At 35.3% G+C, this 72,089-nt stretch overlaps 1 protein-coding gene and 1 non-coding gene across 2 annotated transcripts; one reads left to right on the top strand and one right to left on the bottom strand.

The window, feature by feature from the left end:
* Nucleotides 1-16,170: 16,170 nt before the first annotated feature.
* On the top strand, nt 16,171-16,277 carry LOC122312110. The gene has a single exon (XR_006243023.1). It is a non-coding gene; the product is annotated as a small nucleolar RNA R71 (small nucleolar RNA).
* A 13,967-nt stretch (nt 16,278-30,244) lies between these two features.
* LOC122310301 (MLP-like protein 43) lies at nt 30,245-52,661 on the bottom strand. Its single transcript, XM_043124183.1, has 3 exons — nt 52,469-52,661; nt 30,756-30,816; nt 30,245-30,332 (listed from the first exon to the last, which is right to left on the bottom strand). Exons 1-3 carry the CDS (start codon nt 52,659-52,661, stop codon nt 30,245-30,247), a joined length of 342 nt encoding a protein of 113 aa, XP_042980117.1.
* Between the last annotated feature and the right edge of the window lie 19,428 nt (nt 52,662-72,089).

The raw sequence follows: 72,089 nt of genomic DNA, 5'->3' as shown, positions 1-72,089 counted from the left end.
TATTAGTTATATGATTTTGCTGAAAACTCATCTCTCAAAAGTTTGACAAAGGAATAAATTATACTTAGATTAATCCTCTTAAGTTGGATATATGTTTGGCTACAGACATACCATGCCAACAAAAATGGACTCTTTTTATGCCGATTGAATTGTATTTTAACTCGTGTATTCTTCTTTTGTAGTAACAAAAATGGGTGAATTAATGGTTTCTAAATTTACGGAAGAGTGATATCTTTGTAGAAATTAAAAAGAGAGGTAGAAGTCTTGAATCTAATCGTTTGATGCCTTCGTTCTGCAAAAATATATTAAGTGCTGGAGATAAGCGAAATTTATATCTTAATTATTATATTAAACGCCCAAAAAGGATAATATTACATAACATGCTTTTATACACACATAGTGTTTTTTTTTAATAATTTTTTTATTAATTGATTTACTTTTTCCTCTATGTTAACAGGTTACAAGAGTGCAATTGAGATGGTTTCGTTACCTTGACATAACCATAGTCCATAACTCTAAGGCATTGTTTGATAATGATTTCATTTATTGTTTAAGTGATTTTGAGAATAAATGAAATCATTATCCTTTCTCAAAATCACTTAAACAATAAATGAAATCATTATCAAATCATTATCTATACACAAAATCTAATATAACTTTTCTAAAATTTCAAACAAACATAAAGAATATATATTTTTCAAATTTCAATACAAAAATAATATTATATAAGAATCATTGATTTCCAAAACCTAATAAAATATATTAACTCAAACCATTTCACTATTATTCATAAACCATTTTATTACTATCTACAGAATTATGAGATATTCTAAGCACTCGTTTGCACACTTAGGACTTGTTTAGTTACACAGATGAGATGAATGAAAAATATGTGAATAGTATTAAGATATTTTGTGAATAGTTTTGAATTAAGCATGGTAACCTTCTCTAAAATCAACCAAAATTCACTTAAACACTTAAAAGCAAGACTTTACATGTAAACTAAGATCTAGGGCAAGAAAACTTACAATTTTTGTGGCCCTCTAAAGCTCCCAACACAAGAACTCTTAAAAACTCCAAACAACACTCAAGAACACACCTCTCGGATTCACTCATGACTTTTTGAAGGAAGAAGACTCTCAATGCTCAAGAGGAAGTTTGGAGATGAGGTGTAGAGGAAATATGGGGCTAAGGGAGGTATTTATAAGAAGCTATGGGGGAGGGGATGCTGGCCTTAGTCCATGGTGCTTGGGTGAAGTAGGTGGTGGTGAAGGTCTTGAATTTCCAGCTTTGTTGCATCACCTTGTGCAGGTGAATAGTGATCCAAATCAAATTATTTTCTTCATTTTCAGGTACTGCCATGCAAGGAAAGGGTATAGGTGCTGCCATGGTGCATCATTGGAAGGGAAAAAAAGAAAAATGGTTTATGACATCAAGCATAGTAGCCATCAAGTTCATGCTTGAAATCCTTGTACATTTTGCATTATTTTCTTGACTCAACCTTTTGTCCTCTCTTCATGCCTATTTTATGTAGGTCATGAATCACTATTGGAAGGCTTTTCTAGTTCATGTAAGGTGGGAGATTGACTGCCAAGTGATGTTGAAGAGGCAGCTCAAAGGGAAGAGGTGAAGGGATGGTGTTGCCAAGTGGGGGTGGTTTGATGCCATTGGTTTTGTGTAATTTTTGTGGGAAACATATTGGTCAATTACCTATAATGAATTTGAGGGTCTCTTCGGGGTTGGGTGGTGATGGAGGTGGCAGGAGGGTGTGGGTCATTTGAGAGCAGAAAATCAAACAAAAATGCAAGGCATTCAGTTTCCATCGAACTAGTGTTTAGGTGCATTTGGTTTTTAGGTTTTTGGTTTGGTTATTGAAACCAATTTTGTCCACCACTAAGTCTTCATTGAGAAGGGTATTTTGAGGTGCTAAAATACAATAATAACCTTGAGAATAAGTCACAAATTTTTTTGGTTCGGGGCTACTCAGTCCATTGCACACAAGGCACACATGTGTGATGATTGGTGTGGTTTTTAGGGTTTTGACATGTCATTACCCTTAATGACATGTGTGGAGATTTATTTACGGTTCAAGTATGATTTAAGATTGATGCAACTAATAATAAAAAAAATAAAATTTTAGATCAAAATGGCTAAATAGATTATGATGAAAAATTAAGCTCAAAACATGGTTTAAAAATCACTAATCATAAGCAAGTTGATTAATGTCCTTAACTCAAGTTAGAAGCTTGATTATGAACAATTGGGAGTCCTAAGGGGTGTAGTATTTGGGCTTGAGGGAAACCAATCGTATGATGTATGTGAGTTTCAAATAAAAGTGTGAAAAATGCAAGACAAGGCTTTGGGCCTTGTTGGGCTTAAAAGGTCATGAGTGGGAGTTGCATGGTTCATGGACTTTTTGGTGTGAGTTGATAAGAGGCCTTGGTTCTAGATGATGAGAGGCCTCAAGATCCACAAAGATGGGGCTTGAAAGGCTTGTCTTATCATAAATGGGCCCTGGGTAAAACCTAATACTAAGTTAGGCCCAAAAGGCCTTATGTCTTCCTGACCATTGATTTAGGATGTCTCCAATAAGGCATTAGGATTGCTGTAAATCGCCTAGGATAATCTTGTTGTGGCGATCAAAACAGTCGGGAGTTCCAACTTATGATAGTTATTGATCGCGACTAGTACTTTGTTGCGGCAAAGTCTTCGCGCTGCAAAACTAGTACTAGTGATCTAAACAGACAGAAAATACAATTTGCAACGGTTATTTTTCTCCACTTGACACTTTTTCGTGACAAATTCTTCTCATCGCTAAACTAGTGCCAGCACTAACGTTGGTGGCAATTATACCTAAAAGATGTCGTAAATAAGGCTTTAGGTAAGCCATAAATTGCCTAGGATAATTATTTTGTGCTGATATAAACAGCTAGAAAAAATAATTGGCAACAGTTATTGATCGCCGCAAATTGAAAACAGAGGTGACAATTATTTGTGCTTTAGACATAAATATCTTCCGGCAGTTTGAAACGCCGAAAATAAAGTTGGTCTGAATTTTTTTTTTTTTGCTCGTAATTATGCGATTATTGACGTAGATTTGCTTTAAATACATGTAATATCATTTAGATTTTGACCTTTTCTAAAACAATTCCAATTGAATTTCTAAAAGTTCCATTCATCTACCTAAACCAATAAATAATATTTTTGCGAATCCTTGTCTTCCTGTGCATACATTAATCATGACATTGACAAATAATAATGAAAGCATGGTAACATGATTCATTCATTAAAATGTCATCAAGACACAACCCATTATTCTAAGTATAGAAAAGTATTTTCCAAGTAGCCACAATACATATATATGTATATACCATGCTTATAATTCTTTCTAACCACATGCTACTCATAATCCATATGAAGTCCATATCTACCATCTTCTCATTGTTGTACATGTCCACTAGCCCACCCAGCTTCTTTATGTAAAATCCCCAGTATCTTTATAATTCCACATTTTCCTTTGCATTCTTAAATGCATGTTGATATAGGCACAATAACATAACTAATATAAGTTTCTTAATGAAGATCCACCAATCTTTATTTAATTCATCTATGATATGAACTTATATTATTATGAAACCATACGTATATATACCACTAATCCCAAACATTACTTTTACCAATAAAAGTAAAACCATGTACATTTTATGACATAAACCAATCTACACCCTAGAGCAGAAAATATTGTTAAATGCATCATACCTTAATCTAATCCCCCCATGTGCACATATCTTTCTTTGCCAGCCTCAAGGTTGATGCTACATAGTAACATTCGCAAGATATTTAGTTTTGGTTCATTTAATTGATATACCTTGACAATTTATGGAAGCCTTTGGGTCTGGTGCTACTCATGTAAACTTGGTGCAAAACACAAATGACAACATGACTAGCTATTATTGGCACTTTTCTCCACAAATCACAACATCACAAATGTAATTAAGTTAATCAAACCAACCAATTTGTCAATCTAAACATGAATATCCCAACCAAAGTTGTTATTTGTTTCCATACTTTCAAATGTCGCACAGTAGCCAAAATCATTACTTTGTCCATCAACTTTTGACTTGGGAATGATATAAAGTTTCAGATCAACATAGGTATATATCAGAAAGTTTAGCAATCATATTGAACAATTAATCATCATTAACGCTTCTTCTACATCAAAATTTCCAAGTAATATCATTAAACTCAAGATGCAAAATTCCTATTGACTTCCATTAATAAACTTACAGCAACTAAAGGAATAGCACATAAAACAACTAAGTTAATAACTTCCACTACTACAGCACATGAAAGCACAACCAAGTAATTTAAGTTAATAAAATCATGTACAGACCTGAAAAACAAAAAAATTATTGCGAGAATATAGATTTGATAACTAATCTTCTTTGGACCAATTTAATAGATTTCCAATAATGGTATGTGTGTGAAAGCAGTTCAATATTCATGCTAGCTCAGCTATATGTATGCTCAATATCATCAATGAAGATTTGATTATATGAAATTAGTTTCACATCACTTACTCAATCATATAACAATATCTACTTAGCTTGGCTGAAAGATTTTATTGGAAACAAATAAGAAAAAAACTTCCACAGTATTATCCAATTCTTTGGAGTTTAGTCTATGCAATAACAATAAGTTTATCTAACATGTGTTAATATTTATTCCCTAACAATTACAAATATAATGCTTTGTATCTAACATGGTGAAAGTAGTGGCAAGATGTTTAGCTATATCGAGCTAACTCAAATCCGATCTTCATTTTTTTTTTTACTTCCAATTGCAACACCATGCACACATGCCATCACAAATGTATATATAGTAGCTCCAAAAGACCATTCAAAAAAAAACTCTTGACTGCCCCAGAACACTTGGTAGACAAAACAAATGTTATTTCTTATATGGAATAAGCATATGTGCAACTTAGGTCAGAACCAAACCTAAAATAGCAAAATTTATTATTATTTCGCCAAAACAGCAGCTTTGCAGCTCCATGATCAACCTACCTATGAGACTCACCTTGGGACTACCTTTTGAAGAAGTATGTACTCATAAACTTATCATACTCCGCCTGTTTCTCCAAGAGTACCCTTACATTTCCCCTTAATTCTTTCGGTTCGTTCTTGTGATACTGGGCATCTTACTCATGCCTTTCTGTAGCTGTTGCTAATTCAGTAATCATTTCTTCAATATTATCTCTACATGACTCAGGCATAACCATCTCTCCTAACCCCTTACATATCTTGGCATGTGGCCCAAGACCTCTCTAAAAATTTCTGCTACAGCTTCCTTAGTGAAATTCTTAGGTTCTAGCTGGTTTAATTTTGCAACCATCAAGTTCTATGCAACCAATCCCCAACATGATTAGAAATATAAATAAAATAGAATGAAATTGCTTCATTTCTTACTAGAAAATTTTCCAACTATCATAATGCTCTTCAGTCATGGGAGTAACAAATTTTTCTTTTTTCTTTGACCACGTCACATCTTTAAAGAAATCAACTAAACTTGGCTCAAAATTATACCACAACTACAAAACAGAAAAAGCAACCCAAATGTCAGATGTATGGTGTTAAGAACAACAGGGTCATCTGCTAGCATACTCTTTAATGGATTACCCTCATTTCCATTAACGGCACAAATGAAGTTTTTCCAGCAGTGTGGCTATTTCGTTGCTTTTGCCTATTACATTTATTTTGACTAGATATCATCTGCAATTCATAATACAGAACCCAGTACATGAGCTTATCATATAAATTCAATCATTCTATTCAACACAACATTACGTAGCAATGCCAAAATAATGTACTTCTTTGAAACCCCAATATTAGATAACTCCGACAATCTCTCCTTACCTTGAAGCCATTGCTAAACCATCTCACACATAACTTCTCCTAACTAGCTGGTTTTACCATTTCCGGACAATTCATGAGTGCTTCTTAATGAGTCTCATACTATATGTAGGTTTTATGAAGATCATACCGAATTAAGTTGAATCTCTTCCAAAGTGTCTTCATCAACATTGAGCAATGATTCTTTTTTGACTACTCTAGTGCGAAGTAAGCCTATTGAAATACCATATCAAATTTTAGTACACAAACTTCTGTACTAATTAACATTTAAATGAGGCATGATATATGCAAGTCCTAATTTGAAATTATGGAGTTTTTGTACTCTTACCCGAACACAAGTAACCAATTTGTCCTTCTCATGAATTGGTACTTCACATCAATTCGTGTGGATCAAGTAGTCACGGTGCCTCAATATCTATGTAACCCTTGTTGTAAACACCGTACTATTTTCACAACAAGGCCATGTCTCCCCATCCTTGATTTTCAAAGATATCATTCCATTCTTTCTTACGATGTCAATTTACATTCAAAGGCTTTGCTATACCCATTCGGATGAGCGTTCGAAGATTGATTTGACTTGTTTGAATATTGAACCCTATGTTGTTCAAAAAATTTTTGTTTTGGTTCGAACTTTATTTTGGTCAAATATTTACATTCAAATAGAAGTGGGTTCATTTGAATAAAAAAGAGTTTGAATGTGATTATGCCTTGTAGTTTGAACAAATATCGTAAATGTTCAAACATCCTATGTTAACGCTATCTGTTCGAATAGTGATTAGGTCATTCTGAACATAAAATGTCATAGAAGTTTGAAGGAAGGAGGTTCTGTTTCAACAATAGTAAATAAAGTGAAATTCAAACATGATACATAATCCAACAATTGTTTATCAAATTATTATGAGACTATAATCAAATTCTAAGTTTGGGTCATGGTACGAAATATTAAAAAAATTACAAAAATTTGAAATGGAACTAGGGGCATAAAATGTTGGAACATCATCATTTACATTGCTTGAAGCATTTCGTCGTGCTGAATTTGTAATAGAATCTCCATGGTGGATCTTCAAACTATACCTACTTATTTTGTTAATAAAACTCCTATATAAGAAGTAAAATTAGATTGATGGTATAACTAATAAAAAAATGAATGGAATTAATAAAATGAAATAATGCACTACCTTGTATACCGGCTCCTCAGTATTGGTGCAAAGAAGTTGTGTTCCGTTCGATAGGATTTTACTTATTCTTAAACGATGTTTCTATTTCCACCCAAGTGATTTAACAATCGGTCCAAACATTCATCACTTCTCAAACTTTAGATACCATCCACTCATTATTAATGCATTTTTTGAGTACCAGAAACTGTGTAGTGAAGTAACAAAGAAAGCCACACATTCCTTCTAGATAATTCTCCGTTTGAACTTCTGCAAGATAGGAAGTCGATATAAACTTTTTATTAGCCATCTTGTAAAGTTGTAAGACAGAAAATAATAAATTTATACAAGATTCCAATTTTGCAGAGAATGAATGGAGAATTATCTCGATGAAAAGTGTAACTTTCTTTATTACCTCACTTGTCAAGGTCTGAGAGACTATGTAGTGAAATAACAATGAAAGCGAGATATTCTTCAAGATCATCATCTAGGACAACATGTGCAAGAGAGGAACTCCAGAGATCACGTTTGAATTACATGAAATGAGGTATTGTTCGAAGAATCCATTACCCATTAGAACGAAAACCAGTTTGAATAAATACACAAAACCTTCCACCCGCACACACATCAATCAAACTTCTCTCACCTATTTCTCATCCTCATATGGGAATGAGTTGACTTAGCCATTGATGTCTTTTTGAGTTTTGCATTCGAACGTCTCCTCTAAACGTTCAAGTTGGCAAACACTATTTGCTCTTGTTGGAACAACAAGTTGCTTCATTCGACCACTGTAAAATTAATGTTTGATCGTAAGCTATGTCCATTTCAACAATATGTTGGTTCAGACCACGTCATTCCCCACTATGGCTAATAATTATGTTCCAAATACAAGTTCAAAAGTAACTTTTGTTCAAATGCTACTTGCTATTTGAACGAATATACATTAGTTCAAACAAAAACCCATATAAGTGTTCAATTTAATGGTAAGTTTATATACGGGTTGGTGTTCAAACATTGTTTATGTTAATTCAAACACCAATCTGAATATTATCTCGTAATCTGCTTGTTGTTTGAACAAAGAACATATTCGTTCGAACATCTACTAGGTTAAGTGTTCAACTTAATAGTATGTTTACATATAGGTCGATGTTCAAACATTATTTGTGTTAGTTCAAACACCAATTTGAATATGCAGACATTTCTATTTTCTTGTATTTTGTTTGTTCAAATTTACAAATGGTTTGATGTTTGAACATTGTTTATGTTAGTTCAAACACCAATCTGAATACGCTAACATTTCCATTTTCTCACAATTTCCTTGTTGTTCGAATGAAAAATATGTTTGTTCTAGCATCAATCTGATTGAGCGTTTGACTAAGTAGTAAGTTTACATATGGGTAGGTGTTAGAACATTACTTATGTTAGTTCAAACATCAACCCAAATCCTTGTTCAACATTTCCAATATGCTTGTTGTTCGAATGAAGCCTACATTCGTTTGAACATCAACCCGAAAAAGTATTGACCATATACCTTCATTGTTTACATACTGTTTTGGTGTTCAAACAAGGTCTCAAATAGTTCAAACGCAACTCACAATACAAAATCTAGTTAGAATACCAATGTATCAGAACACTTTGACTATATATTATTGATCTTAATGTTCAGTGTTTTAATCCATAGATTTTATACATCATGTCTACTTCTGGATCAAAATGTGCTAGGTCATTAGAGGGAGCATCGTTGATTACACTAAAATGGTCTCCCAACCCGATACTTATCGAGATTGCCATTAAGGTTAGTGACTTCAATGTAGGACCTTGGAGTCTATATTCACCAATAGGGGATGGGGTCCCATCTGTGACCAATCAGGGGTTGCCTATCCTGACCTGGTCTACAAGTTCTGTAAGAGAGTCAGCGAGATGAGTGCCATATTAGGCATTCACCTTCACTATATGGGGGGTGAGTATTACATTCTTACCTGACAATATAGCTAAGGTTTTTCACATCCCTTGTGAACTTGGTGCATATCCTGCATTGCAAGTGGTTCAACAAGAGGATGGAATCAAGGAGTTCATAGAGCAAATTGTCCTAAAGGATGAGCTTTTCGACGAGGGGGTACGTTGGTTGATGGTTGAGGATACAACTCCTCCTCATCATGGCAGCAAGGCCATCAGGCAGGTTGACAACACGATATTCTTTAGGATGTTGGTGTTGATTTTCTCATTCTACTATTCAAACTGATGGTTCCCTATTTGAACTAACATAAATTTATATTCCAACGTATAATTTTATTTCGAATGGACATTTTGGCAGGGAAAATGTATATAGTTTTAGAGTGCAGTATTGAACGTTGCTGGAAGCAAAAAACTTTTGTTTGAATGTAGACAGTGTTGTTCGAACAAAAACACATTGTTCTAACTCTCAGTGTCCATTCGAACTTATAGCGTTTTAGTTTCATTAATATAAAAACATATCATGTGTAAATGTTTTTACATGATGCCTGCTGTCTAAAACCATTAAGTAGATAAAAAAAAAACTATATTAAAATATATAACATGTCAGAAAATAAAAGTTAATGTCTAGTAATTAATTTAGTCCATGGCTAGAGTCCTAACAATTAGCTCTATTTCCTTCAAAACATCTTCCACCTATTTATGAGAGGCATCATGCTCCTCTCAATATCACCAACAAGGATCATCCGCAATTCAGGAATTGCAGCACAGATATCTATGGGCAGAATATCAGCAATAGCAGCACATACCTTTATGCGCACAATATCAGTAAATGCTATCTGGATCTTGGTGCACATAATATCAGGGATCTCATCTATAGGTGTAGCTACTTTGGTGATAGTAGTATGTCTCCTTGAGTGTGGAACACTCGTGGCATCAATAGGCTTTGACTATTGTCGAGTATGGAGGTGCCGAAGCTTTTGGCCTAGGTGATGATATTTATCTAGTCGATTTGTGATTGCTGATGCTCTTGTAGACAGAAGTAGTCTAGAGGTCTTCAACGCAAATGGCAGACTACTCCCAAACAAGTTACTCATCTCTAATTTGGAACAAGTAATATAGGGCAGATTGGTCAGATGGCCTCTAGCTAGTCGCAATATGAATCTAGCCTGATCAATGTTGAAATTCACTGTATGCTTCCTCAGGTCTATGTTGTATGAGAATGTTTTGAGACGATATATTTTCATCCCAAATTCTTCTATAACATCAAGTGTCTTGTTTGAATAATAATCACACTACTGGGAGTTTCTAGAAATATTTTGTCCCTAAAAGTGACCTTTTGGGACGAAAAATTCATCCCAATTTTTTTTTCATTCCCAAAAGATCAAATTTGTTGTAGTGACAAGCATCGGTTTAGTTGAATACATGACCTACCTTTATGGCTCGATTAGATACTTAGAATATCTTAAGATATCTTAAAATAGTTTAAAATATCTATGAATAATAGTGAAATAGTTTAAGTTAAGATATTTTATTAGGTTTCAGAAAAATGAGAGAGAAAAAGTTGAATAAAAATATTATAAAATTAAAAATTTGTTTGAATATAATTTTTATTTTGAAATTTCAAAAAGTTGTATTGTGTTTTGTATTTTCTTTAAGAGTTTAAGAAAGTTGTATTGATTAAATAATGATTAGATGAAATTGTTAAAATTTTGAAATTAAAATTGTTTGTATTTGAATGATATTTGAGAAAGAAAGTAGTTATGAGAATACAATTTGAGAGTAGCTAAGAACACTTATATTCCTAAACTAGCCCTTAATCTTGATACATATTGCATGAACTTGTCAAATAGTTCAGCTGACAATACATATTGCATGAATTTGTCGGGTTTGAGTTTGATATAAATTGGTTTGGATCAAAATGAGTTGACCAATCAAGACACAATTAACAAAAGGGTCAATAACGGACTAGCCTGCTTAACCTAAAATCAATCCACAATAACCCAATTAAATCTTATTTCAGATTACAATTTTATTATTGTTGGGTTGTAGTATTGGTATTTCTCAATGTACTTATATTTTTATTTTCGTGATTGTAATTCTATACCTATGCCTATATTTTTTATTGTTGAGTTTAAATACTAGTTTTATTATGTGTTAAAATCTAAAAAATATTGATGTTTTTTTAGTAGGTAGTCTTATTGTTTTTTCTTAAAATATTGTGGCTACTTGTCTTAATGGGTCAATCCGTTTTGATCCAAACTCGTTAACATCAAACTCAAAGCCACTAATTTCGTGTCGCGTTCGTGTTAGGTACACGAGTCGTATCATATATTGTCATTCTTAATTTATGATTTAGGCCTTTTTATAATTATTTTAAACAACAAATAATAATTTTACCATCATTAATAATACGTCACTCCACGAATAATTAAAAGTAATATTAATTATTAAGGCAAGTTGAAGTCGTGGATTCTTTTATGCCGACTGAATTGTATTTTAACTGGTATATTCTTCTTTTGTAGTAATAAAGATGGGTGATTGATTATCTTAATTCACTATCTAAATCAGACCATAATCTTTTGTCAAACTTTTGAGAGATGAGTTTTCAATAAAATCTTATAATTAAGATGTAATTAACAATGTAAGAATGTTCCATGTAGTTTGTAAATCTACCTAAGTCGTGCCCATGTGATAAGAAACTGAGAAAACAGAGTATTTATGGCTTTAATAAATTAATGCGATAACACTTGGATAAAGATAACTTTGTACATTACTTCAACACGAAAAGTCTCACATCTTTGCTAATAACAGTAGGTAAGTGCTTTTTACTGTCAGTAGTGCTTACTAGTTGGAAATGAGTAGGAAAGAGGCAGTCAACGGAGAATGCTCAGATGGAAAAGAAGGGAAGAACATATAGAAGAGTATGTGGGGCTTAAACATACTAGGGAAAGTAAAAAAATTTATATGGAGAGCTGCAAAGGAGCTATTAGCTACAAGAAATAATTTGTTTTTGAGAAAAATAATAGAGAATGCAAAGTGTCCAATTTGTAAGTGTGAAGATGAGACAGCAATGCATGTACTATCGTTCTGCCCAGCAACAGCAAATGTATGGTCTGAATCAATAAATGTGGTACAGAAATGGAGTTCATATGAAATCGATTTGTTAGTTCTATGGGAGAAACTGTTGGTGAAGGTAAGTAGAGAGGAAATATAAGATATAATCATGGTAATGAGAAGTCTGGTTGAGAAAGAATGAATTTATATTTGATGGGATTTTCAAAGCCCAAGTCAAGTGTTAAGATTAGCTAGAGATAAACTATAATTCACTTCTACAACTTGACACTTCTACATTTGAAATCACATTCGAGACCGAGTCAAGTTTTTGATCCCTGGCTTGTTCATTTTCTCATTTAATTCATTTCTGATTTCTTTCTAAGCCATTAGGATATGGTTCATTAGAGTCCCAAACAACCGAAGTGTAAATCAACAAACAATTACCCAAAGTAGTCTTTCTAGGCATTCCAAGCATGTGTTGTGTGTGTTTTAGCAAAACTTTTAACATCTTTCCCTTGGTTTAACAACTAAATAAAATGGATAAGTTCCTCTTTTGACATATACTCATATTTGCACTACATTCTACATGTTCCATGATCTCAACAAATCATTTTTTCAATTCACTTTCTAGCATGTAAAATTCAAGAATAGGGAATTTAATCTGCTTTGAACTCAATACCAGCACTCCCCCAAGGTGGACCAACATAAGTGTAAGGCATGGAAATAGAAAAATAAATTCTCTTCCAGACCCCCACTAAATTGTAGTATTGTCCTCAATGATGCAAGAGAAACGAAAGAATTTACACAAAGAGAGCAGTGAAGGAGCAAGACAGCTATAAGGAGAACCAAATAGGAAAAGAAAAATTTGAAGGCAAAAGGAACAGGAATTACCTGGGCAGCTTTGAAAGGAATGCAGCCAAATTAAAAATAAAAACTGAAGAACAAAAGAAAATAATGAAAAGAAATGGATAGATCAAGAACCATCAATTGCGATCAAGCAAATGCAAAGTAGATTCTTTAGGTGCAAAATTAGAAATAAAATGCTTGAGCCTTTGACCAGTAACCTTAAAAGCATTTCCATTTTGAGGATTGACAACCTCAATAGCACCATGAGGGAAAATTGTTTTAACCAAATAAGGCACACTCCACCTAGACCTTAACTTACCAGGATCAAAAATCTTACTTTGGATGTGTTTGTTGGGTATACATCTTCGAAAAATTTGCTCAGAATAATATTTAAACAAGTAAAGGTCATCATAAAAAAAATGATTTAACCTCAGATGGTGGTTGTCATCTGAAGATGGCTTTATGGGTGCTACCCAAGGTGGCGACTCTTCAAACATTGGTTGCCAAAGCACCCCATGCCCAGTTCCTGCAAAAGAAACATTAGAAGTATCATCAAGTATATTTACATCACTTATAACACTTTCTAATGACAATTGTAAATCAGTAGAAGGAAGATTTAAGTGAAAATCCTCATCAATGATATTTTCTAGCAAATTAACTTCCCGAACTTTTTCTAAATCCTAAGGTTGCCTGCAAAGTATTAAAAATATTCAGCTCCAATGTCATGTTTCCAAAACTCAATTGATTAATGCATTCTACAATTGATTAATGCATTAGATATAGCAAGAAATGGTTTACCAAGAATTACAAGAGTTTGGAAAATAGATGGAGTCGACAAGTTCATATCAAGTACCACAAAATCCACAAGATAGTAAAATTTATCAACTTGAACCAAAACATCATCAACTATACCCCTAGGCATTTTTATAGATCTATCAGCAAGTTGCAAAATGATAGGTGTGGATTTCACCTAAACCAAGTTGTTCATACACAGTGTAAGGCAATAAATTGACACTTGAACCAAGATCCAACAAAGTGTGACCAATTTTTGAATTTCCTATCACACAAGCAATTGTAGGTGCTCCAGGATCCTTGTATTTAAGTGGTGTATTACTCTGAATGATAGCACTAACCTGCTCAGTGAGGAAAGCTTTTTTATGCACATTTAATCTTCTTTTCACAGTGCATAAATCCTTTAAAAATTTTGCATATGCAGGAATTTGCTGAATAGCATCTAACAAGGCGATGTTAATCCTAACTTGCCAAAAAACCTCAAGAATTTCAGCGAGATGCTTATCTTTATGCAATGGAACTAATTGCTAAGGAAAAGGAGCAGGTATAGGACAATCAGTTTTCTCATGCTCATCAGACACATGCTCTCCATCTTTATTAGAAAGGTTAGAAACCTTACCAGAATTGTATGGCTCATGTGCTGGAATGTCTATCACCTTACCGCTTCTTAAAGTATTCACCACTTTGACTGACTTTAAGTTAGGATCCTCACATACTACTTGCACTTGATGAGGTTGCCCTTGTGGATTTGGTTGTGACTGTGCGGGAAATTTACCCTTCTCTTGGGTATTTAAAGATGTAGTCAGCCTTGTGAGGGAACTCCTTATGTCATTAATTGCTAATGAATTCTTGTTGTTGAGTGTTGCTTGACCTTGCATGAACTGTTCAAATGTCACACTCAGCTGCTAAACCGTATCTTCAAGTCCCTTCTTCTGCATTGGAGGTGCTTGAATTGCGAGTTGAGAGGGCCCCGGAGCCAAGATTGCTGAAGCTATATGCTGGTCACCCGGCCTCCAACTGAAATTTGAGTGGCTCCTCCATCCTAGATTATAAGAATTAAAGTAAGGACTAGAATATGGTTTATGTATCATGTTTACAGCATTAGATTGGTCCAACAATACTTCTTTGAAAGCAGGGATCGTGGGACATTCATTAGTTGAACGCCCATGATCCTCACATATGCCACACTTCTCAGAAAATTTAGGGACAACATATATGCACTTGATTTACTTTCTTCAATTCCATGGCTTCCATTTTTCTAGACAGCAAGGTTACTTTAGTGCGCAAATCATCATCTTCCTTTAAAGTATATTTCCCATGACTAGAATCAACTTGCCTAGACCTATCATGCACATCAGTTGTGTCCCAAGATTGGGCATTTTCAGCAAGATAATCAAAATATTCAAATGCCTCCTCAGGCTCTTTGTCAAAAAATTCTCCATTACACATGGTTTGTACAAATTGGCGCATTTTAGGTGTCAACCTTTCATAAAAAAAAACTAATCACACCCCAATGTTCATAACCATGGTGTGGGCCCTTAGTGATATCTTACCTACGAAGGGCACACTAGCAAAGAAAAAGATTGTGAGGGAGGGGTTTTGTCCAGTTTGTACCAAAGAGGTAGAGACTGTCCTGCATGTTCTCTGGTCTTGTCTTGCTGCAACTTTTGTTTGGGGTGAAGTCTCGAGTCCTGTGAGGAAGTGGCATACACTATATGATGATTTTGCTGTCCTATGGAGGGATCTGCCCATAAGATTAGATGATGACCAGTTGGAACATATTGCAGCAGTGCTGTATCAGCTGTGGAAAAGAAGGAATAGGTGGGTTTTTGATCAAAAATTCCAAAGTCCATCTATCCTTTACAAAACTGCTATAGACGATCTTGAAGTTTTCAAGCAGGTGGGGCAAATGCAGAAGCAGCAAAGTTATGAGACAGCAATTCAATTGCAAGCTCGAGGTAGGGTGTTATGGGAACCAGCTGTGGAACTATGGGAATTGGTGGGGTGTTGAGAGACCATAGGGGTGATGCAGAGCTGGTGTTATCTGCTCCTAAGGCACATGTACCTTCTGCTTTTCATGCAGAATGTTATGCACTTATTCGGGCCATGCAATTGTGTCATGAGTTGAGGATCTCTAATGTAATTTTTGAGGGTGATGCAAAGCAGGTAATTGACAATATCAACAGTAATGTGTAGATTGCTCATGGAAGGGACAGTTGCTTGAAGATATCCAGTTCCTACTCGCAAGACAGGTTACTTGGAGGGTCATGTTTGTCAAGAGAGGAGGAAATCAAGCAGCTCATGCTGCTGCACAATATGCTAAGTATTTAAATTCAAAAGTTATCTGGATGGAAGAGGGACCAAGGGAGATCATGTCTTTTGTTTTGAGTGATAAAGATTGTATTGATTCTTGATGATTAATGAATTTTCAGTTTCAAAAAAAAAAAAAAAAAAAAAACCCATGGTGTGGGCATGAATCTAATAGATCTTTGAACCTTTCCCAACATTGATAAAAAGTTTCAGAATCCTTTTGAGAAAAATTCATGATCTGTCTTTTCAAAACATTTGTCCTATGTATTGGAAATAATTTTTTCAAAAATCCTGTTTGCATTTCTTGCCAAGTGCCTATGGTTCTAGGTCTTAATGAATTCAACCATATTTTAGCTTTATCTTTCAAGGAAAATGGGAACAATTTTAGTCTAATAACCTCCTTAGTGCAAGTCCAGTCCATGAATGTAAAACAAACATCTTCAAACTCTTTGATATGCAAAGAAGGGTTCTCAGATTCCATGCCATGAAAATGTGGAATTAATGGAATCATTCCAGGTTTGAAATTAAAATTGTTTGCATTCAAAGGTTGAATTATGCATGAGGGTATACTAGTTCTGATAGGTTGCAAATAATCTCTAAGTTTCCTGTTTCGATTCACCATTTCTCTATCATGATTCTCATGTTCAGCCATGGTGCTATGAGTGTCAGAAAATGATTCAAGAGAAAGAGATGTATAGTTAAAAGATGATAGTAATTTTGTCCTAAATAATCGAGAAGTTTGATCCCTAGTCCAACTAGTCATACAAACAAAAACAGAAAATAAAGAAAAATATAAAATAAACAGAGAAAAGGGAAAAAGATCAGATGTCCCCCAGGCTATGAAGAGGTTCACAACTCCACAAATGCTCTGATAAGCACCAGTTGTCCCCGACAACGGCGCTAAAAACTTGACTCAGTCTCGAATGTGCTTCCAAGTATAGAAGTGTCAAGTTGTATCAAGGATAAGTCCAGGATCGTATTCCATAGGGACAAAGGGTTATCAAAACATTTGTGACATTTTTATTGTAAAATATGTATCGACTATGAAAGATGAAAATAAATATGAATCTATGTTTCTAAAATTATCAAGAACCAAGAGATTTAAGGAAAATGTATAGAAGTTGAATTAAACTTGTAAGGAACAATAAAACAAACACTTGGCATATAATTTTCGCCCATTTCTAATTCGAAGTTGAATTTTTCTCTAATTTCATCTTTTCTCAACCATGCTCCCATTCCTAGAAGTCATGGTCGGTTAATAAAATAATAAGCACACTTTTCAATATAATCAAGGTGCTTGACAAATTTTATAGCAAGTGTAAAAGTGAAAGGAAGCCATCAAAATCTTGTTACAAGTTCAAGCATCAATCGTGTCTTTATGTCTACGACTAATCAAGTTCAAGAACATAGAATTTTAATCCGTCCCATAGGAAAAATGAAATACAATCTATCAAGTTAATCATTCAAAATTCCATAACCTTGAAGAAAATCCAACCCAAAACAGTTATGAGTTACTCATTGAATCCCAAGCTAAAAATCTAGCCTATTATTTCTAAATTAGCAAAATACTCAAAAATTATTAGCAAAATAGCAAAATACTCTAAATCTAGCCTAACATTTCAAGTTGCTATATGAAAATCAATGTAAAAGAATAAAAATAACAAGTTGAACGATAATCAAAATGATTTAAAGAAAATAAGTACGGAAAACATCTAAATGAAAAACTGCAGAAAAAAATAAACTAAGAGCCAAGAGGGAAAGAAATAAAACTGTGAACGAAAAAAGATAAAACTATAAAACCAAGAGAATGAACACCAGTCACCCCTAAGGTCTGGAACCGAAAGCCCAGCCACTGGAATGAAAACTGGAAAAATAAAAAGAAAAGAGATCCAACATAAGAGAGAGCTTCACGCCACAAACGAAAAAAAATAAAAATAAAGAGACTCGACCGAATAAAAATAAAGATACCGTCTAAACGAAAACTATGGGGAAAGAAGGAAAAAAAAATTGAAAACTTCAAATGAGAGAGCGCCAGAGCTACTCCCTACGCAGTCTTAAATGAAAAACGTAAAAAAAAAAAAAAAAAAAAAAAAAAAAAAGTAAAGCAAGGAAAACTAGCTAGTCGCCCCTAAGGTCTCTATCTAATGCCGGCCACCAACGTAAAAAACTAAAAAATAATATATATTCAAGCTGCCCAGGTCTACGTCTCTACCAGACAAAGAAAAGAAAAAAAAATAAAAAATAAATAAATGAGAGTGTCCCTAGCTCCTGTCTGAACCCCTCGACCAAGTCAAGCCCAAACCCCCATCAACTTCCGGCCCTTTGTCTGTGCCCTGCATTCCTTGCATTTCCAAAAAAGCCCTACATCAATTCAAATTTAGTGTTCATAATGAAAGGAATAAAATTAAGATATAAATTCTGGTGTGACCTAACAGCTACATTATAAATCTTTTCAAGTGTAAATTATCAGAATTTATCAATTGATTAATTAATTGCATAATTAAGTGCTTAACTACTTTTTAGTTACACAATTAATTCACTTAAACAGCTTAATCATGCAATTTTAACACTTTATCACTAGAGATAAAATATAAGTTTTCCATCTGGTTCAGCAGAATGCAAGGTAGAGTTCAGGTACAAGTGAAGAAAGAAGGGAATTGAAATGGAAAAGACCAAGAGAGAATTATGTTAAAGCCAATTGGGATGCAGCTGTTGATCAACAAGAAAGAAAGGTGGGACTTGCGGTGGTCATTAGAGATGAGGAAGGGGAAGTCTTGGTTGTTGTTGGAGAACAAAAAAGATATGTGACACATCCAGTAGTAGCCGAGAGTAATGCTTTATGAAAAGCTATGGAAGTCTACAGAGATCTCAATTTCAGCAAAGTTCTATTCAAAGGTGATGCTCAAGTTATAGTGAAAGCAATCAATGAAGGGAAAGAAGATTATTCTATCTATGCTAGTGTTATTGAAGATGCTAAGAACATGTTGAAGGCAAGGGAGGGATGGATAGTCAAATTTGTGTATAGGAAAGCAAATGAGGCAGCACGTCTTAGCTAAAGAAGCTTTATTTATGTAATCTGAATTAGCTTGCACTACAACAAAAATCATTTTTTGGGACGAAATTGCTTTGGGACGAATTGGAAATCGTCCCAAAAAGTGAGATTTTGGAACGAAATTTGAATTTCGTTCCAAAATAACGACGGAATGCCAGACCGTTCGAACGCGTTCGAACGCTATTCTTAGGGACGAAATTTTTTGTCCCAAATAAGTTAACCGTTCGACCGTTAATGATTAACCATTCGAACGTTCAATTGTTACCGTTTAAACGTAATATTGGCGCGATAGGCAAAATTATTTTGGAGGGAAATTGACAAACCGTTCGAACGGTAAATTATAAACGTTCGAATGATACATATTCACCGTTCAAACGTTATTTGAAGCGTTCGAACGTGGTACCGTTCGAACGGTAAGTTAATACCGTTCGAACGTATTAACTGAAAATTAATACCCTTCCCTAATTAATCCAAATTCATGATAATAAATGTTATTTAAATGTAATATTCGGTATTAATTATATTAAATATAATAATTAATTCAATTATAATATATTTTAACTGTTAAATATATTAAATGCAATATATTTAATGCGCTTATATATTATTAAACACTATATATTATATTTATAATTTTTTATATATATAGTATATATTATATTATATTTAATTAAAATATATTATACTATTGAATATTATATAGTATATAGTATATAGTATAAGTTATATTATATAGTATAATTAATATAATATAGACTACTATATACATGAAACTATGTTCATGTATTTATATAACATATATATTATATGTGATATTAACTAATATATATATATATATAATAGTATATGTATTACATGACTTGTTTAATATATTTTTCATATTATATTGCAGTTATAGGCTAATTAGATGACACTCTCTATTCTAGCACTATAAATGACACTATATATACTCAATTTTAGTTTTTGTATCATTATAATACACTCTAATTGCTAGTAGTATAGATGACACTATATATAATAGTAGATATCCTATTATTAAATAATATTATAATAATAATATAATATAATAAACACTATATATATATGCATGTGATACATATAACCCTATGCTATGATACCATATATATGTTATATATAATAGGTTAATATATGTACTTGACTATAATACTAGATGTAATATGATATTTTATACTATATATGTTACTAAACTATATAATATATGTTTGATTATATATTATATAGTTATATTACTCTATCTCTAAACTATAGTATATTTACAAGTTATTATATTTAAAGGTATAGTGTAAAAAAAATACAATAAGCAACATTTTAATTTGACGTTTGAACGGTTTAAAATAACCGTTCAAACGTATAAGAAAACGTTCGAACGGTAATTTTCACGTTCGAACGGTAATTTTCACGTTCGAACGTGAAAATTAGAGGGGGAAAATTTTCCCGCTAATCTATTTGACGTTCGAACGTTCATTAAATAACCGTTCGAACGTCAATGTTCTACATTTACACGACAGAACCTCACAATCTCGCACTCGTTCCAGTCGACTTCCAATCTCTCTCACGCTCATTTTCTTCCAACCAACGCCATTATTCTTCAATCCAGCCCTCAAATATTACTAACTTCTATCAATCTCTTATATTTTCGGATTAAGAGGTTGTTTTTACCGTTTGGTGAAGAGTATTTAAGTTTTGGGCATTGGGTACGGGTGGATTTTCCGGTTTATCTCTCCAAATCAGGTATTCTCCTTAAATATATTCTCATTTTAGATTTTATATAAGTGTTTTCGTTTGCTATAATGAGTTCGTCATATAGTTTGCTGTCTTTTGATGTAATTTGGACTGTAAATGTTGAGGTTTTCGGAGGTTGAAGACGACTGTAATCTGGAATTAATCCGTTCGAACGGTACTCGTTTGCCGTTCGAACGTATGTCCTTAGATCGAACGGTGACTAGCACCGTTTGAACGTTATGTTGGTCAGTATTAAAATAATTAATACTTTAAATGCAGGAATTGAAATAAAAATTAATTATTTATAATCTACATTTAATAATACTTAAATACTTAAAAGATTAAAGTAATCAAATGAGAATGAATTCAATTACAAATCATCTAAAATTTAATAATACTTAAATATTTAATAGTTGAATTATTCAACTATAGGTTAATACAAATAGTTTTGTTTTAATAACACAAAAATACTTAATCTTTGAATTAATAAAATGAATTTTAAATAAAATACAAATAATCTAGATTTAATAATACTTAAATACTTAAAAGTTAAAAGTGATCAAATGAATTTGAATTAAAATATAAATTCCGAATTATAATTAATAAAATGAATGTTAATTACAATACAAATAGTTATAATTATTAACTAGAATGTTAATTACAATACAAATAGTTATAATTATTAACTAAAATGTTAATTAAAATACAAATAGTTATAATTAATAAAATATTTTGAAAGATATAAAACAACTATCTAATTATTTAATAATATAAATACTTAATTAACATATCTTGCATTGTTTGTTTGATACATGTTCTATTGAAGAATTGGTTGCAAAACAACAAGAGTTAGAGGCTCAATTGGCGAGACAAGGAGACATGGAAATGCGCCTCAAAAAACATGAAGAAGAACAAGCAGAGTTCAGGAGAGATATGCAATTCCAAATGCAACAGTACAGGCCTCCAACCAACTGATGGTTTTTTACGTCTAGCTTATGACATTATCTAATTATGTATGAACAATGCTAATATCATGGTTATTTATTTCTTCGCACTTATTATAAAACTTTTGTGAGTAATTAAACAGTTCCTAATTTATGTTTTTCAAATATTATGGATGTCTATTTAATTTTTTTTTATAATTATTGATTTTAATAAAAATAATATCCGTTCGAACGACCGTGTCACGTTCGAACATTAATGGGTAGGGCGTTCAAACGATAATGTACCGTTCAAACATTAATGACCAAACCGTTCGAACGATACCAGATGCTCAAAAAAACATTCAAACGCAGGTCATTACCATAGCGTTCGAACGTTGATCAGCACCGTTCGAACGTTGATCAGCACCGTTCGAACTGTTCCTTTAACGTTCGAACGTAATTCTATTGATCGTTTGAACGTATCTTGATAACCGTTCAAAAGATACATTAACGTTCGAACGGTAACTGAGAAGCATTCGAACGCCATTCTGGAACGAATTTTAACCGTGACAAAAAAAGTCATCGTTCGAACGGTATCGAACGGTCAATTTCAAAATCGTTCCAAAAGATATATTTTGGGACGAAATTGTAATTTTCGTCCCAATATATCTTCTGGGACAGTGATGTTGGGACGACCTTGGGACGAAATTTTTTCGTCCCAAAAAATCTTTCGGGACGAAATCTATATATTTTGGGACGAAAATTTTCGTCCCAAAAAATATTTTTTGTTGTAGTGTTGGATAGCAGAGGCTCCAAGATGTATTAGAAGTAATATAGATAAGGGTTAATTACACTTTACCCTTTTGAACTTTCACTCAATTCACAATGTGCCTCCAAAACTACTAATTGAATCAAAGTGGACCCTCGAACTTTCAAAACTTCCCATGTCCCCCCATTCTATCTACCAGAAGCGTTAAATCTAATGGAAATTCACTGCACGTGCTACTCATGTGCAAAACATTCACTGCAAAGATGTAATTTGCATCTAATTTATTATCGTTGACCATATAAAATATAAAATAATATATGCTATCAATTAATAATAAATAATAAACCATTAAATAATTTTTTAATTAATTTATATATGGTTAATGAATATAAAATAATTTCATTATGTATATAAATTATTCATACTTACTTGCAACTTAAGTATAAATTAATTTTATATATGGTTAATTATTAATGATTTATTATTAATTAATAGCATATATTATTTTATATTTTATATGATCAATGATAATAAATTAGATAAAAATTATATCTTTGCAGTGAATTTCTATTAGATTTAAAGCTGCTGGTAGATGGAAAGGGGGGATTGGGAAGTTTTGAAAGTTTGAGGGTCCACTTTGATGCAATTAGTAGTTTCGGAGGCACATTGTGAATTGAGTGAAAGTTCGAGGGGGCAAAGTGTAATTATCCCTATAGATAAGGAAAAAGTTTGTAATGAGTTTTTAGATTAGTGAATGAATACATTCAAAGCTTCGTAATTCCATTCACACTTTTGCAGTACATCTCATCACATTTTAACACTGCTATAAAGATGACTTCTTAATACACACTTCTTGATGCCGTATGATCGATGCACATACTTCCTTTCTAATCTCCAGATTCTTTTATACCGATTGAATTGTATTTTAACCGTTTATTCTTCCTTTGTAGTAATAAAGAGGTGAAGTAAAGGGGTGAAGTAAAGGTTTCTAATCTCACTGAATAGTCATTTCTTCGTAGAAATTAAAGACAGATGTAGAAGTCTTGAATCTAATCACCACCGATGATCCCTTCATGTTGCAAAAAGATATAAAGCAGTGGTGATAAGCAGAATGTATATCTTAATTTATATATTAAACTAAAAAAAAATATAATATTACATGACATGCTTCTATATATACATGCATAGTGTTTTCTTAATAATTTTGTTAATTACTTAAGTTACCTTCTTTCTTTATGTTAATAGGTTAGATCAAGAGGGCAACATAGGTGGCTTCCTTACCTTGGTGTAACTATAGTAATACCTTACCTACTGGAACTAGACAAGAGTGGCCTAGATGATGAGAATTCCATGGCATCCATATAGGTCTTGTTCTCAACTGTTGCTTGCCTTATGCTCGTTACTCACTTTCACCTTCAACCGAACTACCAAGCTCTTTAGCTCTTCTTTCTTACCTTCCACACTAGTCTTTCTTGCCTTTACATGATTGCTACACATTTCATGCTTACCTGGCACAGGCCCATTGGTGGACATAGCAACCCAGCAAATTCCACTTGCTAGTCTTAATGCTTGGCTCTTTAATTACATTGATGAAGATGAAAATTGGAAGTTGAGTGACTTTGTGGAGTTGATCTCCATGAACTTGGAACCCCATATCAGAGCTATCATATCTTTTTAAGTAGATAATTGCACAGACTCTCTGATTTGGAGGGACTCTCTAAGTGGAAATTTCAATACAAAATCCGATCCTCAGGGCTTGGCTTTGTGGTATGAGATTGATCAACTGGAAGAGCTTGCCAGGATGGCTTGGTAAGTAAGCAAGCAAGCAGGCGCCAACTCCCAGTTCATTCTCTTCTCTCTTTGTTGGGCTCCCTGTGAATATAGGAATTGGATGGATGATTCACTCTAAGTTGAAAAGTCCTTTGTTACATCTTGTGGTCCCCTTGTGTTGGTGTGATCCTCAATGACTCAACCACTTGCAAACTTTGGCAACTGTCTCGTGTGGCAGACCCAACCTCATCATCCTCTAAGTATTTGACACTATTTCCCTCTCTCTATTGTATTTAGACTCCTAACCTAGTAATTTAGGAGGTGCAACCTTGTGTGGTGCGTGTTAGTTCCTAGGTTGAGAGTTAGAGTGAAACTGCACGTGTAGGTGCATTGGGTCGAGCCCTTCCGAGCACTGTGAGTGTGCTTAACCCTATGAGTATGTCCTTGAGTAGGCGATCGAGTGTAAAGTTTTGGTGGGATACAAAAGTCGAGGGTGGAAAGAAGAACCATGAAGAGGTTGGGCATGTCATGACTAGAGGTATGTGAGGACTCGATTTGTGTGTTCTTGATGATTCAAAAGTTAGGTGAGGCCATGAACATGATCCTAGTGTAAGAGTGTTTGGGTAAGAATGCTTGAAAATGTAGAAAAATGAGTTCACATCTATGCAGGTTGGTGCAACTTAAGTAGACATGAATTAAAGTAGGACCATGATGATAAACTATGGGTTAAGGTTCTTAATCATGCACATGTTGGGTGAGTTAGTGAGCCAAGTGTAATTCGATTTGTGGCCAATGGCCGAGTGATGAACCCAATCGGCGTTTCGACTTTTGGGTAGTAGGGTTTGGAGAATAGGGTTTAATGATCATTAAGAATATTAGGTTCATAAATTTATGCTTTTCTTTATGGTTTAATGTTATGTATGAAATGATGTTAATGTTGATTGAGATAATTAATGCTTAACTAAAAATATAGACTGTGATTATGTTTACTACATAATGTAGTTCATGCTGAGTATTCGACTTTTTTTTTTTTTTTTTGTGCGCCTAACCTAGGTGAGGAGAACTTTGGGTATGCTGAATAACAGAATGCTAATTAGACGAATGACATGACCAAGGCTTAAGGAGTTGAGATGTATTTTGTTTTAGTTTCAGTATTGAGTATTTGTAACACAAGACTATTATTAGGCTTGTGCAAATAACCCGTCAAACCGAGTGACCCATGAGATCTGATCCAACCCGAACCGGCAAATGCCGGGTTACTAAACAATCGGTTTACCAACCCGATAAATGATGGGTTTGGATTTCTCGTCTTACACCGACCGACATATAAATTGCTCTTACCCAGGTACCCTTTAGTTCTCTCAAACCCTAGACTCCAGGCTCCAAGACTCCAAACCTTTTCTCCCGTGATCTCTACCCTTTTCTTCTTCACGGAACTTCTTCTTCAAATGCTGAAGACCATTCTTCTCGTTTCTCACCATAGATGAAAGCAATACAAATGTAAGAAAGTGCAAATATGCTCGGTTATATGCATATTCGATCACTCTCTATTTCAGTTTTTGTTTGGTAGATAAGAAACGGTTAGAAAAGAAAAGAAGAGCAAGACCCTTTACAATTTTGCTTGGTAGAGATGGTTGGCTTTATTTTTTGTTCTTTTTTGTTTCCTCTTTTTGATGCTCAAGGCGATAATAGCTCCAACATCTCTCTCTCTCTCTCTCTCTCTCTCTCTCTCTCTCTCTCTCTCTCTCTCTCTCTCTCTCTCTCTCTCTCTCTCTCTCTCTCTCTCTCTGTGTGGAATCAAACGGTCCCAAATCTTGGTGTTGTAGCATCCCCTGCGATCATTAAGGGTAGAGATAATACTACTCCTAAAGCTACATTTGGAAGACTCGGTAGACAAAGGGGCCGGGGCAGGGTTATGGTTCTTGGTGAAGGTGTGGGAAGGGTTGTGGGTTTATCAAACTTAAGGGATATAGAGGTCAACGAAGTGAATAATTGAGGTGAATGATCAAAGTTAGCGAAGTGAGAGGAATACACAGAGCATAGGTCAACGATCAGGACTTATTTTGTTCGCTCTCTCCATCGCTCCTAAACCAAACTTGATTTCTTACAACAGGACAGCAAAGTGAATAATTAACTGAAGCGAGAGAGAGAGAGAGAGAGAGAGAGAGAGAGAGAGAGAGAGAGAGAGAGAGAGAGAGAGAGAGAGAGAGAGAGAGAGAGAGAGAGACAGAGTCAGATGCAAAGAAATTGAGAGGAAAGTTGATGGGAATTTCTGGGAAAAAATGTGCAGGATGCGTTAGTGAGAGGGTTTTAGGTAGAAGAGCAAGATTTGAGACCAAGTTTGGTTTTAGATTTTGTGCAGAAGTTGTTGTTGTCTAATGGAGAGTGGGAGCCAATCTCCACGGGGGTGCTCAGTGGGAAAAAGGAAGACGGTGCTTGTGTTCTTTCTTCATCTGGTTTTTATGTCGGGCCATACGGGTCTGACCTAGTTTCATTTTGATCAGATCGGGTTGCCAACTTAACTAAGCAAGATTCGGGTCGGATAGGATAAAAACCCGATTGTTCCAGGCTGGGTTGCAGGCCTAACTATTTTGTACTCTTTTAAATAAATGCTACTAACAATTATTTTTTAGATGTTCTCTTTAAGCAAAGTACTTAAGATTTATGACTTTTATTATATAATCTTTTATACCAAGCGTGATGTAAATGGATTTAAGTTTAGGAGCATTTAGTTACTCTAACTTTTATAACCTTGGAGTGTAACACTTGTTTTTAACCTGGACGTTATTCAATAATTTAGTGTTATTTTATAACTTTGTTATGTTTATAAGTAATATTCACTACAACAAAAGTCACTTTTCCCAACGATTTATATTCGCTAGGAAAAGTCCAAAAATCACCGCCAAATACCAATCCCAGCGATTTTAAAATCGCTGCCTGTTCGCTGGTATTATTCCTCCACTTTTGATCTACTGCGGTAGAAGTAAAAAATTGCCACTAATATTTTCACATTTGCCAAAAAATCGTTGGAACAAGTTTTGTCAGCGTTTTCATAATTGCTAGGATTGTTTATAAAACTATTTCAAGTGCAAAAGTCACCTTTTGTGGCGATTAAAAGTCGCCACAAATAGTATTTTAAAAAATATAAAAAAAATAATACAGGTGAACCTCTATGGCTGTCATAGCCTAAAACACACAACATCCTTATCATACAATAAACAAAAGTCTACTATAAAGGGCTAAACAACTTTATAGTTAAATGTACACAACTTTTGTGGTTAAGAGAAAATAAAGAGCTACAAAACATGTAAATTATACACATCAGATTTCTTATAGTGATACCAGAGAAAAAAAAGTAAAACTAATTAGGAATGCGCTATACACTTGGGTGGACCAAACGGAACCCAAATCCTACAACTTAACTACCAAAGTCAAACAAATCTGAAAATGTAATTAACATTCATTCAAATATGTCAACTGTGCTGCTCCTCTACCTTTATAAATTATATCTAATCAGATATTAATATGCACCTAGGCATGAGGGGTAAACAAAACAACTCCTGACAAGACTACATCAGCCCTCATACTTGTTGGATATTTGATATTTCCATCTGGACAAACCAATTTGGCAAGTATACATAAAATGTATTAGTACACACCATCACAGCAGTTATAAAGGAGTAGTGCATTCGCCGTGTTGAGAATTGAGGGGAAATTAAATATATATAGTCATATAAATTAATGGGTTGTAATATTATGCTTAAATCAACATAATGTCAGCAACATAAGCATGTAAGCAAACCTGAATCTAAGTAATCCATCAATCACCTCCAATATCCAACACCCAGATTTACATGGGGGCTTATAAAACACTACTAAGTACCATACCCTACTTTTCATCACCAACAAACTTATATTAGAGTGATTAGAATTTCTATTAGAAGACAATTTCTTTAATAAGTTTGCCTAATATACAAGGCATAAACATGCACAAATTAGCAAACAAAACCAAACATCCTAAAAAACAAGAAACAATATTCCTAACATAGCAAAAGCAAAAAAAAAAAAAAAAGAAGAAGAAGAAAGAAAAAAAACAAATAATGCATAACTTGCGATACCTATAGGTTCTAGCTCTATCTATCAGCAAAAATAGGTTCTACCTGTAAGCAAGAAAAGCACAATATATAAGAAACATCCCTAGTTGGTCTAAAGCACAATTATATTTCCCTCCCTCCATCACAACTTCAACAACTTGAACTAAAAATTGGTTTGCTTTTAGATCCGGTGATCCAATAGTTACCTTGTCAATCACAATTATGCAAAGGAGATTACATAAGCATCAAGTTTTCAGCCACCAAAAAGAGAAATAGGGCAGTCATCAATTTGCAATGGTAAATGCATGTGTGCAAACTCATTCCAGAAGATAAACCTTATATGCATTGAGTAAAAATTGCCTTGCTAGAATTTCAACCTCCCTTGGCCATGTGGCACTCCAATACAATGGCTTGATCTGAAATGAGAAAAATGCTTGTTCCCTAAATGCAGCAACTTTTAATGCAGAAAGACAATAGTTAAATTAACGTGAGGCAAACTCCATCATGGATCAAGTATATGGCTAGAATGGAATTTCTTAACGAAGCCAAAGTAAAGCTTCTTACCATAGGACAAGCTAGAAAATATAGGTTTTTTTCATGTCAATCAACACATGAATTCTATACCTGTTACTCTCTGTTTTTCAATAAGTAGAAGAGAAAAACTGTCAACTGTATGTGGTAACATTTGCTGAACCTTAAGTCACTACAAGGAATTTTATACCTATTTCAACCAAAGAAACGCACGCTACATCAAGGCGACAAGTGCAGCTCAATATAAAACTTCATGATCTTGGTTTATTTACAAGTTCATGATCTTCAATTAGGAATAATTTGGTTGATTAAATGAACCAAGGGTATCTTGTTTAAAGATAGCATCAATAAAAATGCTACTAAATTAACACCCTCAGATGCTAAGTCCTTTCTTTCATCCACATATTCCACAAAAAGATGAAGAAAAAAGAGAGAAGAAATGTTACCTTGTGAAGTGAATCTGTGATGGTAGACTTGTATGAAATGCTGCCTTGTTTTCTTTTTTTAATCCATGTTCTCTTCTATTAATCTCTCCACTTAAACATGTCTAGGAAAATTAATTATCAAGAAGAAAACATCAACCAGTTGATTCATACGATTTTCACAACCTTATCTTTTTCTTGGAGTTATATAAAAGGATATTTCAATTGCAAAGTGACAACCTTTTTTTTTTTTTTTAAACCCACCTTGACTATCCTTTCTTTTTTTTTTTTAATAAGTCAACTTGACTGTCCTGTTGCAACCAAACCTCCATTTTATTCCAATTTTCATTTGAATCATACATGATCAATCATTGGGTTCAGCCAAGTTCCACCCAACATTATTTTCATTCCTTTATTGCTTTGAATCCCCAACTTGAAAGAAAGGGGACTTCTAGTATAACATTTTAGTATTTTTCAGATAATGACTTCATGCACCTATTTTAGGGGTGGTCATATATTACAATCCCATTAACTCAATATAAACATGAAAAGTACAATAATCTGTTAACAAATAAAAAAAAAAAAAAGGTTCCAGCTATCCTATCCTATCTCCTCCTATAGGTTCTAGCTCTATCTATCCTATCTATAGTCTCCATCTATCCTACCTCCTCCTATCGGTTCTAGCTCTATCTATCAGCAAAAATAAGTTCTACTTGCAAGCAAGAAAAGCTCAATAGTTTGTTAACAAATAATAATAAAATACTAGTGAAACTGTATGGCTTTCATAGCCTAAACCACACAAAAATTTGTTACAATATATTATAAATACACTAAACAGAAAAGATTAAAAAGAGAAGATCTTCTCTTTTTAACCGTTACATCCCAACGCATATTATATTAAATATTTCAGCCTACCTTAACTCAGACACAACCTAGCCCCATCCCACCATTTAGAGTTGACCACATATATCCTAACCACATATAATCCTCCCGATATTTGGAACCTGCTCATAATAATATAAAATGAAAGCATCAAACAAAAATGAAAATCTAAAGCATATTTAATTTTTGAAAGCATTCATTATGTATTTCTCTATTTTTTCCTAAAACCATTTAATTGCCTTAATTCTTAACAAACTTTTATTTAATTTCATAACCAACGTCATGACATGCATATATAAAATTTATTGAATTTCTGAGTAATTTCTCTCTCTACTGAAATATTCATATCAGATTGAGTATGAAATTTGTTGCTAGGTAACAGGCTTTACAGAAACAATAACTTATGGACACACTTTTGTAATCTGATACTTCTACTTCAAGAGATTCCAAAGATTATTCATGATTTTAACTTATAAGTGTGAAATAAAAAAATTAAAAATTGCTAACATATATGGGTGCCTTGAGCTTTTGGACTAGGTTGGTACCTTCTGATAACAGAGACATCACATAACCTCTTATAGAAATCCATGCCAGTAGACACAGGCCCTGTATATCATAAAGTAATATCTCATGAATTTAGAACATAAGCCTGACTTTCCATTAAAATAGCATTACAAAGTAAAAGTTGGAGCTGACAAGTTACCGCATCATTTTACTTTAAATTTCTGTAGTCTACAAGAGATTAGAGCATGGCATACATTAAAAAGGATACAAGTTTACGAAAACAGAAACAGAAAGTTCATACAAGAATATATGAACTGCGTAGCTTACATCAAGTACCCAGCTTAGAAAAAAAATTTATTGCATAAAGAAATGCCATAAGCTTGGGAATATAAAACATCGATAAACACAATCATCCAACAACTTGGGGCTGTATGACCTAATATCAAAGAGGTAATAAGCTCCATCTACAATTCGTATTCAAGCATGTGATTGACCATCATGATATATAAGTGTGATATATCTCAACATGTTTTGGGAAAAACCATTTACATCATTATTCCCAGCTAAAGCACCAGAGAAATGAGATTCTAATTGAAATTTCAACTATTGCAGCCTCCAACAAAGTTCAAGTCCATCCAAGATAATGAAATTCATTTATTTTTTCTTGTAAATTAATACACACTCAGAGCATTAGCATTAGATAATGAACAAACACTATAATCACTACAATAAACACTATAATCTCAACAAGAAAACAAGCAAATCAGACCAATGAAACAAATGAGTGAGAGAGGAATATATCTAGCACAAGCTATTCCACATTAACCTACACCAAACTGAATTCTTTTAAAAAAATAAAATCTAGGGTCCAAATTCTAAGAGCATCTAGGTTCAAATCTTTAAATCATGCTTTCTGATTGGATCTCCAAAATTAAAAGTAGATTTTGACATGCTGCAAACTGGGATAGCCCATGCATTTGAACCATACATGCTGATTGGATTTGAGTGATTGGTAGTGTTATAAACATTCACCGAGTGTTTGCCTGTTTACTAGCAAAACAGTTGAAGCTTGCAACCCACAATTGATCCAAAACCAAATACTCCACTAGCCTAAATGGAGCAATACAACCTCCTTATATATAACCCCTTACAGAGAAAGGGGATAGTGAAAGGGAATTAGAGTAAATATAGTACCAAAAGAAGAAGAAGAAGACGAAAAAAAAAAAAATGAGGAAGAAGAAAAAACAAATGACAGAAAAATATTATTTATAAGTTATGGTAGTTTATGGTTTCCCCCTCATGATTTATAAGGTCTGTTTCTTACTACTTATCCATTGTAATGAAGCTACCACTTTTGAAGTAGAACTTAAGAGGAGTCAGTAGAAAGAAAAGAGAGGAGCTGTGTGTTGTTGTTCCTCTCAGTTCCAGCTACTTATAGCTGGTTTTGGTCTGAGATTTTAAGGTCATTTGATATTCCTAAGGACCTAATGTCATGTATTGAGGTTGAGTTAAAGAGATGAGATAAAGGCAAACTAGAACTTAAGAGGAATCAGAGCTAAAGTCATGTCAAATTTTCTGCACTAGCTTGATAAGCCAATAAGTTAGTTGTATACCTGTTTCAAAACCCCCCTCCTTCAACTATAATCCCAACTACACAAGCAATGAACTAACGTTTAGAAAAATTAGAAATAAGCATGATTTATGGGTAGACATGGCATAAACACAGGAAGAGATAGTTCTTGATAAACCAGAAAATTCTAATGAAATCCTTAGTTGTTTACTTAGTTATTAGCTTGAGTAGAAGGTAAAAAAATACATACTGATCTCTACTAGTTTAACACATAAAAATGGAGGCCTAAATGTGATTGAAAAGTGATTCAAATAGAGGAAGAAATATTATTAAAACTATAGCAGAACCTTTTTGTAGAAACTGTCGGCATGGAACAAAACAAGGCAGAAAATCATCTCACCTTTTTAAGCAGTAGATAGCACATATTCTGCATGATATTGATCTAAAAAAGCATCTAATCCTTGTATAATAAACTGCTTCTTATTCCTTGTGACGGAGGAAGAACATGTTTAATCCTTGTATCATGATATTGATCTCCAAAATATATAAGTGTGATTTCAAATGTTCAGCTCATACCAGTTATGCTACAATGGGAGATGAAACGCAATTCATAAGTAACATAAAAAAGGAGATGCAAACCCAATTCATATAAGATACTGATATATGACGTTATGAACCCTAAAACTAAGTAAATTCATGTGCTTTAACAGGGTACTTACGGTAAGACACCAGCAAGATTTCCAATCAATCCAGAATAAAGGCCCTTCAAATCTATTTTCCCACCACCATGCACAACTTGTAACCAAAGCATAATGTTAAAATTTAAAGACACCCTAGTAAACAATTTGCATAAGAGAAAAAGACCCATGCAAACCACAAATTAAATTAAAGGCTTTGCTAGATACAGTCGGGAAATACAGTCGGCGTGCAGTCGGCTGTACGGAATGAATAAAAAAAATTATAAAAAAATTATTTTATATTCAGGAGGACCTACATGAATAAAAAAAAAGTTATAAAAATAATTTTTTTTTCATATAGGTCCCGTATTAATTCATTTTTTTCTCCACGACCGCACGCCGACTGCATTTCCCGACTGAAAAAAGTATGTCTTAAATTAACTATATAACCCCCCTCACAAAAAAATCTATATAAGTGTGTTGCAAAGACAACAATAAAAATAATGGCAAGTAGTGGTAGATATAATTACCCCTGAACTAGCATATTCTAACAATAATTTGAATCTCCACCATAGTTTGCATGGAAATGCTCTTCTGAATCTTTGTGTCTTGAGACTTAAAAAATTTTGCTAAGCCAACCCATAGTTTGCATGGGATTCCAATGATTATCTAGCGGGTTCATGCCTAAAGATATTGGATTATACGTACCCTGAGTTTTCTTAGACTACATGAGATTCCATGCACGAAGTTAATGCACATGATGTTTCTACACAATGCTATTAACCAATTTAGGTTTTCCATCATTGAAAAGGTGGCTGCTTAAGAATTCCTTTCTAGTTAGATCTCCCCCTACCCTATACATATTGATAATCTTTCATAATCACCACTCTTAATCTAGGGCAACTTTAATGGTGGTTTTGATGTTAAAACCCCATGCCTGGCCTGAAGGTCATGTGACCAATCAGCAATCGGTACTCCCTAAAGATATGGTGATAAAATATGGTATTTGGATATTATCTTAAAAGTAATTAATATTGTAGCATGTTCTGTCAGTTATAAGTTTCTACATGCATGCATGGGAACCAAAATTTAAAGAGACTTTTCCAAAGAGTTAACCATATTGATGTAGGACTATATATATATATATATATTGGATCCAATTGATCTTGTAGTACTTGTCTATTAATCAGATCAATCACAAATGCTAAATGAATTCCCCCCAATATGTCAAATGCTAAATGAAGAAAACAACAAGTACTAATATAGTCCCTTGGCTTGAGTTTTGTTAATAACTTACCAAAACCAGGGACAAAATTACATAATCAAAGACATCCTAAACTTTACTAGATTTGAATTGGAAAATCTAATTGTTGTTTTTTGAGCAGTATTTGAAAGAATTGACTCCAACCATGCTTCGCAATCAAACACCAATATTAGGTATATATGTAGAAGAAGAAGAAGAAAAAAAAAACACTTGGAGCTACTCTGCATAACCATGTTGTCATTGGCATCGCCTATTTTGGGTGCTTGAGCGAGATCCGTGAGGGGGAGAGCAGATTGACAGTGAGAGAAAGGGAGAGCTTTGTGGAGGGGGTAAGCTACGCTGGTAGCTGGAGGTGGTGCTACGGCTACAGATGCAGTGGCATTGGGAATCCGAGGGAGGGGAGAAAATAATTCGAGGGAGAGGAAAAAGAGAGATCTGCGGGAGAGAAAGAAGCCACGAGGGAGGGGCTTGGCTGGGTTGGCCGGCGATGTTGGAAGTGGATGGTGACTGTGGGTCAGCGGCAGCATGCAATGGCTGCTGTGTGGAGGCATGAAGAGAGGGGATTGGGGGAGAAGAGGGATTGGGGAGAGACGAGAGGGGTGGAGGAGACGACTGGAGGGAATTGATGGAGATTGCAGTGAAGAATGGGGTATCGTGAACTCTGAATGGGTAAGGCGATTGATGGAGGCACATCTTTGGTTTTGGAAAGGAAACAACGACCCTAGTTTTTATGGAGAAGGAAAATGTAGTGGAGGCCAGAGATGGAGCTTTGGGACATATTCAGAAATGAAGATTGTCGCTGTGTTTACGTATGAATTCAACAGAAGGGATCTTAATTGCAGGTTGCCGAAAGATTGGGGAAAAACATGGAAGTGGAGAAGGTACTGTGAATAAAAATGGATAAGGCACGAGGGGATGGAAATAAAATGGATTTTGGCGCCCGTATCTTTCCCAACAATTTTAAGTTGTTGGGATATTAATTTGGAGATTGCAGTGAGATCTTTCAAAGTTAAAAGCTTTTAAATCACTGTAAAAAAGTAAGTGACAGAGCTCATTTTCATAATTGTCGTATCTATGTTTAGTTTTTGCCGCAATTTAAATTTCACTGCAAATACCAATATATTACAGTGATTATTTTTGCAACAAAACTAAAATCACCAGGAAAAGCACAGATTCTTGTAGTGATTTGAATTTTCAAGTCACGTTTTGTAACAACCTGGCCTAATAATTCTAAAGTTAGAATATTGATACTTTTTATTGGGCCTAAACTATATTTAGTAGGCTATATTGGATAAGCCAATGAGCGATAAATTATTGAAGTTGATTAGAAGTTTTAATTAGGCTCAATAATTAGGTTAAATCTCATTTATTATTTATTGAATGAGTTAGACTCCTTTTAGAATTTAAAGATTGGCCATTAGAAATTTATTTCAATTTAAAATCATCACTGATTGAAATCAATTATGCAATCTTAGTCACTGTCAATCCTATATTGAATGAACTACTAGATCATGTTCTTAAATTCAAACTCTTTTGTTAGATGATGACAACTGAGTCGTTAGCATATTAGTGTCACTACATGTATTAATCGAGTACAATTCAAACTGGTCGTTACCCTCTCCCAAATTTCTTTATAAATATCTTCATTCTGCATGTTATTTAGAAGAAATTATAATCCTCCCAGTCTAACACGATGATCGATTTTGTGTCAGAAATTTTAGGAAGCAACACTATAAGTTAAGTAGCTTGATCATAAATTATAGTTAGCATATGTTAGCTAGTTATATATATATATATATATATATATTATTAAAGCCAATTCTTTGGAAGTCAACATTTACATACCACACATGTCATGATATTTGTAAGCATATCATTCATCATGTCCCATTCTGTATATTATATTTATATATAGATTATGCATCTCATGTTGCATAAGACATGTAAACTTTCATAAGATCAAGTGTAATATGAGCTTAGAAGAGTTAATCAGATGGTCATTAAGATCCATGGTACCAATACGAATTTATTGGTGGATGTGCCTGCTACAAACCTAAGTGTGGTCTACCATAGAATGCTAGAATACTATTAGTCGCTCCCTTTGCGGCTGTAAGATGTTGGCTCAATGCACAACCTTGCAAATAGGATTATGCATGTGTGCTAGTATAATAAGTAAGATAAGTTAGATGAATCAAGATAAATCATGCATGTCATAGTATACATATGAACAATCATGATTTTAAGTTCTCATAATTAGATATTTTATGAAAAACCTTATGTTAAGTATGTTTACGTTATGATGAGTTTCTTACTGAGTTATCGACTCATTTTGGTCTATTTTTATGTTTTTAAACCACCCTAGGTTAGAATATTTATGAGGAAAGAACTACAGGATGAGACTTACTCCAAGAAGTCGTGATAGTGGCCTAGATCATGTGCATAGATTTGAAGTTATAATTTTTTTATGGCACGGACTTTGAGAAATTTTAATAAATGCTTCAATGCACTCACTTTTTTTTTATCTCAATATTTTAATAAAGAATGATTTTATTTATAATATCTTGTGCTTCCTTTAGAGTAAAAGAAAATATTTTAAGTTAAGGTCAATAGTAGCACTCCGACTCTCAATAATTTTTTAAAAGTGACTTTATTTTTAATCAAGGGGAGCGAGGTGTTACATGTTTGTATAAAACCTTTTTTTATTTGAATAAGCATTTAAATTTCAAATAAACAAAAGTATCAAAGCCTTGGTTATGAAAATTTTAACATGTTAGTTTGGTTTTGATACAAATCCAAATCTAGTTGCTGGCTTTTCAGTAAAGAGGGTGCTCTCTTGACTTCTCAATCATCTTCGGACTACATTCTCTACCAAAGAGTTTGGCCTTCAGGATCAACCAGCTTGCCCTGAACTTACAATTACACAGGTGTAAGGCTCAGATGGAGGGTCATTTAGAAACAGTGGATAGTATATGGTTGGCAGTGAAGGCATGTTTGAGGAACATAGCATTGCAGATTAATAAATATGCTTCTATTGCCAATTCGAATCAAATTGTGCTTCTAGCATTAGGAATTCCTTTTTTAGCAGTAGATGATCATGTTCCTTGCTTTGTCAGTTGGAAGAGACCAGTGGTGGGGCGTGTAAAACTCAATGTGGATGGGAGTTGTAGGGGAAATCCTGGCTAATGTGGGGGAGGGGGTGTAATTCGGGATTCTAATGGACGGTTTATTACTATGTTTTCTACATTTTTGGGGCATGGTACTAGTAATTTACCTGAGTTGAGAGCTCTACTCGTTGTGTTAGAATTGTGTATGCATTTCGGTTTCATGAATATTGATATTGAGGGTGATTCGCAAGTTATGGTTGATTGGATTAGGGCTAGACACTATTCGGTCTGGTATCTCAGGGACTATTGGGACACTATTTTGCAATTACTTGATGGTATGGATTTCTCTATTTTACATCAATATAGAGAGGGGAATCTGGCTACAAATTTTTTAGCGAGATGTGGGAAGGAAGGCATAACGAGGAGATTTGAAGTCTTTGATTTACTTCCCAATTTTTTGAGTGGGATGATGGGGGTGGATAGATTGGGTTTGCCAAATTTACGTTGATAGTAGTTGCTAGTTTTTATTTGCTTTGTTGGTTGAGTAGGTTTACATGTTTGATTATAGTTCTATTGGTTTGTTTATTGGTTTGTGATGGGTTGATGTATCAGTTTTCCTCCGTTATAAGTGAGGTTTTCTTTTTCAATAAAGTTCGGAGGTGCCATCCTCCTTCAAGAGAAAAAACTGATCATGATTTGATTATCTGCTTGTTTATGAATATAAGCCAGCACATAGAGCAGAATATAAGCATAAATTGAGAGGGAGATGTATCAGATACCATATGAGTGCATATAATAGATCGATCCATCATGAAAGAGTACGAGGTATCTCCTCAAACTAAGATGACCCAAAAAAAAAAAAAAAAAGAAAAAAAAGAAACAACAATACATGAAAGGGTACCCTTTTACTTACTTTCTTTTTCAGAAAATAAAGGTATTTATTTATATATATTAGGGTGGGGCTACACTCCCGCCCGACCTTTACCTCTGGGCTTACTGCCCAGTGTTATTTATTTACATATATTTTGTTCACATCTACTTCTGGCTGATCTTCATGAGAGTATCATCTATCTCTCTGGTAAGACCAACTGAAACCGGAAGCAATTCTATTGGATGTGGAATATCCGCGTTAAGTTTCTCATATTCAATAGTCCAACGGCTCAAGCATCCCTCTTTCTTTGGAATGGCCAGAAAAATGGCCTTCAAACTTTTGTATGCTTCGGCTAATTCCCCTCTATCATATTGAAAGTAACCGGTAGTTTTTCATCATCTTTGCTCTCGATGATCTCCTTGGAAATTATAGTTTTCCCCCCTACGAAGCCAGACCAAAAGAAAAGAATGGATGAAACACACACACACACACACATATATATATGGAACCATACAAGCTGCAATGATACCCTAAACTATCAATTTCTAGAATCTCCTCGATCCGATCCCAAGCAACCAAAAAAATGCAATATATTCCATTTTCCCTTTCGAAAGTCCAAATTACCCCTAACAACTTTTAAAAAGACATTAAAATCATTGTAATTAAAAATTTTAAAAATAAGAAAGAAATACCAAATGACCAACCAAAAATTAGTAGTTTGTGCCGTGTGATCATTGGAATTGATAATTTACTTAGACGATTGCAAATAAAAAATTGCAAAATGCGAACAAGACGCGCACTACAACAAATATGGCTTTTAGTGACAGATTATAAATAGTGACGGTTTCCAAACTGTGACTAAAACGTATTTACTGTGACGGTTTGTGAAACGTTCGGACGTTTCACATAATACTTTTGCACGTCACATTAACGTTCGAATGTTATGTATATTTACGTGCGAACGTTCGAACGTTTTAAATAATTACGTGCGAACGTTAATATATTAGCGCCGATGTTCGAACGTTAATGTGATAAAGTTCGAATGTTATATGTTAAATTACATAAATTAACCATAATATATATTTTTTTAATAGTAAGGTTGAGTAACGTTATATTAAAAAAAAATTAAGAGTAGAAATTAAGCTACACAATACATACATTAAATATTTGTGTTCATTACATATGTCGAAAATTAAAAACGTTCGAATGATAAATTTTTACAAATCACTTTCAGAACTGCTGGTTTACAAAAGATCGAAACTCCTCAGTCAATGTCTCAACCTTATTGTTTAGCACATCTACATGATGTGCAAGATGTGCGACAGCCTGATCTATATGTGCAATCTGTCTATCGATCTGTCGGTCTATATGCGCCTTCATATCTGTCATCATTGTATCAACCCAAGCAGGTCGCACATCCCCAACAGATGTAACTCCCGGCTGCTGACTAGTACTCGCCGACGGGCGAGCAACATCGGCCCCAGACTCAGTCGGGGGAACAAGATCTGGCGTAGGACCAGACTGACGCTAAGCTGAGCCTCTCCCCTGTCCAATGCTCCGGCGGTGTGTGGTTATGTCGATAGGGCTCATCTGGTTTATCACCATCTCCTCCGCCTGGAGTGGCACTCCCCAGGCTAGTAATAAGCGGCTGATGATGACTCCGTATGGGAGATTATCCGTGGTAACGATGCTGGCCTCGTAACGGATCCGCTCAAATATAACAAGGGGCAAGTCAATGGGCTCACCACGTGCCAAGCCAATCAGGGACTGTGCACGAGCTCGACTGAATGTGCTCTTATGTGCCACCGGCTCTACATTTGTTGCAACAAAAATGTGCAACATGCGAAAGAAAGGCAGCAGCTGATTCTGGCTGAAGGAGTTCGGCCTATCAAGCTTTGTGCGGTCCGTGCCAGTGAGGATGTAGAAATCCTGGTCCTGCTCATTGTCACCAACCTCAGCAGCAATAGGATCGCCCTCGGGTCGATCTTCTTCATGACTGGGCATAAACTGGGTATAAACATAAATTCGGGTCGATCTGCCTCGAATATGCCCGGGGAAAATGCAGCTGCTATGTCACCAGCCTGAGCAGCTGTGGACTCAGGTAGTATACGCGGAATCTAGAGTAAGTCGGCGAGAACTTCTGCCAAGAACTGAAACTGTACACCGCATACACTGAGAGTATGGGATGATGCATCGTTAGGCATGGTGGCCATCCCAATGTAAAACTCTTGAACCATTGTGGGGTAAATCTTTCCCCTCAATGTGCATATGGGGCCCCAACCTCTGGTGACGAAGACGTCTCTCAGCGTCTTCTGCTCCCAGCTGAGCTCATCAAACTCATTAATGAGGATTTCTCGTTCCCCCATAACAGTTCATGCCCCCAGTCGAGCAATGTCCGGATTGCCTCCATCCCTCCCTCGCTTCCTTGTCGTCATATACTGAGCCATATCCTGAAAATTAAAAAATATATATAAATTATAACATTTAAAAAAAATGATTATAATCACAGATACATACGTATTATGACATATATGGATTATACAGAAAATTAAAATATCATCCTTATAAATTTACATAATTTTGCCAGTAAAACTTTTAAATAATTTCACTTTTTCAATATATGAAATAATAATACTTAAAAGAAACAATATAAAAATATTTTAATAGGAAACATTCGTACGTTATTGAAAGTTTGTTCGCACGTTAAAATAGGTGAGACAATAAAAAGATGATACGTTCGGACGTTTTTATCGAACGTTTCATTCAAACATTCGATAAAAACGTGTGAATGAGATTATTATGTCCGAACGTATTATCTAAATGTTCGGACGTAATGAATTTGAACCGTCATACGTTCGGATTCTTACTAGCCGAAGAAGACCAACGGTTTACGTTCGAATGTTTTATCTAACGTTCTGTTAAAGCGTTGGATAAAAACGTTCGCACGTAAAAATAATACGTTCGCACATTACAATATAACGTGCGAACGTAAATAATACCAAAGGTCACACGTTCGGACGTTGTGTCGTGACATCCGAATGTTACGACACCGACTCACTGAGTTGACTCAGCCATTACCGAAAGCTTCGAAACGCATGTTTCGAAGCCACAAACAACCAAAATAAGCATTTATATATAGTGGGGAATGTTTCTACGGTCCTATTTTATCAATTTACTGCGAATGGTGGCCGGAAATGCAAGTTTTATAACTGGCCTACAGTGGGTTTCGAATTTTTGAAACCCACCGATTAAAAGCAAGGAAATAGAAGAGGGAGAGGGCACATTACCTTTTAGTGACGGTTGCGGTGGCGGATGGCGACGGTTGCGGCGGCATGCGTGGCGGAGAGGAAGAGAGAGTTTGAGTTTTCTGACCCGTTTCGTACAAGTTAACATCCGAACGTTAATTAATTAACGTTCAGACGTTAACTGCACATGCGAACGTTATGTTGATTACGTTCGGACTTAAAATCATACGTGCCAACGTATAACTTGTACGTCCAGACGTTGTGTTAACATGCGAACGTATAACGTATAAGTTCGGACGTCAATCAAAATGTCCGAACGTTTTAGTTATAACATTCGAACGTTTTTTTGATGTATATTATATTACCTATATATTACTATATAATATTATACATTATATAATATATAATATGATATATTATAATATGATATATTATATAATATATATTATATAATATATCATATTATATACGTATAATATACATATATTATATAGTATATAGTGTTAATAGTGTATATAGCGTATACTATATAGTATACTATATAGTGTTATACTATATAATATATAGTATATTACACTATATACTATATAGTGTTAATACGTATATAGTGTTATATACGTATTATTGAAACCTATATTATATAGTATATAGTATTATAGTATATACTATATTATATACGTATATTACTATATAGTATTTATTATAGTATATATTACACTATATTTGTAGTATATATACTATATTATATACAAGTAGTATATATAACATAGTACTAGTAGTAATATATTATACTATATTATATAGTTATTATATATAGATAACATACTATATAATACTTATACTATATTATAGACTATAATATAGATAATATATTATATAATACTTATACTATATTATCTAATAACTATATTAGTTTAATATAATTATTAGATATACTATATTAAAGTATACTATACTAGGATAATATACAATTTTTCCTATATAATATATTATAATATACTTGTTATAACTATAATATATAATATATTTATTATATTATAGTTATAATATAATATATATTTTATATTATTAGTTAATATAAAGTTATAATATATATAGTACGTTCTTAATTAATTGGTACAAATTATATGTTATATATATTATAATTGGTACAAATTATATATTAATTAATATTGTATAATTTATAATTTAATATATAAATATATTATGAGGGGGTTCGTAGCCAAGCACCCCCGCCCCCGCTCCCGTCGTCGCCCAGCAACAACTCAAGGGACATCACTCAGTTTATTCCGCTCCCGAGTGACCAGAGGAGCTCCATCGAGATAATACCCCATCCCGGCTTGGGGTCGTGATACACACGCACCCGTAAGTCCACTTACGCCAATAAACAGGCTTTTCACAATTAAACAAAAATACACGTGAATGCACCATGTAAATGCTATATCAATGCACAAAAATAATCAACCAACATAATTCAATAAAACAAGCAACTCCGTCCTCCATCCATCCGACCCCCGAACTCCTCGGACTCAGTCCGGAATCAACCAACCAGCAGATAAAATTATTGAATGAGCAATATATTTTTAAATCTGAAAATAGGGTTTGGAAAATACTTACAGCGCTATATGGTATTTTTAGAAAGCTCGCGGCGTTGCAAACGGCGGAGGAAGAGCAACGTAACAGTGTAATTTACACTGTTGCCGTGGGTAATAAATTATCAATTTTTGAACGGGGACAAACCAAGGCAGGAAATTGATAGGGAATGGTCTTGAGATATTTATGAAGCTAAAGGAAACGAGTTTTGGCCGTGGGTGGTGGTGGAAATGGCGGTCGAAGGCCAAAAAGGGGCTGAACGGAGTTGAGCTCGTGGGAGCTGCTCCGGCAACGGATCGAGGCCGGAAATGGGTGGTTTAGGTCGGCAAGAGGTAGGGGAAGAAGCTATGAAAAGATGGTGGCCGGAGGTGGTGCGACGGCGCCAGAAACGGTGAAAAACCGTATGGCTTGGAGGAGCTCGTGGTGGCTAACGGTGGCTCGGATGGAGGTGAAACTTGGTGGGGATGTTCACCGGTGAGAGGGGAAGAAAACTGGGTGGGTGGTGTAGGCCACGCCGCCGGCGAACGGCGGTTCTGGGCTGCGAAAGCAACCGGCGAAGGTGCAAAAACAGAGCAGGTGCAGCGACTTCCGGTGGCTCTCGAAGGCTAACGGCTGGTCCGATGGCTCTGAAAATTGGTGGGGATGATCTCTGATGGAAGGGAAAGAGAATGGTGGTGGCGGTGCACTAAACGGTGGCTGGACGGCGGAGAAATGGGCGGTCAAAGGGGCGGCGATGGGAAGGGGTAGGAGAAGGGGGCTGCGCAGGGAGAGAGTAAACGGGAAGAAAAAGAAGAAGAAAAAGAAAGAAAAGAAAGAAAAGAAGAAAAAGAAAAGGAAAAAGGGAAAAAGAAAAAGAGGAAAGAAAAGAAATGAGGTCCAATCCTCACTCCGGAGACCAAAAATCGATCCGCCGAAAACGATATTAAAAAAATGTAAAACGACTAAAATAAATTAAACACAACATCAAATAAATTAAAACCAATTTAAAATACATTAATTTAAAATAAATAAACCAATATATTAATTAAAATAAAAACAACAATTCAGTGAAAATACACGTAAAAGCGGGTCATCACATTTCCTCCGTGCGTGTTAGAGTGAGAAACAGAGAGTTTTAGAGAGAGGGAGCTGGGAAGTGGAAAGGTTTGGAGAGGCAAAGAGAGTTTTAGAGAGAGGAAGAGAAGAAGTGGAGGGTTATAGTGAGAGAAAGTAGGTATAGTTTTAAGCATTAAGGTATATACTTATTTCTCATTTTTTATTTGTAATTTACATGATAATTATCAATGTTTTGTTTCATATATATTTAACTAACTAGTATTGTGTATTTTTTGAAGGATCATTTGTTGTGAATTGTTGAAAAGTTGTGATTTTTGAAGAAGAATTTATTTAAAGCACAAGGTATATATACTAAACTCTATTGTTACATTTTATTGTGGATTTAATTTGTGATATAGATTGTGTTGTTTGGATGAATTAAAAAGAAAAATTATTGTTATTGAATATGTTTATTCTTAATGTGATAATGTTTTAGTATAGTGTATGTTTTTGAATAATATATATTTGTTAGTTTATGTGTCTATTTTAGTAATTTGTTGTGATAAAAGAATATATATAACAATTTATTTAATAAATAAATAGTGTGATTATTTGTGTAAAAATAAAAATAAATAGTATATAATTTATAATAACGATAATTATAAATTATAATATTACAATTAAAACTATTATCTATATAATTAGTTAAATAACTAATATAATAAATTATCATATATTACTAAGTGTCAATTATAAGGCATAACTATATAGTATATATAAAAATTCGTATAACTAAAATTATAATATAAATAAGTATTATAAAATAATAATTCCTAAAAATCTAATAGCTCAATAATCCTAAATATTTTATCTAATAATATATAGTATAGTGTTATTAGTATTAATCCACCATAATAATTATCATGTAATGTATAGTATTAAAAAAGGATTAATAAGAAATAGATAAGTAATTATAATAATAATTACTTATTTAATAATAAAAATTATTATAATAATTATAATAATTTTGGCAATAATAGTAATAATTATATAATAACTGATAACAATTAAGTGTTATCAATATATAGTATAACTAGTAATTATAATCTAATTTACTATATATTATATTAAATACGAAATAAATAAGTAAAAATTGTTATTTTATGTTATATAATAACAAATAAAATATAAGTGTTATTAGTAACTTATAATAGTAATTATAAGATATTTTATAGTAGTGTTATATATTATATAGCTGATAATAAATATAATTTGTTATTAGGAATTATATAAGTCTACAAATAATTTCTAAGTGTTATCAATCATTAATAATATAAATATTATTAGTACATTGGGATAATTCAAACAATGTGCGCTAATTTATGAGTAGATTTTTTTATTAGATATTGTATAACATTGCATAAATAACCTTAGACCCGTTTGGGAATTAGTGTACATTTAGGTGTACATTAATTCCTGAATTGTCCAGTGTGGACAGTTTGAGATTATATTATATGTATTGCACATAAACGTTATTCCTACGTTGAACGTTTAGTATGAAGTTTCGGTGTCTTCCTCATTTGTTCTTCGGGTATACTATTCTTAGGGTCATAATCCCTATATGTGAACATGTATACTTGGAGAACTATGGGGAAGTGCTGTCGAAATTTTTACTAACGTTCAAAGTAGTAGAGTGACAGGACTTGTGCAATATGGAGAATATAATCTCGAATGGGATAGGACCAACTACCTTGAGAAAGAGTACTTTGAACATGATGTATCATGACATGCATGTGTATTTAACTTTTCCATATATTACTAAAAGATTAGATGCTTTTAGAAATGGATAAAAGTTGGATGCGTCTAAGCGATAGACTTGGAAAAGATTACATACCCTATGCGCGTGGAGTAAGGGCTTTCATTGATTTTGCAAAAGCCTCTGCTGATAGTCGTGGTTACATTAAGTGTCCATGTCGAGGTTGTAAAAATTTGTGTGCGATAGGATTGGATGAAGCTGAAAGTCATATATTTGTGAACGGTATGGATTTGGGGTATACTCGATGGGTACTGCATGGTGAGCCGTATGCTGAATCAGCGGATGACTTATTCAGTCAACGGGAAAATTTGCGGCACGTGGATGATGATTATGAGCGAGATGAGATGGAGGAGATGTTGAGTGACATTAGAGCTGGGATGTTTATGGATGAGGTTGACGACAATGGCTCAAGTGGGCGATGGAATGATTTAGATAATTTTCCAGAAATGTGGGAAGATGCAAAGCGTGAGCTTTATCCAGGTTGTACAAAATATTCTAAAATGTCGTTTATTGTGCGGTTGCTTCACATAAAATCATTGTGTGGAATGTCAACCAAAGCAATTAACATGGTATTAGACTTATTTAACGCAGTGCTTCCCGAAGGATCTGCATTGCCGAAGAACTTTTATGAAGCGAAACAGTTGAGAAAGGGATTAGGGTTTGAGTATAAGTCCATACATGCGTGCAAGAATGATTGTGTTTTATTTTAGAATGAGAACGAGGAGAAACAAGCATGTCCTGTATGCGGAGAGTCGAGGTGGAAGGATAAGAAAAGCGTGCCGGTTAAAGTATTGCGATATTTCCCATTGAAACCCCGGTTGCAAAGATTATACATGTGTAAGAAAATAGCTCACGATATGAAGTGGCACAAAGAGAAAAGAGTTCAAAATGATAGATTTATGAGCCACCCTGCTGACTCACTTGTGTGGCAATCTTTCGATAATCAGTATCAAGAGTTTGGGATAGAAGCAAGGAACATGCGTCTCGAACTCACAACTGATGGATTCAACCCTTTTGGAAATATGAGTACAAGTTATAGCACTTGGCCTGTAGTGTTGATTCCGTACAATCTTCCACCATGGAGGTGCATGAAGGTGCCCAACTTTTTGTTAACTTTGCTTATCCCCGGCCCGAGATCACTTGGGAATGACATTGACGTATATTTGCAGCCGTTGATTGAAGAGTTGAAAGAATTATGGGAAGCAGGCGTCAAAACTTATGATGCATCCACATCAACAACTTTTCAGATGCATGCTGCGGTAATGTGGACGATAAATTACTTTCCGGCATATGAGAATCTTTCCGGCTGGAGTACCAAAGGAAAGTTAGCATGTCCGACGTGTAATAAAGAAACTATTAGTGAGTGGTTAAAATATTCTCAAAAGTTGTGTTTCATGGGTCATCGACGTTATCTACCAACAAATCATGCATGGAGAACAGAATCCGCTAAGTTTAATGGACGAGTAGAAAATAGAATTGCGCCAAATGAGTTGTCTGGGGAAGAGACCCTGGAACAATTGGTACATGTGGCAGCGAACAATTTTGGCAAAGGTTTGGAAAAGAACAAGCGAAAACAAGGCGTAGCAAAATTGAATTGGACAAAGCGTAGTATTTTTTTTGAGTTGCTGTATTGGTCGTCCTGCATGTTGCGACATAGTTTGGATGTAATGCATATTGAGAAGAATATTTGTGATAATATACTGGATACATTGATGAGCATCAATAAAAAGACGAAAGATACGATTAAGATAAGGAAAGATCTTGAGAGAATGGGAATTAAACATAATTTGCATTTACGAGTGGAAGGTGAGAGGGTGGTCATGCCGCATGCATGTTTTACAATGACAAGGGAGGAGAGGATAGACTTCTGCAAATGGTTGCAAGGTGTGAAGTTGCCTGATGGTTATGCTTCAAATATTAGTAGATGCGTAAGCCATGATGACTGGAAAATTGGTGGATTGAAAAGTCATGACTGTCACATATTTTTGCAGAAGTTATTACCGGTGGGAATTCGTGGGAAGCTAACATCTGCTGTACGTGTTGCCATAACTGAACTGTGTATGTTTTTTAAGGATTTGTGTGCTCGGGTAGTGAAGCGAGATATGCTGCAGAAACTGGAAGAAGACATTGCTACTATACTATGTAAATTTGAGCAAATCTTTCCACTGTCATTTTTTGATGTCATGGTTCATTTAGCAATACATTTACCCCGAGAGATCATGTTGGGTGGACCAGTACAATTCCGTTGGATGTATCCGATTGAAAGATATTTAGGTCGACTGAAGCGCACTATTGGGAATAAAGCCAGAGCTGAGGGTTCAATAGCAAAGGCCTATATACACGATGAATGGTTAACATTTTGCTCTTTATATCTTCGTGGTGTTGAGACACGATTTATTCGTCAAGAACAAAATGCTGATCTTGCTGCTCCGCCTTCTCGTGAGCTATCAGTGTTTTCTCAGAATGTACGACCTTTGGGTGCACAAACGGGTTACGATTTACTTGATACAGAGTTGGATAAAGTTCGGTGGTACGTACTAAATAATTGTTAGGAGATTGATCACTATCTCAGGTATGTCGTTGTACAAGGTTTAAATAATTCTAAAGATTATATACAACTTTAACTATTGTTATGTAAAATAATATGATAACTTATACTATACAGTGAGCACATGGACAAACTTAAAATGGAAGGCGTCAAGGATATAGTGGCAAGACACGAGTCAGAATTTTCTGCATGGTTTGAACAACATGTATGAACTAAACTATATACTATATGTTACATGATGAAAGTTTTAACTCTAGCTAATATTTAATAAATGACATTATTTAAATTGTTAGATATTGGAACAACGTGCTGGTGATCCCGGATCAGTCTCTTTTGAATTGTATGCATTGGCCCGTGGTCCATCAAATAGAGCACTTCGATACACTGCATGCACAGTTCGAGGTTATAGATTCCATACTCTGGACCGTGAACGTAATAGAAAAACTCAAAACTGTGCTGTCTTGGTCGAGGGGAGTCATGGAACAGATGATATTGATTATTATGGTGTCATTCGTGATATTATCTGATTGAAATATCTGGGTGGGTCTATAACATATGTCTTTAAATGTGATTAGTGGGATCTAGGCGGTGGTTGGGATTCGATATATAGGGATAATCATTTTACGAGTGTCAATACTGCATCTAAATGGTATGAAGATGATCCATTCGTACTGGCTTGTCAAGCTACTCAAATCTATTACTTGATTGATCTAATAAAAAGTGCTGATAAAGATAGTGGAGAGATAACTTGGCGAGTTGTACAAAAATTTGTCTCTCGAAATATATATGAAGTAGGAACGAGTGCAGATTACGATAATAGTGGAGATGAATATGACACTCCAAATGTAGAGGCCTACCAGGAAGATGGAGGAGGGGGTATTAACTTATTTGTTGACCTCGGTGCACTCGAGTTACTCTCCTTATGTAGAGATGACGTCCCACTCATCTATCTCGACCCGTTTTCATTAAATTATCACTCAATTGAAGAAAGTCAGAAAAGTACAGAAGAAGAGTCAGAAGAAGAAGACGAACAAGAATCCGGGGGGAAAGTGGATAAGGATGACGAACAAGAGCTTGATGATGATGACGAAGATGTTATACAGAGAGATTCTGAAACAAACATGGAAAATACATCCGAAGATGAAGACTAAAAGTACTAAAAAGTTTATTCATATATAGCCATTATAGAATTTTATAATAAATATAAATTTATTCTAATAATATTTTTTTGTTATATATAATCATTTCCAAGTATGCCGCCAAAAAGACAAAGGAGAAATGTGCCTCCTCCACCGAGTCCAAGTCCTGAACCCATTGAGGACTCCCCACCTGAGGAGTCCGTTCCCGAAGATGAAGTTAACATTACAGAGAACGATGCACAGTCGACAACTGTCGGTAAGGAATGTTTACGTTAATACTATATATAATCAAGATGTTTGTTTCAATAAATAATATATATAACCTTCAAAATTATATTGTCATCTATTAGTTGATGAACAATTGGCTCGTCGCTGTCGTGGCTATACACGCGACATCTCACTTGAGAAAAATCGAAGGCATGGTAAACTGAAAATCACAATTCCTGATAATTCCACTGGAGGAGTGAATGATAGTGCAGCAGTGCTTTCCTCCTATATTTGCACATTAATTCGAGCTTACGCTCCATTTTATGTGTGCTCCTGGAGAGATGTGCCGAATGAGATTAAGAAACACATTCGGAGTCGTGTGCTGGTGAGTTTATTTATTATATCATTTTTTTCACCTACATTAGTTTATCATATTTTTAACGTAATTAATTTATAATTAGGATGAATTTGACCTCGACTTTGGTCGTAGTGAGGATTTGAGAACTGTGAATGAGTTAATGGCTACACTATTCCGACGTCACAAGGGACGATGTCATGACCATTTCAAGAAATTTGAAACGTTTGAAGAGGCTGCACAGTCCCCTTTCCAGCAGATGAAATTAAACGACTGGATAAAGTGTTGTAATCTTTTTGCCTCTCCAGAATATCAGGTATTCTAGATTTATTTTCTATAATTATTTACATTTATATTTGTTGTTTATATTATATGTATCTACATATATTACAATTAACAGTAGGAATTATTTTTGTAACACTTAAGTTCTACAAATGCAAATAATAGATCTGCTCTGACTATTCACCATCGTGCTGGTTCAAGATCATTCCATCGTCTTGCTGAAAAAATGGTAATTAATAAACGCAATAATTCATATTTTTTCTTATTATTCTTTTATATAAGTACTAATACTGTCTTTTTCAAATTGCTAATGTCGTTTTCTTAGAAACGTGATGATCTTGAAAACTTTTCCTTCATTCATGTCTATGCTGCTGCTCACACTAATGAGCATAGTGAGTGGATGGATCTTGCAACTGCAATTAATTATGTAAGCGGTGTTCCTTTTGTTAAATAAATTATGTAACATGTGATTAAATTATTTTTTATTTCTATTTCTTTTAATATTTTACTTATTGTGTGTTTTGATCTTTCAAACTGCAGGGAAAAATGATGGAGATGCAGTCAGCTTCTGGGGATTCCTCTCCTAGTGACTTGGACATTTTTTCACAGGTGCTTGGGCCCAACTCTAGTATGGCAAGAGGTTTGGGACGATCTTTCAAGCATTCTGGTTCATCTTCCTCAACCTCATCGACATCACAAATTAATAATCTTACCAAAGATTTAGAAGCTGCACGACGCGAGAATGAGTATATGAGGTCTAGACAGCAAGAGTTGGAGTCCCTCTTAGAGCGACAGTCTCATTTAGAGACGCGTTTGCAGGACCAACAAAGAGACCAGGAGGAAAGAATCCGTAGTGAGGTCCAAGAGCAAGTGCAGCGGGAGATGATGCTGCAAATGAAGCGTGTTATGTCATTGCAACAGAATCGTGCTGGGCGAGGAAAGAAAAAGAAATGAATTTTATTTCTGTATTACGTTTTTAACATCTAATTTGAAAATAGTTTCAAACAATATTGGTTGTGAAATATGTACTGTAATATGAAACAATTGGTTTGTTTATTAAATGGATGAGTTTAGCATTTCTGATATGTACGTTCGAATGTAAATAAAATACGTTTCAATAGTATTACACGTTCAAAAATACGTTCGAACGTAACCATACAAAATAATAACAAAACGTTCGAACGTTTAAACCCAAGTTAAAAAACGTTCGAATGTCAAAAAGGTTTAACGTTACAAAAATCCGCACGTACACTTTACGTTCGAACTCTACTCTCTTAACCTTCGAATTAACGTCCGAACGTTATGATACAAACGTTCGGACATTATTTCCTTTTCGTTGGATTCGTGATTCGAACGTAACATTTGCACGTATAAACGTTTGAACGTTTACATTATACGTCCGAACTATAATCAACAAATGTTACCTTTTCTCGTTCGGATGTCAGCACGTCTTTTTTACATTCGAACGTATAATTTTAAGTTCGAACGTTATATTCTGTGACAGATTCTAACCGTCACAGAAAATAATACGTTCGAACGTTATTTCAAACGACACATCCCCAACCGTCACTAAAAATATTTTTAGTGACGCTTGTACAGTAAACTGTCACCAAATGTAGTCCGTGATGCACATTACGTGACAGTGGTGGTGACAGTCAAAAACCGTCACCAAATATATTTCGTGACATTTTTTCTATTTCTTGTGACAGTTTCATCTGGCACTAAAACCTATTTTTGTTGTAGTGGCGAGACATATATATAATGAAAAATTCTAAACATAAGCCCATACACCACACACCATCTATTTTTTTTAATTTTTTTCTTTTATTAAATATTTAGTATATGAATAATGAATAGAAAAATTGAATTAGTTTAAAAAAAATAAATCCAAAAAAAATTTTAAAAAAATTTAATAGAATAAAAAAAGTGAGGTGTGTGGTGTATAGGGCTTATGAGTAACCATTCTCATATATAATATAGATACAACAGTACCAATTAAGCTTAACATGTGACAATTAAGTGAGAGAAAGTACTTTTGTGGCCCTTACCGTATACGAGACGCCAGTTCACAACAGCACCCACATCTTCCCAGTTACCTTCAACTAAATCAACCTTGGGTATATAGGAAGGGCAAAGTTTTGGTATCTCGTACATTCGTTTCGCGCAAGCCTCATACATAGCACGAGCTGGTGACTTGGCCTCTATTTCAATACTTAACTTAGCAGACAGAGAAGAAGACATTTTTCCTTTCAATTAATTAATATAAGACTGTGTGTCCTGGAATCTAGTGCTCTTCAGCTTTTATAGGAAAAAATGGGCAGGGTTTAGCCGATCAGTTCCCCATTCTCTTAACCCAGCCCTCGTGGAAATATCATGGACTTAAAAGTCACACTCGTGCCTTCGAAAATCAGGAGCCATCACGTCCTCAAGTGCGTACTGTATGTTAATAAAGTCACACTCATGCAATTGAAACAGCAACGATATATCTTTGACTGTTCTTTTGATAATTAAGCTTGAACAATCAAGACAAGGACTGTACACAGGCTCATACTCTCACTGATGTAGCCTTTCTCTAACAACTTTACCACCTGTCGCTACAACTCTTTAGATTCCTTGGGACTGAGGCGATACGCCAATCAATTAGACAAACTCGACCCCAGAACAAGGTTGATCAGATGCTGAATATCCCTTATAGGGGGCAACCCTGGAGGAAGATCCTCTGGCATCAAGTCAGAAAACTCGCTAGCAGATGCTACACCTCTGTTGGTAAATTTGGATCCACATCTGCGACACTATTCCCACAAGGCAACAAAGCATAGACCACGTCTCCAAGCTTAATCTCAATTAAAAACTTGGACATAGAAAGTAGGTTAGTATTATTGGCTACCAAGGTAGGAGTGGTTCCTTCCAAGTGAGGCACCAAGACAAACTTCCTCCTTTTGATGCTAAGGGAATATGTATTTTTCCAGCCTGCTATCATACTGCCAAGGTCTGGCTAACAATACATGACACAATATCACACCAAGCATTATCAAAATACTTTCTACCGATTGAAAAAGGCTCTAGGCATCGCCTATATACTGTTACCTCACTACCTTTATTCAGCCACAACAATTTGTACGGCTTGGAATGACGATATGTCTTCCCCTACAATTTCTGGATAGCCTCTTCAGACACTATGTTCTCACAAGTACCACTGTTAATGATCATCTTGTAAACATTATTTGCAACTATACAGGTCGTGTTGAAAATATTGTTTCTCAACCAATTGGCCCTTGAATTGCCCTTGGGAGTCTATAGACTCTTGCGAACGACCAGAGTCTCGTGGCCATCACCATATAGCACATCTCCATCTTCATCATTGTCATACACAGGCTCTCCAACTTTCTCATTTTCATTTACCACGTCTTCCTCAATCAGGAGACTTTTTCCCTTCTGACTAGCAAACTTCTTGCACCCAGTCACTCTATATCCATGTTCACCACATCTTAAACATCTAACATTAGAGTTAGAATTACCCTACAGTGGTTGTTGGGCAGGACGAGATTCTTGAGGGCTAACTCGCTGACTGCTTTGATCGCTTCTGATCACTGGCCTCATGTTCTAATGTTTTTCCACAACAAGTGCAGGCTAATATGTTTCATAAATGGTCCACAGTGAGTGAAGGTTGAGAACATCCTACAGGGGTTGTCGTAATCCCCCCAAATACTGCACCACCCTCTGCTCTTCTGTCTCAAATAAATTATTCTAAGCTAACAATTGATATAACTCATCCGTGCAATCATCAACCGATCTCATGCCTTGCCTCAACAAATGAAGTCACTAAAACAAGTTTGAGTGTAGCTGAAAGGAAGGAAGTTACCCTTTATCTTCTTCTTCATCCTCTCCCAATCAGTGATCTTGGTCTTGCCCTACTTTTCACGTGATTGCCTCAACTGCTCCCACTATGCAAATACTCTACCTTTGAGTTTGATGGTGACCAGTTTCACTTTAACACGATCTGGGACTCCTTTATAATAAAAAATACGCTCTACTTCATTCAATGAATTGATGAATCCTTCGACCTATAACGTAGCAAAAACTAGGGCAAATCCACTCTGAAACTGATGTCTACATGACGATCCTCCTGACCACGGTGCTCCGAGAATAGAGCATGATTGTGATATGGGTTTTCGAAACTGGAATCAGAATCGTGATCGTCCATCTCACGATCACTGAAATCCTGCGTCATTAGATGCCGGGTTAACTCTACAACTTGCCTCTGAAAATCCTCAATAATTACATTCTGAACGCTATGATTACAGTATAAGACTTCCTCGTTCGAAACCTACCCACGACAATCACAACCACCAGCCATTGAAATTAATGAGATTTCACCCCAGGAAGATGCTAAAAACTCTAATGCCAACTGACACTAGATAGAATAACAATTATTCTGTAAGTTAGTTTCAACAAATAATTCACATGGAATAAATAATTCACATTCAATATTCAATTCAAAATTATCAAATCAAACAATGTGGAAAATCAGCCCACAAGTCGAGATGTATAGCTGAAAATCATCCTTATTAGAATTTTACCAAACATAACAAACATATGCTTAATTAATTGGTCCAGTTGGAAATACGTATATATATAATATTAAAATATTATAATATTATCCTTTTTGGGAGTTTAATATATTAAGTAAGATATAAATTTTGCAATCTCTAGCACTTTATATATTTTTGCAGAACGAAGGCATCAAACGATTAGATTCTAGACTTCTACCTCGCTTTTTAATTTTCTGCAAAGAGATCACTATTCCGTGAAATTAGAAATTATTAAAGTCTGGATACCTAAATCCAAATTATCTAATCTCATTTCATATAATCATTACAATTTTCATAAATTTTCATACAAAATATAATAAACAATTCAACTTTTTCAAATCTCAAAACAAAATTAATATTATAACAATACTTTATTCAAGTAATTTTATATAACAAAACATCTCATCTAAATTGTATAACCAAATGAGGCCTAAGTCTTCCATCTTTATTACTACAAAAGAAGATTAATATACCAGTTAAAATACAATTCAGTCAGTATAAAAGAATCCACGACTTCTACCTATCTTTAATAATTAATATTGTTTTTAATTATTCGTGGAGTGACCTATTCTTGAGGGTAAATTTTTTTTTTCAAAATAATTATAAAAAAGCCTCAAGTTATAAATTAGGGGTGGCAATATGTGACATGATACTAAATTAGCGGGTTTGAGTTAGATGTTAACGGGTTGACCCATTAAGACAAGTAGCCAAAATATTTTAAGAAAAAAAAATAAGACTACCTACTAAAAAATATCAATATTTTTTAAATTTTAACATATAATAAAACTAATATTACAAACCCAACTTTTGTAATAAAAACAAGTATACTAGATTTAAAATCACAATAATAAAAACATAAATATATTGAGAAGTACTAATATATACAACCTAACAATAATAAAATTATAATTTTGAAAAAAAATTCAACGGATTTTTGCGGGTTGATTTCAGTTTAAATGGTTAATCCATTATTAACCTTTTTGTTAATCGTGTCTTGATTGGTCAACTCGTTTTAATCTGAATCCATTTATATAAAAATCAAACACACTAATTTCATATCATATTCGTGTAGGGATTACAAGTTATGTCATATATTGACAGCCCTATAGTTCGCTCTTGAACCTATTGATCTGATCCAACACAACATGCTAATTAGTTTACTATATATATTGTTTGTTATTTTCATACAGCCCAACAGTATTGTGTAGGCTAAATCCGTTGAACATGATGTCTTACATTGGTGGAAGGAATTCCATAGAAGCTCATGAAAGTTATCTACAATGATTATGTCTGAACATACTGGGTGCAGGAGCTCTATTTGGACGATCCTTATATACACTGCACTCTCATCACACTTTCATCTCATTATATAAAATGTGGCACACATATTTATTATTATTAGATGATAAATAATCATATAATCAAGGATCATTTACTAATGATAGATGTATCATATCTTACATAGTTTGATGAAAATGAGATGATAATATAGTTTATAGAATTTTTCTGTATATATATATATATAGAATAAAATATTTTTAAAACGATATTAGAAAATAATATATTTAGCGTCGAAAAAAATGTTTTGGACCCAAGAAAATGACGTTTGATCGTAGGACAAGCCACACCGATCAAACAATGTGTGACAGAAAATCTTGCCAAAACATATCGTGAGAACTCAGAAGATCATTAAATAATATATCATTGTTAGAAGGATAAGTGAAAATACCCATATTTAAAAGAGCAGTTTTGAAAATCTTCATGGCATGTAATTAAATAATCCATTACGCAAGAATTTCTTGGAGATGCAGCATGTTTTAGGCTTTTTTAAGCTGGGCTATAAAACAAATATTAATGTTTTCAAGTTCCAAAACAAATATTTATGTTTTCAAGTTCCTGCTAGCCCGGCCCTCTCCAGACCGGGTCAGATCAAACTTTGAATTCTTTGAGAGAAAGTTTATCTATTAGTAAGAAAATTGTTTGCTTTTCTTTTTACGTTCTTTAAAGGAATTAGGTTGATACATTGCTTCTGAATTTTCTAGAGCTACAGGAGTGTTCAATCTCCGCGAAACATCCCTAATGCTAAATACATGAGTCATAAGTTGTGGACATTGGATCCCTTTGTAAAAGAATAGTATTTGCCATTAAAAATTTATTTTTCTCATGTGAATTTTGTATTTGCCTACTTTTTTTTTTTCTAAATAATTATACAGATCTTGCTCATTCTATAACTATAAATATCATTTCTTAACTTACGTACTAACAATGTGGACCCAAGACGAGTTTCAGTACTTGAGTAATATATTTAACTGCCTTTTAGTAATGACATTTCTAAAATGTCGACTGGTATTTAGGGTTTTTCTTCTGGTGAAAGGTCCAGGCATAATGTCTTTGAATATTGTAGTTACGGGCTCGTTTGGGAATATTTGAGATGAGTTGAAAATATTTTATTTTATCTCAAAATTTTTCATAACTTTTTTTAAACATCACTTAAATATAAAGCATTTTCAATTTTAAATATTCAACTTTTTTATCTTGTCATTAGTAGTATCTAATCATTACTATTTTTTCAAACTTAAAAAAAAAACACAAAAATAAATATAACATTTAAAATTTAATAATAAAAATAATATTAAAAAATTATTTTCAAATAATATTTTAACTTTATAATATTTTTATTAAACTTTTCTCTGTACTTTTTTTAAAATCTAATAAAACATCTTAAATTTAAATCATTTTACTTTTATTCTCATACTATTTTACAAATATTTAAAAAATTCTCATCTTATTTTATTATTTAAATTAAGCATACCCAAAATATGAAATAAACAAAAAGGCAAATGCTAAAGCCTAATTAGGAGTTAGCTAGGAAATTAAGGCATCGAATATTGTAGTAAAGAATGAAGAATCGAAACTTGGGCATGGCAGATAATTTGAATTGTCTGAGTATAGGCAGCAGTGGCACGTTAGGATCGAGCTAGGCACATGTTAGGGAACTGAACCAGACAGAACAGGGGAAAAGAGAGCCAGCAGCCTCTAATTACAAGATATATAGACAACATGTGTTTTTTTTTTCGGAAAATACTACTTTCTATCGAAATTAGTTCTCTATCGGAAGTTTATTTTTTATTTAGTGGTTAAATAAGTATTTTTAAATGAATATATATTTTTTTATTTTTAAAAGTTTTTTTTAAAATAGTTTAAAAAATAATGAAAAGTAAAGGAAGTCAATAGAAAATCCTGTGTACCTGGCTGTGTCCTTCTTTCTTAGATTAATGACGAGTTGTCTTGACTGATGGCATAGGAATGCGCGTAATTTGGGACGTAGTTCCACGTGCCAGTCTAGGCTTGCTGGCGGCTATCTTGAGAAAGAGAGAGGTTTTGATGTAGAGAAATGATTTGTACAGTCGATAAATACAGTCAGCGTACAGTCATTTTGAAAAAAATAAATTAATATAAGACCTATATAAAAAAAAATTATTTTTATAATTTTTTTTATTCATTCTGTATAACCATGAAAAAAAAATATTTTTATAATTTTTTTTATTTATTCCGTACAACCGACTGCATGCCGACTATATTTGCCGACTGCGTCTAACAAACCCTTCGATATATACCATGCATGCTGGCGTAGGAGATAGGACCAATATGGTACGTCCAAGATAGTGGCATTTAAAAAAAAAAAAAAAAAAAAAAAAAGCAATCCTCGTGCGATATAGATCAGCTGGACACTTTTTTTTTTTTGAAATACTGATCTCATTATCCAAGATATTACAAGCAGTCACTACACTTTACAACACAACGAGCATAGTGATGAGAAAACTACAACAGCTCTGAAGCCACAATGGACTTAATACACTGAGGACACACTTCAATATCATAGACATCCTCGGATCCCTCCAAAGCCGACTTTGCTAGCTGGTGGGCAGCCTTGTTTGCTTCTCTTTTGACATGAGCCACTGTCCACCTGATACTTGAGTTTAGTATTTTCCTAGCATCCTCAACCAGGCAACCCCCCATGCTCCAGTCCACTTCCTTGCTAAGTAACATATTCACCACATGCTTAGAATCACCCTCAAAACAGACCTGCTGCAGACCAAGTTCCTTACAAAAAAACTGCAGCCACAAGTAGACCATAAGCTTCAGCATCCGATGAACAACCTTTGAGAGGCCTTTGAGCACGGAGAGTACCTATAACCAATCCTTGGGAGTCTCTGACCACGGCACCTATGCCAATACGCCCCTCCCTGTCCCTAACTGCAGCATCCCAGTTAAGTTTAAACCAGTTACTCTCAGGTTTCTTCCACCTCTGGATGTCTACTGGATCTCTTTCACTGGTTTCACCTGAGGGTGTGACAGATTCTGCATAAGCTCTAACCTCTTCTACTGCTTTCTGAAACACTCTTGTGGGATGCAGGAAGTGCTTGCCATGGAGGACATCGTTCCTCCTGGACCAGATACCCTTCAGAACTTCAGCACATTGTTTTAACTCAGTAGAGTCCAAGTTCTCAGCAAGAAGAGACCACACATCAAAGATAAAGTCACTATGGCATACCATCTTCTGGATCTTTTTACTGCTCTGGTTCCAAACATCCTGTGTAGCAGGGCAGCTCCATAATGCATGGCTCGAAGTTTCAGGTGCTTGCTTGCAGATAAAACACAGTTCATCACCCACGATCTTCCTTCTCTTTAGATTTGCCATGGTTGGTAATGCCTCACTGCATGCTCTCCACACAAACATCTTGACCCTAGGGGGGACTCTCAGCTGCCATATACCCTTCCAAATATGCTTGTCCCGAGCTCTATTTGATGACTCCCCTTCCAATTCATCCTCCAGTTGTTGATGGAAATGGTAGCCACTCCTCACTGAGTACTGCCCATTGGTAGTATACGGCCAAACCATCCTATCCTCTCTACCTCCCACGCTTAGTGGAATGGCTTTTATTGCTTCAACCTCCCTTGGTGAAAATAGCTGTTGTAAGAGTGAGTCCTTCCATGTCTTCAAATGTACCTCAATGAGGTCACTAACCTGATCACACCTGCAATCAACTGGTCGAGGAGATGTAATCTGGAAAGCAGGGAGAGAAGGGACCCAGCTATCCTTCCATATGTGCACCTTGCTTCCACTCCCTACCCTCCACATGAGGCCTTTTTTCAGAATCCCCAAACCTGCCTGGATACCCCTCCATGCAAAGGATGGTCTTGACCCCAATTGTGCTTCCAACAGGTTAGTCTTGCTAAAATACTTTTGCTTGAGTACCCTGGCTGCTAGAGAAGTAGGATTCTGAAGGATTCTCCAACCTTGCTTTGAGAGTAAAGCCAAATTGAAGCTTCTAAAGTCTCTAAAACCAAGTCCTCCACTCTCTTTGCTATGACTAATCTGTTTCCAATTGACCCACTGTATCTTTGAGGATTCCTCATTATAGCCCCACCAGAACTTCCTTAGTAATTGATTCAACTTTCTTGTTATTGAGCTTGGAATCAGAAAAATACTCATGGAATAGGTAGGGATGGCTTGCAATACTGCTTTGAGAAGAACTTCCTTACCTGCTGCAGATAGAAACTTAGCTTTCCAGTTAGTAACTCGAGCCCAAGTCTTGTCCACAAGATTATGGGATTCTGCAATTTTCCTTCTACCCACAAGAGCTGGTAATCCCAGGTACCTTTCAAAATTGCTACAAGAATTTACCCCTGCCTGCTTCAGAACTTGGTCCCTCACACCCCGATTGGTGTTCCTGCTAAAGAAAATGGAAGACTTTTCTTTGTTAAGCACTTGGCCTGAGGCTCTACCATAAACTGTGAGAATGTCAAGCACAGTAGCCAACTCTTGGGGGTTGGATTGACAGAAGAGAAGGCTATCATCCGCAAAAAATAGGTGGTTGACTGATATGGGACCTCTCCCTATTGGTGCAGGTGTAATTAGACCAGACTGTTCTGCATTGTTCAACAAGGCAGTAAGAGCTTCAGCACACATAATAAAGATATAGGGGGACACGGGATCACCCTGTCTAAGGCCTCTAGAGGGTCTAAACTTCCTCTGAGCTTCCCCATTAACCAAGATAGAGTATGAAACTGAGGTGAGACAGGATTGAATGAGGTTAATCCAGTGGGAGGGGAAGTCCATCTTTACCATAACTGCTTTGACAAAGCACCACTCTACCCTATCATAAGCCTTACTCATGTCTAGTTTTAATGCCATACACCCTTTTTTCCCCGACATCCTTGACTTCATAGAGTGTAAGGCTTCATAGGCAACCAGAACATTGTCTGAAATGAGTCTATTCGGTACAAATGCACTTTGGTTCAAGGAAATGAGTCTAGGCAATATCACTTTCAGCCTATTTGCAATTGTTTTGGATACAATCTTGTAGATAACATTGCAAAGACTAATTGGTCTGTATCCACCAACTTTCTTTGGCCTTGCAACCTTTGGAATGAGTGATATATAAGTGTCATTGACTTCCTGGAGAGAGCCATTATGGTTGAGTACCCTCAGTGCAAAAAGGCAGACCTTACTTCCCACTACCTCCCAATGCTTCTGAAAGAAATGAGCAGGGAAACCATCAGGGCCTGGAGAGCCGAGGGGGTTCATTTGAAAGGCTGCCTCTCTCACCTCTTCCTTGGTGAAGGGATTTTTAAGCCACTGTGCCATCTCATCATTTAGTTTTGAGCTCATAGACCCCAAACACTCTTCAAAGCCAGTTGGAACTGAAGTTCTAAAGAGGGAAGAAAAATAACCTGTGAATACCTCCCCTACTTCCTCCTGCTCAGCTACAACCCTACCTTGAGGATCCTCCACACTTCTTATAGTATTAGTTTTTCTCCTCTGAGATGCGTGTAAGTGAAAGAACCGTGTGTTTCTGTCACCAAGCTGTAGCCAGTGTTGCTTGGCTCTCTGACGCCACTTTATCTCCTCCACTGCCATTGAATCCTCTACTATTTTCTGTAATTGAATCATGGACGGGATATGTGTCCCAGTACCAACTTGTTGGTAGTGTCGAATCTGGTCCAAAGCTAGTTTAGTGGCCTTCTGGTTGGAAAATTTAGTTTCTTGTTGCCACTTCTGCAGACCCCTTTGGCATGCCTCTAGCTTATGTCTCACTGTACCTGCCCCATGCCCTCCAAGATTAAGGCTCTTCCACCCCTCAGAAACAACTCTTTGACATTCTTCACTTAGATCCCAGGCTGCTTCATACCTAAAACAAAAACCCTTTCTCTTCCTGCCACTGTTTGGTTTCTGTTTTGTGACATGCAAAGGAGAATGATCTGATTTTACTGCTGCTAGTACATTGCAGGTTGCTTCACTAAACATCAATTTCCATTCTTTATTTGCCATTGCTCTATCTAAGCGCTCCTTTGTGAAATCTCCCCCAATTCTATTGTTTGACCAGGTAAATTGAGGCCCCTGAGAGTGTATATCACTGAGATCACATGCTTCTACTGCCCTTCTAAAGTCTTCTATCTGGTTATAAGGTCTTCTAGCTCCACCTACCTTTTCTTTTTGGTCCAATATTTCATTGAAATCTCCAGCACAGAGCCAGGCAGTGGGATTGGAGGGTTTTAGCATTTCAAGTAGGGTCCAGCTACTCTTTCTCTTTGCAGTTACCGGGTGTCCATAAAAGCCTGTGAATTGCCATGTTTGGCCTGTTTCAACCTCATGTACTAGTGCACTTATGTGCCATTTTGTGTAACTAATGACTCTGACTTGCCACTCCTCCCTCCACAGAAGAGCAATTCCTCCACTTAAGTTGACACTATCGACTACAAAACACCCATACATTTGCAGCTTCAGCCTCACTTCCTCAAGTTTTTGTTTCCTGCTCTTAGTTTCCATCAAGAAAACTAAGAATGGGTTCTTTTCCTTAGTAAGATTCCTAAGGATTCTAACTGACCGAGGGTTCCCAAGCCCTCGGCAGTTCCATGTTAGGAGACTCATTGATTATGGCAGGGCTGGGGGCCAGCCACTGCCATTGGTTGAAGGTTTTCAGTTTTGTCCTCCCTTCTCTTTTGATTTTTCCTCTCATGTTCCTTCTCATCAAAATGTCTTTTGAGACTACCTCTAGTACAGATCTTCAAAGGGTTATTAGAGATGTCTGTTAAAGCTTTCCTAGTATTCAGGTTAGTGCTAATACCCCTCTCCCTTGCAAGCCTTTTCCATTTTTTACCCATCGTGATTTCACCCTCCCTGATAGAGTTCTTACATGAACCAATCAGCTGGACACTTGAATATGAGAAACTGAAGGAGGATGTTCATATCCAAAAGAAATGCTTCAATTTGCAGCTGATCTTACCAAAGAGATGCCAATCTTGTCGGCCACTAAGACCTCTACTTATATAAAAAACATCATTAATATTATAGATCGAATTTCAATAAGACCATGCATGATTTTGTTATTTATGCTTCTGGTATCATGTACTGATCATTCTATGTAATAAAATAATGCTATCAGCTTTATCATGTATTATAGCTAGAGATTATTGGCTATTAATTTAGAAAAATAATAATTATAGTCATGAAATGCACAAGTCTCGTGCAATAATTTTAAAAAGAGTGAATAAATATGAAATTTATATGATCATAAAAAATTATTTTTTTAATAATAGACTTCAATCTTTAAAAAAAAAAAAAATTGAGCGACATTTGTATATGATTGTATATAACATTGTATGTTCATTATTTTATTTCTTGTATTTTGTTTCAGATTAAGTTGATTACTACAATTTTTTAGGATTGATTAACCTTGGGTTATAATAAACTTTAAATCTGGCCCCGCCCTTAATTCCGTTATGTATTTTATCCACATTATTTAATGGACAATACGTGTCAGTCTTACATACTGCCTCATGGAATTTAAAATAGAGATTATAAATTTAAAATAATTTAGTTTTATATAAATTTGAAAAAAGTGCAGACGTCAATAATTCCGTTTTTAAAAATAATTTATCTAGAATTTTTACGAGATGCAGCACTTTTTGGCTGGCCGGGCTATATAAAACAAATTATGTTTTCAAGTTTCTTCTAACTCCCTGCAGATCTGGTCAGTTCCTGCTTTGAGTTCTTTGAAAGAAAGTTTGATTATTAGTAAGAAAATTGCATTTTTTACTTCTTTGCGTTCTTTAAAGGAATGCTAGATATATACATTGTTTTTTAATAGAAAATTACTTTCTAGAGCTAAATGGAGGACTGGTCAATAGTCACCTTACTCGGTCATACCTACAACATCAAATAAGATTTTTCTTCTCGTAGTCAATCTCTAAGAAAGTTGTCCAGAAGATTCCCGTCCTTCCAAAAATAAAAAATAAAAAAAGTTGAAAGAGTAATATATGATGAGCACGTGTTTTGCATCTTGTTGATCGCCCGCAGCCAACCTCCACTAGAAGAACAACACAAGGTTTGAACGGTATTAAACGTCTTCAACGCTTAGGTTAGATCGCTTGTATAGTATTTTCGTGAATCAAAAGTTAGCTCAACTTAGTTCGATTGTGAATTTTCTCTTTATAGAGCACAGGATAGAGTGATAGAGCTTCTACAACAACTCCCCCACCCTCTATTTGAAATAAAGCCTGAAGCATTTATTATTTGAATTGTGTAAATGGGTGGTTACAGGGAAACCATTTCACTTCGTTATGTCACGACAAGAAAAGCCACTATTTCCTGCGACCTTATACCGCTGCAAATACTCTAAACATCGCCGCTAATAAGTGTTTGTGACTATTTTTCTTCACTGGTATTGCGTCGCTATTGTTGAGTGAGAAAAAAAAAAAGGATCACGACGTGAGTACAGTAGCCGCAAATACATTTATAGCCGCGACAAATTGTAGCCACTAATACTCTAATAGTGAGTCGGAAAAGCTTTTACGCAACATGTTGTGAGAGTAAAATTGATTTTTTGCTGAGACATAGTGTTGCCGCAAAAGGTTCTTTTATAACTATTAGCGGCGACTACGACCAAATAGTTTTTCCTGTTGAATATCTCTGATTTACAATTATTTAACATTTCAGCCTCTCTCTTTTTTTTTTTTAAACATCTGTAATTCTCCATTAGATACAATATCCAACGCATGTAATAGATCAACATATTCCCTAATAAGCATACAATATCATGAATAAGCATACGGTAAGGGCAACAAAAACTTCTTGTTGATGATCACATATTGTATTAATATAAACTCTCTCACGTATCATGACATGTTATGCTTAAATTAATATTGGTCCTGTTGTATATACGTATATATGTCTTGGATCTTGTTCGCCCGCATTTTGCAATTTTTTATTTGCAATTATCTCACTAAATTATCAATTTCAATGATCACACCACAAACTATACGTACTAAAAACTTTTAATAAACGCCCTATGCAATTACAAGTTGACACCATTAATACCTTTTAATTTTATCTCCATGGTCATTTGCTCTTTCTTTCTTGTTTTTAAAATTTTAAATTTATAATGATTATAATGTCTTTTTAAAAATTGTTAGTGGTAATTTAAAATTTAAAATTTACAATGATTATAATGTCCTTTTAAAAAATTTTAGTGGTAATTTGGACTTTCGAAAGGGAAAATGGAATATATTGCATTTGGTTGGGGTTGCTTGCGAGGTGATTCTAGAAATTGATATATATATATATATATAGTTTAGGGTATAATTGCAGCTTGTATGGTGTTTCGTATATATTTATATGTATGTATATACATACATATATATATTTCATCGATTTTTCTTTCTTTTTTTTTTCTTTTATTTTTTTTAATTTTATTGGTTTGGCTTCGTAGGGGGGAACACTGTAATTTTCAAAGCTTTATTCGAGAGCATTGATGACGAAAATCTATCGGTTACTTTCAACGTGATACGAGGATTACTTGTAGAGTCATACAAAAGTTTCAAGTTCATTTTTCAGGCCATTCCAAAGAAAGAGGGATGCTTGGTCCTTTGGACTTGTGAATATAATGAGAAACTTAACTCGGATATTCCAGATCCAAAAGAATTGCTAGCTTCAGTTTGCAGCTGAACAAAACTATGCCCCTTGCTTAGCTAAAAGGCTCTGATCTTCAGCCCAAGGTACTTACAACCCGTCTAGGCTAGCTGTTGATTGTTTGTTATCATCTTGAGGGAGACCACTCCATTTTTAATTCCTTTACAGTGGTTAGAGGAGTTTTATTGGAATTATCCTCTTATTAGTGTGTAGGGTCATGACTCAGTTTTACGATTCACAATCAATCAAGCATTCTTATCATGTATATCATAAATATTCGATATCATTAATTTAAATATTCTGTAAACATAATTTACACATGCATCTGTTTACAGCAGGATGTCATTGGCTTTTTAAATTCTTGATTCCAATGTGGTCCTTAGCCGTATCCATGCAGTCATTGTAAAATAATTAGTTAACCATTAAAATCTCTAATATTTCTCTTCTTAGAGCATTCTTAATAGTTCATTTATCCTATCATTCAAAAATATTTCTCTTCTTGAGGTGAAATGTGAAGTTGAATAAAATATTGTTAGAATATTATTTTTATTTTGAGATTTGAAAAAATTAAATTATTTATTGTATTTTGTTGAGAAATTTGAGAAAGTTTAATAAGATGATATGAGTTTAGTTCTGAATCCAAATAAGACCTAATTCTTAAATACTTATAGTTTTTACAGGATTCTTGTTGTTCTAAATTGGTACTTTTATCAAGAATTAATTAATAAATTGTTAGAAGTTCCACATCACTATCAATTAACGTTCTGTGGTGTCATTTAACAAGCAACGTCACTACAAGAATCACTACAAGAAATCGTAGTTTTACTGGCGATTTTATAATCGCCGCAAGATAAAACGCTGCTATATCTATTAATTTGCCTGCGATTAGAAACTCGCCGCGTAGTTCTGCAGATTCACTGGTGCCATCTAATTAAATGGTTTTAGCGGTGACTACAAAAATATATTGCAACGACATTCTACGCTGCAACATCCCATATTTGCATTTAGTGTCGGGATAGACTCAGGGCGCCAAAACACTTTCCCCCCAACTTATTTCCCCCGCACTCACCATCGCACACCCATCTAATTCAGAAAATCGAATTAGATCAATCGGTGACCAAAATCATATGCCGGCAACCTCCCCCGACTGAAACACCGGTGTTCTCCTTCCCGTTCTAAAGCTTCCCCTGTTTCACTGTCTCTGAAATTCAACCAGTGTTTCAGTCCCTCATTTGCACACGACGGCTGCCGAGGAAGAAGGCCAGTCGTTTGTCGTCGCAACAGATGCATGGTTAGCCACTTTAATTTGCTTTGTGGCTTCTTCTTTGTACTTGTGATCATTGCCACTTCTTTCAGGGTTTGAATATCTGTCTAGAATGTCATTTTCAATGCTAGCCATGATTTTAATAGGAAAAATCATGATCTAAGGTGACATTAGAAAAAAATTACCATGTTGTGAAAAGAATAATTGTTGGAGCAATTGTAGTTGGGGCCAGGGTGACCATTAATTGTATAAGCATCTGCCACCAGAGGACTTCCCCCGCTTGCTGTGGTGGTGCGCTCAAGTTGTACCACCACCTGATTCCAATATTCCCCTAATGTTCATATGAATTCCAAAACGTACACGTTATCCACATGCTAAATAGGATTAATCAGAAGCAAGTTTCATTCAACACCAAAACAAAAATCTCAAACAATGGCTCTAAGGAAGGTTGTGTTAGAAGATTTAAAATTACCTAGGATTATGATATGCTCCTCATAGGGGTGCTTAAATGGGAAAGGAACCCTAGTTTTGGGATATACCACAAAAGCACCATAAACTGTCGCCCTGAGCCAAGAAACATGAGCGTGCCAGAAAAAGGTTCCCTTTTGCTGCACCAATGTGAACTCATACGTGAAAGACTGTCCAGCCTGAATTGGACATTGTGTAATGTACGAAGGCCCATCGAACCAGCAGGAAAGTCTTTGTCTTATTCCGTGCCTTAATTGTTAGGATATATATAACCATAGAAAACGAAGGAAGATTCATATAAATCAGCACTGATCTAATATACGGGACGTACTGTCTTTAAAAGTTGGTCATTTTCTGAAATTGAGAGGAAAGCATTAGTGTTTTTACCAGTGGATTGTAGTGTTGTATGGTGTCTCATTGGTAATTTTGACAATAATTCTATCATCTTCTTAGGCATAGATCACTGGTCCTGGAAATATTCTGTTCACTATGACGATGTTCCTGGTGTTGCAAAGTTTTGTGATTCTCATGCTTTGAACCTGTATATATGTGTATGTCATTAAAAGATATCTTCAATAACAAACCAACCCTAAAGTATATATAGGGTGAAGAAGACATAAACAATGAAGCCATGAAGCAGGAGATCATGATCGCTTTAGTGTGTGTGTGTGTAGCAATAGTACTGGCAGTGACCTTGAAATCATAGAACCTGGTTGAGCTTCGTCTAGGCCATTGTGCCGTGACATGCACAATGTAAGAATAAGACACCAAGCTAATTAACCATAGCATAAGTACTACTGAAGTACTGGCTAAGTTGGCCATTTTTCCACACGCCAGAGAGAGGGAGAGAGAGAGGGAGAGAGAGATGGATTGAAGAGCTAGATGATGGGGAGTGAAGTGAAGCCTTTATTTATTATCGATAGTGCAAATGTTGTCTTATATTATTTATTCACAGGGGTTTGCATATATAGTTGTATAATGTTTGTCAGCTTTCATGATTCCTCTAACATGGATTGGTGATAATAAGTGTGGAAAAATGATTATCTAATGTGAAACCCTATGTAGGGAAGGCTCTCTCTTTCTCTCTCTCTCTGGTATTAACTAGTTTTCCTTTCTGACACATTGTCCCTGAGAAATCATAGGCATTTGACTGATAAAATAAGCACACCAGCTTCTTAAGACTATGTCAAAAAGCCCACCATGACAGCTACACGCCCTGTTCTCTTTGTAACCAGCTTAATAATTATACTACATACATAATCTTTTTCCTTTACTTTTATTTATCCAAAAGAATGGACATTGTATACTGTAATTATGTTTCATGAAAACTATGCCCTTGATCGGAACCTGGCTTTCAAACTATAAAACTTAGCTGCACCTTAAGTTTTTCTTATTTGGTTACCAACCCTGATAACCCCAATCCAAATGAGACATAATATTAGGGTGACCATGATGGCACGCTCTTTAATGTCTTGACATTTGATCTACTCTGGAGCAGTTCACTTTTGTTACTTTGCGTCTTTGTGTAGAGAGAGATCTGATCAAGGGAGCGATATGATGGGTCGATAAAAGCATTGAAAAGACTCAGACTAAGAGACCCCCCAAAAAACGAACGTTCTTTTATTTTAACTTTATGCACATAGTACTCATATGAGGCAAAAGTTGAATAAAGAATGGGTTTTATTCAACGTGTTTTTATTAGACATGTTTCTTCCACCCAAATCATAAGCAAAGCTGGCGCACGCCTTCTCATCCCCAACCCCACTTTTAATTTGTTCCTGGATCATTAGACATGATCAGGATTTTCCCAAAGCTGTCTTTCTTACTATTCATAGTAGTTCTTACTGTGACGCCCCCAAATCTCCACGCCCGAACACGGAAAAAATCGAGACGTCCGGATGGTGACAACCCGGGTCACCATCCTATCGACGGGTGCCAAGTGTGTGCAAAGGCAACAAATGTGCACGAAGAAGCACGTAGCGGATAACGAAAGTCATAACTAAGTACCAGAATTTTCCTTAACGTACTACAAGTTGTTTAAAACTTACATAAATAAAATATTACAAAGACACAAATACAATTATAAAACAAATATAAAACATATCATCAGCAACCCGGCGGAGCCGCATCCTCGGGCTCAGCCTCCTCCTCTTCGTCCTCAAACTCTGCACCAAAAGCTACGGAACCAAAAATGGTACCGCAGGTAAGTAAAACCCAAACACTACCAGATAAAAACACATAGAACTCAAACAATAATGCATGAAGCATGCCCGATGCACAAAACCCAAAAACATAATTTTCCATACACGCCAAAAACCCATTTGGCCCAAAAACACATCATTTCCGAAAAACACGCCAAAAGTCACATTTGGCCTTTGTCCGACTCAAACCAGAATCCATATTAACCGTATGCACCATGACCTCCCCTAGGGGTCATCCGCACACCCTGGCTCCAGTGTCACACCGCAGAGTAGGTCATCCGCACACCCTGGCTCCAGTGTCACACCGCAGAGTACCACCACGCATGTGACACCTAATGAGCGATGCCCAGTTCCGTACCCCGCGCGTTCGTAGCCAAGCATCCTCTAGCCCTCACCAGCGAAGGGCCACAGAGTCGGTGCGTAGAGCAATGCCCGGTTCCGCGCCCGGCGCGTTCGTAGCCAAGCAACCCTTAGCCCCCGCTCCCTTCGTCTAGCGACAATTCAAGGGACATCACTCAGTTTATTCCGCTCCCGAGTGACCAGAGGAGCTCCACCGGGATAATACCCCATCCCGGCTTGGGGTCGTGATACACACGCACCCGTAAGACCACTTACGCCAATAAACAGGCTTTTCACACTTAAACAAAAACACACGTGCATGCACCATGTAATGCCATAAAAATGCAAAATAAAATAATCCATCAACATAAATCAATAAAACAAGCAACTCCGTCCTCCATCCATCCGACCCCCGAACTCCTCGGACTCAGTCCGGAATCAACCAACCAACAGCAGATAAAATAAATTGTATGAGCAATATATATTTAAATCTAAAAATAGGGTTTGGAAATTACTTATAGCGCTATATGGCAATTTTAGAAAACACGAGTCGTTGCAAACGGCGGCGAAAAAACAACGTCACAGTGAAAATTCACTGTGGCTGTGGGTTGTGAAAAACCCACTTTTGAACGGGGACAAACTAGGGCTTGGGATTGATAGGGAATGGTCTAGGGATGATTGTGAAACTATTGGAAGTGGTGGTTGGCCGTGGGTGGCGGCGAAATCGTCGGAAAGAGGCCGGATTTCCCAAAAAGGAAAGCTAGCTCGTAGGAGCTATTCCGGTGGTCGTTGGAGGCCGGAAATAGGTGGGTTAGGACGGCAAGGGACCGCTGATGAAGTGGTGAAGAAATGGTGGTCGGAGGTGGAGCGACGGCGGCGGATCGGAGCCAAGACCGTGCGGGCTTCAAAGGGCTTTTCCGGCCAAACGGCCGGCCGGTTGGGGGTGGAAATTGGTGGGAAGGTGTGCCGGAGGGAGGGGAACCGAACGGTGCTGGCGGTGAGCCACACGGTGGCCGAATGGCGGCGGTTCGAAAGGCTGAAGGTTTCGGCGTGAGAGAGAGAGAAGAGAGAGAGAGGTCGGGGGGGTCGACGCGGGGAGAGAGAGAGGGAAAAAGAAAGAAAGAAAAAAAAAAGAAAAAGAAAGGAAAAAGAAAGAAGGAAAAAGAGAAAAAGGAAAAAGAAAAGGAAAAAGGAAAAGAGATGTAGGGAAAAGACGAGGTCTAATCCTCAGTCCGGGAAAAACAACACTAAACCGCCGCGAAGATATTAAAAACTACAAAACAACTAAAAGAAATAAAATACAACATCAAATAAATTAAAAAAAATTTTAAAACACAAATAAATTAAAATAAATAACTAAAATATTAATTAAAATAAAGACAACTATTTCAGCGAAAATACACTCAAAAGCGGGTCATCACATCCTCCCTTCCTTAAAAACAAATTTCGTCCTCGAAATTTGCAAGATCAGCCATCAACCTAAAGCAAGCCATAAGAAAGCACATAAACCAACTGTGATCAAGATTAAGATACATACCTTCTCTATTCGAACAAATACGGGTACTGCTCCCTCATGTCCGCTGCTCGCTCCCAAGAGAAGTCTTGAGCTAACGGATCTCCCCAAGCCACTTTAACCAAAGGTATCGTCTTGGACCTCAACTGTTGCTCCTTCCAATCCAAAATCTGCGACGGAACAACTTCATAAGTGAGATCCGGTTGCAACTAAATACCCGCTGGGTAGACGAAGCGTGGTTCTTGCTGTCCAAAGCTCTTCTTCAGGGATGATACGTGGAAGACATCATGAACATTCCCAAAATAATCTGGCAAAGC

This window comes from Carya illinoinensis, chromosome 5 (genome assembly GCF_018687715.1).
Source record: "Carya illinoinensis cultivar Pawnee chromosome 5, C.illinoinensisPawnee_v1, whole genome shotgun sequence".
Lineage (NCBI taxonomy): Eukaryota > Viridiplantae > Streptophyta > Magnoliopsida > Fagales > Juglandaceae > Carya > Carya illinoinensis.
This window is presented reverse-complemented; position numbering and strand designations above follow the sequence as displayed.

What these genes read in the sequence shown, in the direction of transcription:
- LOC122310301 (XM_043124183.1), bottom strand. Translation starts at nt 52,661, where the DNA reads ATGTCTTCTTCTCTGTCTGCTAAGTTAAGTATTGAAATAGAGGCCAAG. An exon ending in GAACTGGCGTCTCGTATACG is followed by an intron (nt 30,817 to 52,468) that starts GTAAGGGCCACA and finishes TATGATATACAG; the next exon opens with GGCCTGTGTCTACTGGCATG. An exon ending in GATGTCTCTGTTATCAGAAG is followed by an intron (nt 30,333 to 30,755) that starts GTACCAACCTAG and finishes TATTATGAGCAG; the next exon opens with GTTCCAAATATCGGGAGGAT.